The 53,375-nt window shown below is 35.8% G+C and overlaps 5 protein-coding genes across 6 annotated transcripts; 2 read left to right on the forward strand and 3 right to left on the reverse strand.

Annotated features, from left to right (window-relative positions):
* Positions 1–507: 507 nt before the first annotated feature.
* LOC117913758 (ankyrin repeat protein SKIP35-like) lies at positions 508–8,150 on the reverse strand. Of its 2 annotated transcripts, XM_034828787.1 has the most exons (5): positions 8,044–8,150; positions 7,759–7,868; positions 6,790–7,449; positions 3,998–4,430; positions 508–1,638 (listed from the first exon to the last, which is right to left on the reverse strand). In XM_034828787.1, the coding sequence occupies exons 3-5, from the start codon at positions 7,428–7,430 to the stop codon at positions 832–834; spliced, it is 1,881 nt and encodes a 626-aa protein (XP_034684678.1). In that variant the 5' UTR covers positions 7,431–7,449; positions 7,759–7,868; positions 8,044–8,150; the 3' UTR covers positions 508–831. The 2 variants fall into 2 exon arrangements, with proteins under 2 accessions (XP_034684678.1, XP_034684677.1); XM_034828786.1 differs by having other exon boundaries at positions 6,790–7,868.
* LOC117915325 (beta-1,3-galactosyltransferase sqv-2-like) lies at positions 7,744–10,423 on the reverse strand. The gene is made up of 3 exons (XM_034830874.1): positions 9,546–10,423; positions 8,044–8,105; positions 7,744–7,868 (listed from the first exon to the last, which is right to left on the reverse strand). Exons 1-3 carry the CDS (start codon positions 10,421–10,423, stop codon positions 7,744–7,746), a joined length of 1,065 nt encoding a protein of 354 aa, XP_034686765.1.
* A 1,607-nt stretch (positions 10,424–12,030) lies between these two features.
* LOC117914442 (guanosine nucleotide diphosphate dissociation inhibitor 2) lies at positions 12,031–19,857 on the forward strand. Its single transcript, XM_034829790.1, has 13 exons — positions 12,031–12,310; positions 13,767–13,829; positions 13,926–14,009; positions 14,119–14,226; positions 14,335–14,507; positions 15,846–15,957; positions 16,077–16,157; positions 16,284–16,346; positions 16,503–16,604; positions 16,890–17,014; positions 17,760–17,964; positions 18,079–18,159; positions 19,168–19,857. Exons 1-13 carry the CDS (start codon positions 12,224–12,226, stop codon positions 19,216–19,218), a joined length of 1,335 nt encoding a protein of 444 aa, XP_034685681.1. The 5' UTR covers positions 12,031–12,223; the 3' UTR covers positions 19,219–19,857.
* Positions 19,858–20,956: 1,099 nt separating this feature from the next.
* Positions 20,957–33,147, forward strand: LOC117914122 (serine/threonine-protein kinase rio2). Its single transcript, XM_034829322.1, has 14 exons — positions 20,957–21,112; positions 21,266–21,377; positions 21,489–21,535; positions 21,841–21,911; positions 22,041–22,154; positions 22,250–22,425; positions 22,522–22,610; positions 25,699–25,816; positions 26,023–26,096; positions 26,253–26,300; positions 27,276–27,444; positions 29,796–29,924; positions 30,598–30,702; positions 32,596–33,147. The coding sequence occupies exons 2-14, from the start codon at positions 21,294–21,296 to the stop codon at positions 32,785–32,787; spliced, it is 1,416 nt and encodes a 471-aa protein (XP_034685213.1). The 5' UTR covers positions 20,957–21,112; positions 21,266–21,293; the 3' UTR covers positions 32,788–33,147.
* Positions 33,148–33,493: 346 nt separating this feature from the next.
* Positions 33,494–39,024, reverse strand: LOC117914121 (MLO-like protein 1). The gene is made up of 14 exons (XM_034829321.1): positions 38,575–39,024; positions 38,413–38,470; positions 38,053–38,291; positions 36,849–36,965; positions 36,657–36,717; positions 36,356–36,444; positions 35,745–35,819; positions 35,523–35,611; positions 35,220–35,269; positions 34,892–34,932; positions 34,406–34,615; positions 34,244–34,311; positions 34,078–34,138; positions 33,494–33,982 (listed from the first exon to the last, which is right to left on the reverse strand). Exons 1-14 carry the CDS (start codon positions 38,692–38,694, stop codon positions 33,740–33,742), a joined length of 1,521 nt encoding a protein of 506 aa, XP_034685212.1. The 5' UTR covers positions 38,695–39,024; the 3' UTR covers positions 33,494–33,739.
* Positions 39,025–53,375: the final 14,351 nt, after the last annotated feature.

Raw genomic sequence — 53,375 nt, forward strand, 5'->3', positions numbered from 1 at the left:
GAACCAAGTGTTTGGATCCTGATTAATGGTATTATCAATTATGAAGACTTATTATCATTCTTGGATCATTTGGTCAGTCTATTCATACCAGTCTTCTTCAGTGCTATCAATTGGGTTCCTTTCCTGGGTCCCCTGGTTTAGTTTGTCGCCTCTTATTCCAACATGGGCGTCGATAAACTTGACCTCACAACCCCAACAAGGTTCAGCCCAGACGTCATTGAACCACAAAACCAGCGGTGGATGATTGAGACTCAATTTTGCAATGCTTCAAGATCAAGAAATTTGCAGAATGAAGCAACTGCTGTGTCTGAATAGTGAAGTTTAGAAGAGAAAGTGACCCAAGCGATCAATCTGCCATGTCGCCAAGAAGCATAATCATCCATATGCATAGACTAATGTGGGTCTGGTCCTAATTTATATAATTTGTATGACAATAGACAATGACCCAACTAGCAATTTGTAAAAGCTTAAGAGAGAGGAAAACAACAAAACAATTAGATAACATCATAACATTGGAAAAGCAGGGGCATAGCCTAGAGAAAGATGATACCAGCCAATATACATATCGTCATATTTGAACCTTCTGATAATAGTTGCTCTCTGTCTTACATATATACTTTACATGCACATCCAAAATATGACAAAATATGATTTAGAAGCTAGTGCAGGTAGGCTTCATCAGACATTAGCCAATCACATGGAAGGAAAGAAAACTGACAAACCTTAATTGCTTTGTCACCTTAAACCCGGGGTAAAATCAAATTATTATCTATGACATATCAGGAGGAAAAAGGAGGTGCGAAAATGGGAAAGTTCCAACACAAGATCTTGCTAACCAATGCTGGAAACAGAGAGCAAAAATGGTGGGAGATGATGCTTCAAAATAGCCAGGAGCTCCCTGCCCTGCTTCACCTCTTCTAACGGCCCACTTCCAAGCCTTCTCACTGCTTCCACAAGCTGTCCCCTTAGTCGTTGCGATAACAAGCAGCCACTAGCCTCAACGCACTCCCTATACAGTGGCAGGTATGCTATTGCTACCAAAAGGGGGCCTGGGAGATCCCTCAAGCAAATAGGAGATTCACCCCATTTCAAGATCCTTAATATATTCATGTAATGTTCTTGTCCTTCCCTCAACCCATCCAAGAAAGCAGCCTCTGACCAGTTCTGCCGCAGAAAAGCCCTTAGCTCAGGAGCAACAGCCTCGTCATCAGACCTAGCAATGCTGTCTGCAACAGCATAAGTAGCAGCAGGGTCACCCAAGAAGTCAGAACGGAGGAGAAATGCTACACCATCAAGAGAACCACCACTTCGTTCACCAGCAGCCTTGAGAATTTCTATGCTGAGGGCTGCAAGGACATGCTGAGGGACATGAGGGAGGAGATAGGCAGCAATCCCGACTTGACTGCTGGAAGTAGCAGCTGTAAGAGCAAGGCAAAGGTCCATGTCTCGGCAGCCCCTTCTCACAAACCATTGTACAACCTGCATACAACCCCTTTCAGCTGCTCTCATCAATGGGCCCAGGAAGGCTATGGCATTACCTTCTTCCACTAGACACTCCATTGTACCAATCTTGCAATAGTGTGAAGCAAAGCCCAAAGCCAAGTCAACATCAACATCCAAGCTGTTCCTTTGGGCAATCTAATGGCCAAGAAAAATGGAAAATAAGAATGTCAGACAAACTTTAACAGCACCAATTATCCTCCCTCTCTATCATGCAGTTCTACTAAAATTTCTAAATAGGGAAGATTCCTCCCCTCCACCCCCCACCCAGAAAAACTTTACAGATAATGGGTGCCCTCTTATACATGTCTTCACCGATTAATGCACAATGAGAAAAAGAGAGACTCTTCAAAAGAATAAGACTAGAAAAATAGAAAATGTACTAAGATTTAAGACTTTCCTATGAAAACCACTGATTTTGAGTTGGGAAAGCAGAACTGTTTCTTTTGATAAAAAACAAGACTAGACACAGCTTGACCCTTAGAATTAATACAATACAGGTATAGCTTGAGTTCTCATTCAAAGGAATCTTTACTATCTAAAACCAGATAGTCCTTGAGATTTCCTGATAAGTGGAAAACAAAAACCTGGGTTACCCACTACCCACCATGCAATTTTCAAGTAAAAGAAATTTATGACGAACAAGTCCAATAAAACATGCTGTGAAGTTCAGTAATACCAGCTTAAAGCTCTGTATACATCAATTATCCTATGTAGTTGCACATTTTGGGGAATTTATTTAAATAAATGGAAAGGAAAACAGAAAGCCCATAATCACTCATAGTTGTCTCAATTTTGTTCGATGGGTCAACCTCAACCATTGTCTCTCCGATTTTTAATGCTGGATATTTCTTTACACCTTCAAAACCAATACCACATAGGAAATCGTACTCAACTAAGTTCTCTCCAATTACATTATTTAAGTGGTTAAACTTTTAGGAAAGAGCAAGGCCAAGATTTTGACTCTTATATCATAGCTGCTGAAATGATTTCTAATCTCTTCCACCTTCAAAGTCAATACCACATAGGGCTGAGAATTCCTACTACAATCCATTCGTATGACTCAAAAATGACATGAAATTAGGATGTCTGGATCGAATGTAATCATATTCATGTTATAACAATGTCAATCTATGTAACCAATTTATTAAACAGACTGTGTCCAGGTTTAGAGGCTTGAACCCGTTTTGATCCATGTAATTAATCGTTGACACTTTCAACTCAGCATGAATATAACCCATTTAATTATTGGGTCACAAAGACACAAAGACACAATTATATCTAGACATGCATACAGTATGTTTGACTCATAATCTTATGTATTCTAAAAGGGCTTTTTTGACAGGTTAAATTTTCCCCCCCTATTTATCCCAATTGGAACTCTAACTAGGAACCTCTCATATGCCTAACCGAAAAACAGACACCCCTTGCCGCTTGATAATTTACATTAATTTTTTAAAATAATTGATAAAACCCATTAAATTATGATTCATATAGGTTTAAAGTACCAAATGCATTAGATGGGTCAAAATCATGTAGGTCAACATACAAGTAACAAGATGCCGTGTTATGTTTCATAAATTTTAACATGGGTTGACCCTGCTCAATCCAACATCTTTATACACATAATAACTAATTCTTCTCTAAATTTTGTTCAATAGGTTGACCTCAACCAGTTTTGTTCCTAAAACATCTTCAATGCCAAGTCCATTTACAACCCCATATTAAGCAAATCATATCCATAACCACACCTTCTCCTATTACATCATTCAAAGTGCTAATTCTTAAGGACGAAGCAAGGTCAGGATTTTAACTCTTATACCATAGTTTCTGAATGATTTCAAATCTCTTCCTCCTTTCATATTTTTTGCTATTCATCCTAGCACAATACTTGATCTTAATTTTTGACTATGGCCTCAAGGTGCCACCCCACCCACTATGCATAAAGATAACAACCAAAAGGTGAACTTATACAGTCCGAACCAAGATTCCCAAATCAGATCACAAAATATGACTACATATTACATAACCAAAAATATCATATCAAATATCAATCACGTAACAATACTAGATTAGGTCACAACACCCAAAAGGTGAATAAAACAGATAAAGTAAAGATCTGAGCTCAAATCAGGACTGATTGAACAAACCACATACCACCTAGATTCTATACATATATTTCAAACCAAAGTTGATATAATATTAATAGTAATAATAATAATAATTTATTTAACAGGCAATCATGAAATATAATAATTTAATAGTTAAACATGACAGAAACAACAACAATAATAATAAACAGAGAGAAAATGCTTATGCTGAAAGAACTTGAACCTTATACAAAAAATTAAGCAGGAAAGAAAACACAATGCCAGGATAGTATCCCCACGAAATCTGAAAGAACCTGAACCTTATAAATGCTTATGAGGAAAGTAAACAGCTAAAAGCCCGATGGCATCTTAAACACTCTACAAAATGAACAGAGAGAAAATATTACCTGCAATAAGATTCTAACAAGCTCTGTGCTCCCAAAACGAGAGGCTTCAAGAAAGCATTGGTTCACATTATCTGCACCCCCCTCTACCAACATACCCAGCAGTCCTTGGATTGCTGTTGCTGATATCCCAGATGCCCAACCAGGATCAAACGAGCTAGAGAAGAGAGTGAGAGGGAAACAAGCTGCATCAAAGGCCTCTGTGAAGTCCTTCCCAGTAAGGTGGTTGCCAGCAAGATCTAAGAACATCTTGAATGCGGATAACTGGAGTTGGATCTCGATTGCTGAACTGTGACTCACTCTATCCCTATTGCCCTGGCAACGAGAATGGAAGCCAATACACTTTAGAGCCCATTCAGTAAACTTTTGGACCTTGGCACCTGCTTCTGCCTTCAAGACTTCATCCCCATTGCATTCCTGAAGACGCTCATGCAACCTGATAAGCAAGCAATGGTGAGACAAATTGGCACATGGATAGCATGCAACAAACATCTAATAACAGTCAGCAACTACATGGTATCAATAACTCCTGTCTCGGTCTGTTTAAATTTGCCACAGTTAAAGAAGCTTTTTGTGATTCTAGTGCCAACTGCCAACTGACATGCTTCCAAAAACTGTTCCCATCCATGCTAAAAAAAAGGTTTCCTGTGCATAAATAAATAAATATGTATGTACATGTGTGTAGTTTCCTTGACTAAAGAACATGGGTATGAACTTTGGTAACAAATCAAGTCAACATGCAAAATAGCAAACTCCAATTCCTCCTTTTTGTCACAGTTTGGGATGGCATTAATATATTCAATGTTGTCTTTCAAGTGTATGTAGTGCATTTGCATACATGCATCCTTCTATGTGCATACTATACCATCAATAGAAGAAACGGCATAAAAATCTCGCACATTAATCAACAGAAAAGGCTTGCACTTGGGGGATTTTTAATAGATTTGTGGTGTATGTTCATTTGTGCACACATGTGAGTGAGTGAGTGGTGAGGGAGTGAGTGATCAAGCAAGAGAGAGAGAGAGAGAGAGAGAGAGAGAGAGAGAGACTACTTGCTTACTATTCTGTACTCAAGCTCCCAGTGAAGACCAAGCAACATGCCATTGATCCATTCTTCTTTTTATTTAGATTTTATGAATTCTTTATTCAATTACGACATAGATGAAATATTCTTGAGTAGTTTACTTCCCTTTGAGTGATGCTATATGTGCATACTTTACTGTCAATGGAAGAAATGACATACACATCTTATTTGGCATTCAATGGAAAAGATTTTCCACAACTATTTCCTCCACTTGCATGATTTTTAACAGATTTACAAGTTTGTGCGCGTGTGTAGGTGGCTGTTTGTGAAAAGGGAAGGGGAGAGAGAGAGAGAGAACTGGGTTAAGGACCAAATTTCTTGATGCTAGAGGAATCTGAATAGCAATTTAAGATCATCCATCATAATCAGAAAGAGTAACTTCATTATGCCTGCTAGAAATACATTTGGTCTGTCAGAATGGTTCTATTCCTGTGTCTAGATACATCAGGAATTAGACAGCAGAAATGACTTTGCACTCCTGATGTAGGGTTAACTTCATTATGCCTGCTAGAAATACATTTGGTCTGTCAGAATGGTTCTATTCCTGTGTCTAGATACATCAGGAATTAGACAGCAGAAATGACTTTGCACTCCTGATGTAGGGTTTGCAATCTCAGGAATGAAATGAAAGAGCAAATAGTTTTCCAATGACACCATTTCTCATAATTTCTTTCACTTATCAACTAAATGGAAAGTTTCTACTATCACTGCAACCAAAACAACAATATATTCCCTTCCTTCCCTCCACTTTCCTGGCAACTAAAAAGAAAATCTGAACTCTCTTAGCGACCAAACAGGGAACGCATCAAGATACTTATTTGTTTGGCCAGATGAACCAAGGAATGCTGTTCAGTTAGAAGATTCCTTTTGGGGTTCAATAGAGTTTGATGGGAGTCTAGACTGCCTAATTTGATATTTTGATGCTGTTTTTCTGTCTTCTTGATGTATGGGTGCAACTTGTACACCACAAGTCTGTCCAAAACATAAAATCTAATCTTATATACCAACTTTAATGCTACATTTGGCAGCGATGCTCATCTCCAGTAATTCGCAGTCGGCAAAATGACAACTATTGTGTCCAAGGAAATTTCCCACTTTACGGACAATTTTAGAGTTAGTGTATCAATGTTATACTGTGGAATCGTTCTTTGAAGATTTATTAGCAAAAGGAAATTGAATTTTTTGACAAAAGCAATTGGAGTGGGATCAGTTTGGATCCAAGGGAGGCGAAGGGAGAAGCACTGAAATTTTGAGGGTGAAGTTTGGTGGGTGGTGAAGTCGATTGGTTTGGGCCTTAAATCCGAGGTAAATTAGATGAAGTCATTTGTGCTTCTATTTTTCTTCAAACTCTCAACCAGACTAATAGTACCACAGGAGTATTGTAATAACGATAATGGTCTTAGTCAGAACGGGAACTGAGTGAAATGAATATTTCATTCCCATTCAATCCAATTTAGACATTCAAATCCAAAATGGAACAGAAAGGGATCTCATTCTGATGATTTTGGCCCCACTTCTATCCAAAACAACTGCATCAAAGTGATAGTACCGGTATGATCAGACAGAACTAAGATAAGTACAAAAACAATTTATGGACTATTTTGTTTGTTGATTAGTAAATTCCTAAATCCAAACATTGCACTGTTTTTCCATATAATTGGAGGATAAGACTGTTAATGAGACATTTAAAAGCAAGAAGAGTAAGTTTCACCTTTGGGCCATTACAGTTACTGTATCTGCAAGGCTCATTGTTCTACTCTGGCAAGCAGAAACACATGAAGCAAGAAATGAAGTTCTTAGGGCAGCTCTTGTGAAATCGTATGCACCATTAGAAATGATCTTCTTAATTAAACTCGTGATCCCATGAAGTTCTTCTTGAGTGCTCAAGAACCAAATGGAGTCCAAGGAGATGCATAGAGCATCATTAAGCGTATGCGGATCAGCTAATAAGATTAAACTCTCAGCGAGCTCCCAATCATGCGAGCTCACAGCACCCTGAAACATTCGTCCCAGCTCAATCCTATCTTGTCTACTGAGTTTCTTCTCATTCCCAACCTTATCCTTCTTCCCAGGCTCTGAGTCTGTTACAACCATCCTGGATTTGAGTTTCTTAGGGCTGCAGCTACAACCTCCTGAAGTTCTTGAGTCTTTACTTACAAGGGGTGCCTCTCTTGAGAACACAACATTACTTCCCTCACCGTTTTCTGAGGAAAAATTTTCACTTGCATCCTTTGGATGCCCAATTCCGTTATTGTTGGATTCCATTTCTGCACATAGGGGGTCTTTGGGATTGGTGCCGTTTCCGGAATGCAAGTTGTTGCTTCCCGCCACGGAAATGAACTCCTCTTCCATTCTCTCTCGCTAAACAAATCTTAAATCAAATCAGGCAATATATCAGTTGTTGCAAAAGGCACAAGGGTACATCCAAGGATAGGTGAATCAAAAAACCCCTTAATATTACTGAAAATTCTTTCTTCCCTCAGAATCTAATTTCCATAGAAAGCAAATGCCTCAAAGCAAAAATTGAAAACCCAATTATTTTCTCTGCCTTCAATTCACATCCCCAAATGGGCTCAGCCAAACACCAGAGTAGAGTAACTCAAAGATTAAACCCCCAAAATAAAAAAGGGAAATGTTCAGACAATCCAAACCAGCAAACTCAAATCTACCTCACTCTTACCCGTCCATCCCAAGCAGCATCCTCAAACCCCAGTTGCAGTATCCGCAAAAACCCCTTTTTATCAAATCGACCCGAATTTGCAGTAAAATATAAAGGATCCAGAACCAACCCTGAAACACCAAAACCCACATCCATCAATCAATCAACAGACATAAACACACATAACCCAGGAAAGAAAAAAAGAACAAATTGATCATCAAGAAAATACAAATTGGACCTTCAGAGACTGACGAAAAAGAAAAGAAACAGAAAAAAAAATCCAGGAGAAATGCATAGATAGCAAACCTGATAAATTGGGGGAACAGAGAGATGGAGAGAGAGACAGGGAAGAGAAAAACCCTGCTAGTCTTCAAAATTTTAGAAACCAAACATATGGAAATAGAAATAGATTATAGGTGGTGTCTATGTCTTTATTCATTTATTTTTATTTTTATTTTTATTTTTATTATTTTTTTTCTCTAAACAAGGAAGTGAGAGTGAGTGAACAGAGCAAGATGCAAAATTTAAAGGAAATGGAATATAAATAAATAAATAAATAAATACTGACTCATGAAAATGAGAGTCACCACACCGCAACTCCACAAGAGCCTTTCCCCCTTCGGTGGGTCCCACCTCACCCTAGCCCCACTGCAATCATTACACATATTCTCTCCTCTTTCTTTCTATTTTATTCATTTTGGGGTTTGGCTGGCCACACCACACCCGCTCCATTCCCTCTCCTCGGCCCCACTCCTCCTTTTGTTTTCTTCCCTCTTTTGCCACCTTTCATTTATTGCTCCTGTTGTCTTCTTTCCATCTGGGCTCACCGCTCACCCAACCCAACACCTTAGCCCAAGTGCTTGGTTCATCATTCAAGGGTTCCACAAATTACTATACTAGAAAATTCTAGGCATCCAGTCGGTCCATATCGAGAATAATAAAATCGATGTCTAATTGTTTTTTATTTATTTTTATGTATCATATTTTTTGGTACTTATGGAATCAATAACCTTATTATACTAGTTTACATAATTACCATAATATTAATAGTGGTTTTTGGGTTTTATTTATAAAATCATAAGCATTAATTATGCTTTCAAATGTTTTTGTTGTAGCCTTGTAGGATGATGGTGATGGCTTGTGGCCCCATCATTGCCTTTCCCTACTGTTTCAAAGCTTTTTAAGTTATTAATTAATGATTTCTAATCTCATAATTTTGAAGAAAATCTTATTCCTCTGTGCCTTGTTTACTTGTGACCAAACCAAATCCAGAGGACATGGACCATCTTTTTTCCTTTTTCCTCCTTGGATCCTATTTCAGATTTGCCCCATTGAATTGCATTTTTCTTTTTTTCTTTTTTTGGTGTAGTCTCCCTCTTTTGGAGATTTCTTATGATACAAACATATGAAAGGTGAACTTATAATTTATAGCAAGCACATGAAAGACAAATTAACAAAATGTTGATTAAAAGTAATGGTAACACCAAGCCCTGCATTTATTTTGATTCATAAATTGCTCCTATCATGTATCCTTGAATATTAATTATTAAATTTTGTTGAAAATTTATGATACCAAGTTAAAAGTTAGGAATTAAAAAACTATATAATATATATGAAGATGAATATATAAATTCTAGTTGTTAGTAGTAATGTTTTTCTTGGGTTTTAATAATCAGTTTTTTAATATTACCATAATCTTGATCACTCTCTTTTTCGGGTTTTAGAATGACATTGTCGCCTGCATCACTTTATTATATATGGCATTCAAGCTTCCATTGGTATACAAAACTATAATCAGAGTGAATCACAAAATATTTCTAAATTCTGGGTAGTGTTTGAGTTGGTAGGTTACATTGAAGAAATGAAGAACATTAGACCATTGGTCCCATCTCTTGAGCCTGTGAACCGCCACAGTTTCTGGTATAAGCTCATGGGAGCACCTCCCATTAGTGCCCGGATAATCATACATTGCAGGCTTATTGGAGAAGCGATTTTTAGCCTTGTTCCCCATATTCAACCACTTCCCAACCAGCTTATCCTCCGGCCCAAACGTGTCGTTCCCAGGTATATCAGACTCTGCAATCCATTCCACCAGGTCCCATGACAGCACAAACCCCATTCCTGACATGTACTCCACAAAAGGGTTGGTGCTGGCGCATGGAATCACAAACCCGTAATACAAATCCAACCTCGGCAGTGGCTGCAGGGACAATGCCAGGGGTGCAAGCCTTATGAAAACGTCGTCGTCCGCCTTCATCACGTAGTCATACTGACGCCGGAGAATCTGCGGGAGGGATGAGAAGTAGGTGTAGGTCTTGCCGCTGTTCATGTTCTCCATGCAGTTGAGGATGATGACGTCCTCAAACCTTAGGATTTCGAGCGCCACCAGCACCCTTTGCTCGGGCTTGGTGAGGTTGCAAAAAATGAACTTGACGTCGATGTGAGCCACAGGTGAGGACTGGATTCCATAGACCAGGCGGAGGAAATGGCGGCGATCGTACTTATCGGCGCGGGTGAGGATTCCGATCAAGAGGCGGAATTGGGGTGGCGCAGAAGATGGTTCTTGTGGTACAATGGAAAGTAGAAGAGGGGATTTGAGGAGGTGGGCATTGAATGATATGAAAATAAAGAGGAGAAAGAGAAGAAGAGAGATGAATGCAGCTAGAATCAGGCCTCTCTGCCGCATATTCTGTTTATGAGTTTGTGTGAGGCTAAGAGATAAGAATTGAAATTGTGTTATGGGTAAAGCTAACCACAGAATAGGTCATGAAGGTGGTGTCTCTCCCATGTAACAGAAGAAGCGTATGAGTAAGGTGGTTTTCCTCGTGCTACCTTCCGAGGGAGTGCGATCTTAACGTGAAGCATTGTGAATTGTGTGAGACATTCCATACTAGTTCTTTTCTTCTTCTTTCTTTTTGTTGTACCCACAGAGAGACAGAGTTGGAGAGTTTTGAGAAAGAGCCTTCTTCTGCCCCGTAACCTTGGGCTCACGAGTATAAGGAATAAGCATGATATTATGATGAAATATGGTATTTCATATCGTAGGTCCCGCATTCATATACATGTCTTAGTCGTTTAGGGTATGTAGAATGACCACCTCTCATTATGGGCCTACCGGGCCAATTCCCCACTTAAGCAAAAACCGTTACAAACTCCCTCTAAAGAAGGGGAAGTTATGTCAAAATTCAAATGGGGCAGCTGGCTTGTAAAAGGAATGGCAGGCCCGCTATGTCACCCAGCACAAGTTGATGAGCCCACAAGTTCATCCCAATGGGACGGTTGGCCCACGAGTATGATATACTGCCTTATCTGACCCTGCCTCACACTAGAAGATAGGGTTTTGGCCCATTACATATATATAGATATATATAGCTCTTTATACTTTTTAGTGTGTGCCTTGATCAAGTGGAGATTTATTGAGACACTTACGAGTTACCATTTTTCTATTAAAATAAAAACATTAAGATATGTGGATTTTTTTATTATAAAAAAATTGTTATTTTGGTGCAAAACTAAGAAATGTAATGTAATGATGTTTAGAGGTGTTGTTGGTAATTGTGATAAATGTGACACTAGCCCAGTGTGGCCATGATGATGACACAAACTCATGAGAAGGTGGAAGCATACTAATTAAAATCCCACTTAAGTTCGATTGCACCATACATGGCTTGCATTCCTTCACAATCATATTGCCTGCTCCAAATGTATGGGCCTCGAATCAAGCATGCCCATTAACAAATCCAATTTTATTTTAAGGATAAAGTATATATCCATACGCTTATATGAAAATAGTCAATCAAAATTTCTAAATAGTCAAAAGTACTATATTTGATTTAAAAAAAAGTGCATACAATATTAATTATTTTTTAATAATTACTTAAAACTTATATTTTATAAATTTGAAATTTTATTTTATGATTTTTTTTTCATATGTGCATACGAGACCACAATTTTTCCAATATATTTACCAATGTTTATTAAAGATTTTTTTTTTTTTTTTTTTGGTAAATTGGTAATTTGATTTTAGAAAAGAAATGGGATTAGGGATGGCAATTAATGCGAGAAATGAGGATATAATGGGAAATTAATCGAGGATGAGCATAACTCCCTTCCCTCAACTACACTCTCCCTGATTTTCTCGCTCTTTATCAGTGATACTACCGTCACAGGGCTGTGACAAAAACATGCAGTAAGCTTCCGACACGTAGGTAATGGAAATTGAATTTAGAATGTGAAGTGAAGATAGTCTTGACTCAGTGACTCTTGACAATGGTCTCATGATAAAGCTAAAGGCGGAAAGCCTTCGTTTTAACCTTTCCTCAATCTACAAACAAGGCATCTCCTTATCTCTCTTATTAAGACTTCAGTTCTTTTCAATTTCTTAACCTATTCTCTCTCCGCAGACTTCACCCTAAAAACCCTAGCCTTCTCTTCTCTCTATCTGGTTCTGTTGCCGGATTTTCTTTGAGATCTCTCCCTCAAAATCATGGATGAAGAGTACGATGTTATAGTGTTGGGCACCGGTCTCAAGGAATGCATCCTCAGTGGTCTTCTCTCCGTAGACGGCCTCAAGGTCTTCATCCTTTCTAATTCACTCATTTTTCAACTTCTCCTTGGAAATAAGAGGTTTTTTGGCCCTCTACTGGAGTCATGCTTGAAATCGACTATTTTTGTTTCATTTTTTGCACGGAAAATCACGTGTTTTTTTGGTTATGATTGTGATTGGTGAAGCCAGATTTGTTTGGATCGGATAGATCTGGATCAGTAGATCTCCCGAAGCATGCTTTTTCTGTGCTCTTTTGTTCTATGTAGGGAATTTTCAGTGATCCGTTGCGTTTGATTATGAGTTTCTGAAGAAATGTTGTTATTCTTGGAATGATGGGGATCAAAGTGCTTTTATCCTTTGCTTTTCTAGCTAAGCATGACTGCGTTGACTTGGTGATGAGTATCCAAAGTAGTACAGTTTTCTGCATTTATGTGTGGATTTTTTTGCAGTATTGACAATGACCTATTGATGGCAAACTGAAATCTAATGGATAAAATGGTTATAATTTATTTATTTTTTTGGTAGGAAACTACTACCTACTGTTTCCGTGTTTGTGAGGGTGCCTGCATAAGTAGGTTTTGACTGCTTTAACTTGAAGTGATAAAAGCAGTATTTTCGAGCAGGTTTTCTGAGCATTATATCAAGTTGCTTGAGAAAATGTGGGTTAGAAAGGATGCAGAAATGGGACTTAATTGAGTTTATAAAGTAGGTAAAGAATGTTGCCATGGATTATGAACGATTTGCGCTGCAAAATGGCAGTTATTGGTAGAAATAGATACCATGTTTTTTTTTCTTAATGCTTGAATCAAATCCTGAGGAAATTTTTTGCAGAATTATAATGGTGGTAGCACTTGTTTGGGTTGTGCTCTTGTTCAAACTTCTATTGTAGAAGGTGGTATTACATAGGAATCATCAAAGTAGGGTCCAGGAATTAGAAACTTGGTCACTTGTTAAAGACATATTAAATATAGAGCACCTTTTGGGTATTGTTTTCTCTTGGATTTGTTGATTTGTTGCTTGAGTTGTAAAATTTCATAACAGGGAAGTTATTTTCTCTTAAATCTTACCAAAAACAAAAGTCCCTAAGTTACGGTTGCCATTGATTTTTATACTTTTCCTTTCTAAGGAGTTTTTTGGCCTTCTATTGCTCACACAGATGGTTGAAAGTAATGGAAATGCTACTCCTGTGCTTATCCCAATCCTTGCCATTTTGGCCAGGCCTTAATATCCATGATGAAATGTTGTTATTTTTTATTCTATTGGTCTCCCTTTTAACTCGGAGCATCTTCTCTGCACTAATAAGACCTAATGTAGTTAGGAGCATGCTTTTCTTTCTTTGTGTAAACTGTCCATTTTTTTTTCTTTTGTTACACATGCTAACTGCATTGTATCCCTATCGATTTGAATTCCAAAGTGATGCACTGACATTATTATCTGCTCAAGCAGTTGTTTGATGATTAAAATTGCATGTATTGTGAACCAGGTTCTGCACATGGATAGAAATGACTATTATGGAGGAGAGTCAAGTTCACTCAATCTTATTCAGGTCCTCAAATGCACAGTTTTGTTAAAGTGTTTTGGGACTGTTTGCAAATTCCTATTATTCTTCTAAATGTATTGATTTAACACTTTTTATTTACAGCTGTGGAAGAGATTTAAGGGTAATGATAAACCTCCAGCAAGTTTGGGCTCTAGTAGGGATTATAACGTGGACATGATCCCAAAGGTTTTTCTTCTTTCTTCACTACAATGCTGTTTAATTTTATTAACCGTTTGTGGTTTTTGTTTATTCATTTGAAATTTTCCTGATATGTTGACTACTTTTTTTTGGCTAGTTTATGATGGCAAATGGTACCCTTGTACGTGTCCTCATTCATACAGATGTTACTAAATATCTTTACTTCAAAGCTGTGGATGGAAGCTATGTCTTTAATAAAGGAAAGGTGAAGTTTCTTTGGCTTTGGTTGGAAAAAAAGTTAATTTTGTTTGATACCTATATGTATATATGTGTTCTTCTTAAAACTAATGGTAAGAGATACCCACTACAATAGGTTCACAAGGTGCCGGCTAATGATGTGGAAGCCCTCAAATCTCCACTTATGGGCCTATTTGAAAAGCGTCGGGCTCGCAAATTCTTTATTTTTGTTCAAGATTATGATGAGAATGATCCCAGAACACATGAGGGGATGGATTTGACAAGGGTCACGACTAGAGAACTAATTGCGTATGCCCTTAATCCTTGTCATTTGTGCATATCTTTGTCTATTTGTGAGGAATTTCAATGTACCCACTTGGATGGTCTCAACTTGTTTCCTTGCAATTTTAAGCATCACCTTAGGCAATATTTTCACAATATAATGCCTGATCAACATAAGTTTATTTGTGGGTGGAGAAGAACTCCTAACCTCATTGGCACAAATTCTGGCTTCCAAAAGTAGAACTGTAGAAGAAATTAAGATTTAGAAGACTGAAAATCTTATATTTTCTCTGTATAAACACCGATCATTAATTATGTCTCTTTGACCAACCTTGGGATCTGGAAAAGGTATTGAAAAAAATGGAACCAAAAACAAAAAAGAATCTTTTGAGAATCTGAATTTCTGTTTATATTCAAAAAGCAATATTAGTTGCTGAATTAATGCATGCATCCAAAGCCCACATATACTAGTTGACCTTTATGCAGGATGTGCTAGGTCACCTTTCTCATGTACTAGGGGTTTCATTGGTATTCTTGTTGCTGACAAATAAATTTAGGTTTTGTAGCTTCCCCCCTAGAGAGTGATCCTAGCATAGGAGGAATGAGGGAGAAGGAGCAATACCAAATGAATACCATGTCAAGAGTCAGCATGATTACATCCAAATATGGTTGAGGGGGTGCAAAACCCATGGACATGATAAAGTTGGGGACCCTAGGGAAGGAGGTTTCCATAACTTGAAGCGGAAGGGTATCATAAAGAATGAAGCTTCACCTATGAAATAATTATAATAATAATAATAAAGAATGAAGCTAGACATTTCTTTCGTTTCAAGAGCCATTGATTGTTTTTATGAATTTTTTTATTCCTATAATTATATATTGAGATTGAGATATCATTGGTAACATCTCTCTCTTCCATCGAGATATAAAGATTTTTTTTTTTTTTTTTTTTTGACTTCTATGTTGGTAAGGGATGGAAGTGGCTTTGCTCTGAGTTAACTGGAAAATTTTACCTGAGGGAGTAGAGTGGCAATTTTCATTCACTAGCAGTTAGTTACTTCATGCTTCATGTGAACTATAGCATTGTGCATATCATGGTAAATTAGCATTTTTTTTTTATCCTTAAAAAATCACTGTTTCTGGTATGGTGGTTTTTGTATGAAAACATTGCAAGGTTTTCGATATTGATGGCCAGCTATATAACCTGTTATAGCACTGTTATTTGCATTTTAGCTCTGTTGGATCTTTTATCGTCTCTCATCCCATCAGAGAAGTTACCTCAATTGCTTATGACATGAAAAGTATTCATCTAATAGTCTTATCAATCAGTCGACTTTATTTATGGTAGATCTGGCTTTATGACAGAAAATATGGTCTCGATGACAACACTATTGATTTTATTGGTCATGCAATAGCGCTTCATAGAGATGACTGCTACCTAAATGAGCCTGCAATTGATACTGTGAAGAGAATGAAGGTGAAAAATGCATAGGGTTCATATTATACTTCTTTCCCTTGGTTTTGAATTCCCTCACAATAGAAGTTCCATCATTTTTGTGAGCTTCCATGAAGTTCTTCCTTTTGACTATGTGATAGCTTTATTCGGAGTCTATTGCACGTTTTCAAGGAGGATCACCATACATTTATCCCTTGTATGGGTTAGGAGAGCTGCCCCAGGTTTCTTTCCTTTCCATGCCCATTTTTTGCCTTTTCTTTTTTCCTTTTTTTTTTTCTCCTTCAGGAAGTCTCCTTGGTCCCCCGTTTTCATAATGGTGGGATATGTCACCTTTTACATGTGCTCAGGCATTTGCAAGGCTCAGTGCTGTTTATGGTGGAACATACATGTTGAATAAACCTGAGTGCAAGGTATGTGATATACTCTGTCTCTCAGTGTTTAAAACTGTCCTATTTATTACACTTATCTTACTTCTGCTCCATTTTAATGGGAATTTTTTCATTTATTATGCTTAATGCCAGGTCTGGTTTTGTTTAACATAATGTCAAATTTTGCTCAAATTTCAGGTAGAGTTTGATGAGGAAGGAAAAGCTGTTGGTGTTACATCAGAAGGGGAAACTGCTAGGTGCAAGAAAGTTGTCTGTGATCCTTCCTATTTGCCCAACAAGGTAATTTGTTTGAATGCCTTGTTGATATTATTCCATAGCGGCTTTTAGGCATACACTATATAAGTCTGCTTTTAGTTACCCATTTTATTTGTAAGAGATTTTTGAGCTAGAAATGTAAAAAATGTAAGGTCACAATTGCTGGAAACATTACCTAATCTAATTTTTAAGGTTCATTTGAGTCATGTTAAGATGCAAGCTTCTGTGTTTCTTCCCTCCTTTCTTTTTAAAAACTAACATAAAATCAGAGTGTGATGCTAAAGAAGATTTTGTTACAAATTGTACCAGGTGAGGAAGGTTGGAAGGGTTGCTAGAGCAATCTGCATTATGAGCCACCCAATCCCAAACACCAGTGATTCTCACTCAGTTCAGGTTATTTTGCCGCAAAAGCAGTTGGGTCGCAAGTCAGACATGTGAGTTCTCTTTCACTTCCATTAATTTGTCGGGTTTATTTGCTAAGCTGATTAGGTGATTGCAAGAAGAGAGACAACTCCTTTATTTTTTGGGATTGGGATCAAAATGAAATTAAACAAAAGAGAACAGCTGCTTCAAATGGTGAAGATATTTTATGATTACTGCCACAGGGTGTGGAAGACAAGAATTTACAAATCTTTGCAGTTGATCAGTGGATGTTTGGTCGGTTATTAGCATGATTTCTCAAATTTGCTTGTAATATTTTCATTAATTCGTCGTTTCTATTTCACATGAAAATGGAAATTGGACAGTTCATCATGTTTTAAATAACATTTGAAATGAATCCTTTGTTTTTTTTTGTAACCATTTAAATGACTTCATTTGTTTAAAGTAAGTTCGTTTGTTGATTTTACTAGATGACTTCAAGCAAATTCTTGTGTCCTTATACAGCCTCACCTAGTTCTCCAAGTTGGATCTTTCATCACTTTTGACTTTAGCAGAAGGAATCAACCAATTTTTATGTGTAAAATGTGATGTGAGATACTTTAAAATGATTCCATTTCTAGTGAATGTTTGATGCCCCTCATTTTTAGCATTCTTCTGAAAGGAAACAAATGGGTCTACAAAAAGCTTTTTCCAGAGTTCAAGATTTAGCAGTCAACTAAAGTTATTTAATGTGTCTTTTTGTTTCTTTCCTCTATTTTGTTGGGACTAAATCTTGTAAATACCTCTATGATTGTGTAGGTATCTTTTCTGTTGTTCTTATTCTCACAATGTTGCTCCCAAGGGCAAATTCATTGCATTTGTATCGACCGAGGCAGAGACTGATCATCCCGAGACTGAATTAAAGCCAGGAATTGACCTTCTGGGGCCTGTCGACGAGATCTTCTATGATATTTATGAAAGATTTGAACCAGTCAATGAACCTTCTTTGGACCAATGTTTTATATCAACAGTGAGTTTCTCTTAATTCCACCTTACAATGTATCTTTCACTAATTTGGTTGACTGCATGCTCCCCTACCAAAAATATATATGCATACTAATCAAGTTCCTTGCTATGTTCAACAAGTTATGATGCCACAACACATTTTGAGTCAACTGTCATGGATGTGCTCAACATGTATACCATGATAACTGGAAAGGTAAAAACTGGTTATTTTGCCATTATGATTTTGTCATTGTTGAGGTTGTGACCCAGTCATTGCTTTAGTATTGTTATTGTCTGCTGCTATAATATTTTTTTAAGTGTAAATGTCACAATACATCAAACTAGTATGGCAGCTGAAATTGCAAACATGACAAATTATACTCCATGTTATGCTGCTTGCATTTAGGTACTGTTGGTTACTAGTGATGTATTACATAATTTAACATTATCAGTTTGGATCAAACAATTTTAGACTTTTATCTATCATATAGATGTCGAGAACAAATATGTTGATAACTGCCAAGGTACACCTGTCATTTTGACATTAAAAATTTTGTACCTCTAATTCCAGCATAGTTTTTGATTATCTTGTTGGGCCAAGTCTTTGGAAAATAAATATTTTAGTTTCTACTTGGTTTCGTTATATCTGTGTTAGCCAGGCTATCATTAACCTGTTTTAATTATTGTGTGGAGCATGGTTCCCTGTTAGATTTTATTGACTGGTTGTGTGTTAATTAGAGGGAAGGTGTTTTGGCTCCCTTTGTATACCTCCTGTGTACTTGGGGTGCACCCCAATCTTTTTTTGGTGTCTTTAATATATTCTTGGTTGCCTGTCAAAAAAAAAAAAAAATTGATTGTGTGGAGCATCTTATCGAAATTTTATAATCTAGAAAAATTACAATCCAGATCAGGTTTCAGTTTATGAACTTAATGCAATTTCACTGTTGACACAATGTTGAAAGAAGCAAGTACCCATTTTGGGGGAGTCCATGTGGTCGTTGGAAGGGGAGTTAGTTTCTGTTTGCACTGTAATTTTAATCTTTTCATTAGTGGCATTTTCAAATAAGGCTGTATGAGATATTCCATGGCCCAATTGAAGCCATTTTTTCTTGAAAGCAGCTATCAAACACACTCATGCTGACAAACAAATGCACCTGTTTCTTGTTTTTTTGGTGGCACATTCTCTTGAGTTGATGTGATTAACCGATTGGTTTTTGTGCAGGTTCTGGACCTCAGTGTGGATCTAAGTGCTGCCAGCGCTGCAGAAGAATGAGAAGCACATTTAGTCCATAAACTGATATATGTGCATTGTTCCAATTCCTTTGAATGTTCAATGTTTCTGGTGGGATTTGCCCCTTGAAAGTGGGATTGGACTTATCCTGGTTTTCTGTTTCCTTCATAGATTATACCATATGTAATAAAATGGTGTTTACGAATTTAGCTGGAGTCTAATATGCCGGACCCCCCCGGCATTCATCCCTGGGGAATGTCTGGAAACCCATAAATTTGTGTGCTTGGGTCTGTCTCTGTAGCTCAGGACCACGGAACCCTTCTAGAGGGTTTTGCCATTCAATTGATAATACCTTGTGCAGCTTCTCCGAGGGGGAACAAACTCTCCGTACAATTTCTTTGAAAGAAGCAGAAGGTTAGAGTTGGTGCCCCTTTGATGTTATTGGTGGAATGTGAATGAGTGGCGAGGTCGGTTAAACAGAAATATGAATTAGTATGGTATTGCATCCCAAAACCCTTCCTAGTATCCGAGTGAGTGGGGCAGCTTTCCACAATACTCTTGGAAGCAAAATCCTGAAGTGTTTTTGGATTGTATACAGCCTAAAGTTGAGTTAAAAAACTAGACGCTCCTTAAAAAAGAGTGTATGACAATGCATTTGAAATCTATTTGGTTTGTATCTTACGGTGAAGGTGAATGGTGGTTAAATTTTGCTCATGCCCTTTTCTGCTGGTGGGTCATGACATTTTTCTTGATCATGGCTGGTGTTGGGTTATGGGTGTGTTTGATTGTCATGTCTTTTGATGCTTATACTAATTTTAGTTAAAATCCTTTATGACGTGAATGGAGATATTAAAATTACTTTATTTTCAAACGTAAATTTTTACGGTTTACACTTTATAATTAAGAAATAAAAATTTTAAAAATAAAAATAAAAATTTATTTTATATTAAATTGAAAAGGATAAAAAATTGTATTCTTGAAAATTATTTTACATTGATTAATTTTAAAATAATAATTTAGTTTTTTTTTCTTAACAAAAAATGGTTTTTATCGAAAGCAAAAATTTGTTTTTATTGAAATCATCTCTGAATAACCGCTTAAGGTTTCATCAATCTTTTAATTCTCCACTGAATCTAATATTTTCCAAATACATTTATTTAAAGTCAACATCCTTCCATGAATAAAATTTTTTATTTTCCTCTACGGCCCTAAGGATGATGAATACATTTTAAACTTTAATATCATGTGTTAATTTCAAACAAAGTATTAAAAAGGGAAAAATTATTAAGAAAATATAAAATTTTCATGCTTTGCTTAGATATCCATTCATCCATCTTTAAATTTCAATGAAAAAATTAAGTAGGATGAGTTTGAAGAAATATGAAAAATACCTTTTTTTTTAATTTAATTTTAAATCTAATATGTATTTATTTATTTCAGAATTTTTACTCTAAATTTTAGAATCAAATCAAACTGGAAATTAAAATTGATTTTATGCTCCCATTTCCATTTTTAATATTTTAAACATAAATATAAAATTATCTTTTTAAGAAGTTTTTCATCAAATTAAAATTCTTACAACTAAGATTGATAAATATCTCTCAATCACCTTCCATAGCCAAAAAAAATAATTTTGAATAAATTTTATTATTAAAATAAACAAATTATTAATTTATTAACATTAATTAATACAGCAAGTTAAAAATTTACAACAAGGTAAAGAAAATGCCCTATTTCAACTTTCTATCTAATATTGGTTTAAGCCTGGGGCGACAATACAAAGGAATGCGCAGAAAGCCCTAAACCCATTGTAACGACGTTCGCAGACTCAAGACCTTGAGAACAAAAACTCGCTTCTCAGTTCTCACTCACCTCTCTTCTCTTCCCCCCAAGCACCTAACCGTGGACGCACCGCTCCCTCTCTCTATTCCAACAGGTGAGTACGAAATTACCAAATTACGAAATTCTCCCTTCGGAAATTTTCAGTTTTGTGTTTGCTTCCTGAGAATTTTCTCATTGTAACGATGTTCATCGGAGCCTGGTCGCGAATACCCATTGAGTTACTTTGTATCTTTGTTACGTTCTTCAGTCATTGGAATTAAGGGCAGCAGGCGGCAATGAAGTTGGACGTGGACGTCTTGCGATACCTTTCGAAAGATGATTTTAGGGTTCTCACTGCTGTTGAAATGGGAATGAGGAATGTATGTGCAAATTTGAGCGATTCTTTTGAATATTATCATTTTTTTATTTCTTTATTTTGAATATTTGATAAAGATAAAGAGGGTCTGACATCTCCATCTCCACTCTTTCAGCATGAACTTGTACCTTCAGAGCTCGTGGTTCGCATAGCTTCTCTCAAGTATGGTCTTTGATTTTTTTTTTCATTTTTGTTTACCATTACCAGTTGTGTTATGTATTCAGTGCATATAGTGACTACATCTTTTTCCATTGCATGATTTCAGAACCTTCATTTTTATTTTCCTTCCTTTTGCTCGATCGTTATTTTGAATTTCCTTTTGAATGTTATCTTAATAGTTAGCCCAATCAGGAGATTAAGGATTTCATCCTCGCTATCATATTAACTGTTTCAGAAGTGTTTTTTTTCTTCCTCTTAATTTTCTATAATTAATATTTTTACGTTTAACTCTGGTTCAATATTTATAGGCATGGAGGCACTTACAAGGTCTTGAAGAACTTGCTCAAGTATAAGCTTTTGCACCATGACTCTTCAAAATGTAAGGAACTATTAATAGAAACTATAAAACAGTAAACCTCATTTTTCGATCCATTTGATTATATTTATAGCTTATCCACAAAAAAAAAAAAAAAAAAGAGGCTTGATCATGTTTGTTCTGTGCATCTAGATGATGGGTTTCGGCTTACTTACCTTGGATATGATTTTCTTGCAATAAAGACTCTGGTTAATCGTGGAGTATTTGTAGCTGTTGGTCGTCAAATTGGTGTCGGGAAGGAGTCTGGTAATTTTTCTTATATATTCATTTTAATTTCCTATAAAAAAATTTTGTTTGTGTTTTCACATTAGATACTGATTATGGTATTTCGTTTCTTCAAGATATATTTGAAGTTGCCAAGGAAGATGGCACAGTCTTGGCAATGAAGCTGCATAGGCTGGGTAGAACTTCTTTTAGGGCCGTAAAATCTAAGCGTGATTATTTGGGGCATCGGAATAATTATAATTGGCTCTATTTGTCACGGCTTGCTGCACTCAAAGAATTTGCCTTTATGAAGGTTCATTGCTGTTTTCTATTGCATTTCAATTTAATTGTCTTTGCTGTTTGTTCCATTAGTTGAAATTAGCCTGATGCTTCAACTTTGCTTGAGCAGGCTTTGGAAGAACATGGTTTCCCTGTTCCAAATGCCGTGGACTGTAATAGACATTGTGTGGTTATGTCACTTGTCCAAGGTTATCCACTGTAAGGATTCCTATCCGATTTCGGAATGTTTTTGCATTTCATATCGCAAACCTTAGTCTTTTATGCGTTTTTTTTTTTTGTTGCACCTTTAAATTTGTGACATGTTAGCAATTCTTGCTTGAGTTACTTGTATCCGCTGATGAATGGCTGGTTGTTGTTGAGGGGGCCAATTGTTATAATATATTGTGGGTAGTATTGTTATTGTAGGTAAAGAGATAATTGTCCTTTATGTATTTCTAGAGTTAAAGGCAATTGCCCAGCGCTGATTAGGATTGAAACAGCATCCTTCCCTTCTGGCTAGTCATGACAGTGCCAAATACCATCCTCAATTTGATTCCTGGATACCTGACTTACCCTTGTTTTTAATGGGTTTTCAATTTCCAGATTAAGTTTGAATCAACCTTTTGTGGTGGAGTCCATGTAATGGGTTATCATGCACCTTGTCCTACCTTGATAAGAGGAGAAAATTTGAATTCCAATATTATCCATTTTTGTCAAGGCCAGACTTAATTTTTTTTAGGTAAATTGACAATAGATTAAAGAGCCATAATGGAGGCAAGCTCTAGTACATAGGATGCATATAAGGAAAAATTAAGCATCAATCAAAAGAAAAGAATAATGCTTTTGGTTTTATCTATCAAAAAAAAAAATCGATCAAAAGAAAAGAGGAACCATAAAGCAAATGCCTGCTAGGATCCCCACAGTCAATAAAATCAAAAAGTGAAAGGATCACTTCAACAAGCAAATGCTTAGACCGCAAATTTGCTGAGATTTCTATCTCTACAAAGACTGATTTCTTTTCTTCTAGATGCACCAAAGTATACCACTCAGAGCAGAACTCCAAACTTTCTTCCTGGGAAAACTACCATGCCAAGCTGACAGGGTAGCATTGAATGCAAGGGTAGTATCCAAAGTTCGCCAAAGAAAAAGAGCACTAAGGCCCAAAAGTTACATGTCACTGCATGGAGTAGAATATGATTCACTGACTTCTTATACTATTTGTGTAAACATCACCACTTCACAAGAGAACAATATTTGCAAAGCCAGAATTTGATACTTTGCCTCAATTGCATCGTCAGAGAGTCTTTTAACTTTGAAACCATCTATCTAGAATTGATTTTAGACTTGTACACTCATGTTGAAGATCTTACAATTCCTACCTCCATGGCCGGATTAAGATGCTAACAGTATGGAATCCCACAAATAACATTCTGAAGCCTAAAGTTATGGACCTGTGAAATGAAGAACCATCTGCATAATGAGCACATCAGCTTCCACCTTAATAAAAGGGAGGAGCTTCATGCTTCATAGAATACTAGTGCTGAGCAGAAATGAAAGTGACAACCACTTGTGTGGAAGCTATCTGCATAATAAATGCATATTTTGGAAGTAACCTATGGTTCTTGTGTACCAGTGAAACCATTTGGTTTCAGATCAAATGCAAAGATATGCATCAACTAGCTTTAAGAAAAAGTATGAAAAATTCTAAAAAATTAATAACATAAGAAAGCCATAAAATAGGCCATAAGATAAAATTGAAAACTTGGGCTCAGAAATTCTAATACTATCCAGAAATGTGCCATAAGATGAAATTGATAACAAGTGGGCCATATTTACAAAGTCCTAGAAGTGGGCGGGATGTGGCTGTCCCATTATTCCAATGCTGTAATTTGGTGGGAAGAGAGGCCATTATTTCTGATTCTAAATAGGATGCACGTCTATTTGTGCTATGACATGATTGGTGTGTATAAAATAGGTGTGGAGATAATTATATGAGGTGGCTCTTCAATCTCAACTAAAGTTCTAAAACACCAGTTGAATTTTGACTTTTGAGTGTTTAAAAAGTTACTGTTATGTTACTTTATGCTTCACTTTCTCGAACAAATTTTATTTGGAATATTTCCATTTTTTGTATATTGAAAAGTTTAAGAATTAAGCTGCCATGACAAACAATAAATGATTTTTTTTTTTTTTGAAGTTAATGAAAGCTTTCACCTGTTTTTAATTGATTTGTAATTTTGAAAAGATTTAATGTCAACTACTAGACTAGACTAGTAGTTGAGTGCTCCTTGTTGTTCAGATCTTGACCGGGTCCGAGCTTCCCAAGCTCTATGCTGTTGGGGAGCGGAGAAGGGCCAGGCAGAGGCGACATGCTTTCTTTCTTGTGATGGAGGACCCCTTCCATATCATTATGGATGAAAAGCCCCAAGGCCAATTATCCGGAACTATCCTTTTCCATAGACCCCGCATTCGAATAGAACCGGCGCTATGGCTTAGCCGATCTCTGCTACAGTTGTCTAGTGGAATTTAAGTATTCGATTCACCCACCTCTTCTTGATTCGCCCTCTCTCTCCGGTAATAAGGGTAGAGGAATAATAGCTAATCAGGAAGACCGGTTATGCATTATATTATTTTCAGTAGGAGGTTTTTTTTTTCTTTTAAAAGCAAAATGGAGTATTTTTATTAATCTGGTATGAGGTTCAAGGAGGTTCCCATGTTATATCACATGTTTCTCCCTCTCCATAAAATTAGATTAAATTAAAAATTTTCTCCTTTTTGAAAATGTATATAAAAATATAAGTTAACTTTTTATAAAAATAAAATATAAAAATAATGATAAGTTAAGTGTCTGTTTGGATATATTACTAAACTGAGTCGAATTAGATTCCAATGGTGGGGTAAAATGTACCTCTCTAAGTAAAGCATTATCACCCTCCTAGATGCTCAAATGGGTGCTGGAAATTTACCAAATTTCTAAATTATTGTCAATCTATTAAACTGTTTTCTCTGTCAATAACCGCTCTCTGTGTCTCTATGTGTGTGTGTGTGTGTGTGTTGTATGGATTTTGCATCCTTTTTCTTTTTCTAAAAAATATTTGTAAAGGCCAAATGCTCTTGTTAGCATTAAGAGAATTAACAAATGCAAGTATCTAGCTGATAATTTTCATAAACGTGGATTTCTTTTGACAAATCTTGTAATTTCAATTGTTTCTGTCCTTTTGGAATTGGCTTTGATATAAAATGAGTGAACTTGTTCCTGATAGATTATGGTTTTATACACATTAACAATCAGTTCTATCCAATGCAGTGTGCAGGTGAAGCAATTGCAAAATCCTGACATAGTTTTTGAAACAATTATTGATCTTGTTGTTCATCTGGCGGAACATGGCCTTATTCATTGTGACTTCAATGAATTCAACATTATGGTATGCATTTCAAGTGCTGTGTTGCCGTGCCTCAAGTTTGTTGGCATTTTTCTGTCATACAGTGCTTTTTTGCCTTTGTTGGAAAGCTAAGAGAGTGTTTTGAAGTTTTGACACTTAAAAAGTTCTTAGCGTTACTTCACTGGTTTATTTTATTTAATTCAACTAATGAATGAATAAATTTGATTTTGAATTTCTTTTTACTGCAGATAGATGATGACGAGAAGGTAACCATGATTGATTTCCCTCAAATGGTATCTGTGTCTCATCGTAATGCACAGATGTATGAAACAATACCTATTCTGATTTTCCATATAATTTTTGTCCTACTCAACTGTTTTTAGGTCATTGATTTTTTTATCCAATCTGCTACTTTTGACATCTGTTTGCTTGTTTCAAATATTATATTTTAATCTTATGGCAAATTGTGATTTTTCAGGTACTTTGACCGTGATGTTGAGTGCATCTTCAAGTTTTTCAGCAAGAGGTCAGCTGCTAACCTAAAACTCTTGCTAATTTTTGACACCCTTAAACTAATTTGAATTCCTTAAAGAAACCCCGCTTGCATTGATCATTTAGCCTTCTGGATAAATGATGTAAAGAATAATATGAACTCTAATCACTTGTTTTATTCTAATTTTTTTTCTTGAAGATGTGATCTCTCTCTCTCTCTATATATATATATATGTGTGTGTGTGTGTGTGTGTGTATGTACATGTATATGTATATGTATATATATGTATGTATATGTATTTGTATGTCTTTGTATAGTCATATAAGGAGGGCCAGTTTATATTTTGCAAGTTTAAGGTACCAGACAAGGTGATAACTAATTTATGTTCTACAAAGTCAAAGTTGCTGCTAAAGCCTTTTGTTCTGAAGGACCCACAAAAGTTTATTTTTGAAGATGTGTATGGTTTTAAAATTTTGGGCCTTCGCCTGATGGTGTGTCCATTTCATTGTTCATTTATTCTTAGGGAGCTGAAGAATGTCAGCACTCTTTTTTGCTACTGATTGACTCCACATTATATATACGTGTGATGTAGTTACTTCCATTATTTTCTTGGTACACCAAAATTCATGCTTTGAGCTTCACTAGTGCACATCAGTCTCATTGGTATACCATTGTAACCAAGAATTTTTCATGACATTTTTTTCTAGCCTGGTTTGATTTTCTCATATTCTCATTGGTATACCATTGTAACCAAGAATTTTTCTTCATGACATTGTTTTCTAGCCTGGTTTGATTTTCTCATGTGGTTTCTCCTATTTGTGTGGGTTAAGTGGAGCACACATTAATCTCATTGGTATACCATTGCAACCAAGAAATTTTCTTAATGACATTTTTTTCTAGCCTGGTTTGATTTTCTCATGAGGTTTCTCCTAATTGTGTGGGCTGATTTTTAATTTTTAATAATATCTTCTTTTTTTCATAATCCCTTCATCTGTTTCCTCCCTCCAGGTTCAACCTGTCTTTCCAAGAGCACACGGATGAAATTGAGGGTTCAGAGGTTGACACCGAAGAATATGACAGGCCATGCTTTACTTCAATAGCAAAATGTACTGGATTTCTAGACAAAGAACTTTCTGCTAGTGGATTTACTAGGAAGGATCAGGATGAAATTGAGAAGGTATGAGGGTGTGTTCTTTGATATCATCATATTAACAGAGCGGAGGAAAACACACTTGTCTGTTGATTGTCTATGTTTTTTGCTATTCTATTCCTTTTAGGTTCTTCACATTACACGGAATGAATATCATAATATTTTTAGGTTCTGCACTAATGTTCTAAGTGTTGTTTACTCAGACGTTGTATTGTTCGAACATTATGGGTGTTACATCTGTTTTATAACATTTTCCTTCTAATTTGATAGTCATGTCAGTGAAATACTTTCAAAACAACTTCACAGTTCATCATGAATGGTTGTTTTATTCTCTGAGTGTCCCATCATGAATTATTGAAGCAAGATAAAAGATAACAAGTCTTCAGTATCTCATGACCATTTCTAATTCTCCAACTAGTCAGCATCGGCCTGATGCAGATGTGAAATAATTCCCTCATCCTCCTTCCTTCCATCCCTAAAGCTTTTCTATAACCTGTCCATCACTCTTGACATTATTCTATTGAAAGCCTCTATATGAATAACTAATAAGAAAAGCCGAATAGGATTACCTTGTCTAATCCGCCTGGAACTCATTGAGAATCGAGCATGCATCCTGTTATTTAGAACTAAGACCAATAGATTGGATGTAAAATCAGGTCCACCTCCCTCGTTTTTCCATGACACCTATTCATCCATATTGGTATAGAAGAAGTCCTTGCTCATGTAATCATTTACTGTCCAAGTTGTACATTATCCTGCTGGCCTACTGTCTCATACTGTAATATATTCTTTTTCAATTAATGCTGCACCTCTGATTTATTCTTTTCTCCGAAGAAGCATTCTGAGCCTTGATACCACGTTCCAATTGCCCTCCTCAACCCCCACCCAGCAATTAGATAACAGAATGTATATTCATCCTACCAAGCTAATAGATCTGGAGTTTTAAGATTGGTTGCCCCCCTTTTTGGCTCAAGTACAGCAAAAGTTGCATTAAAGGATCCTTGTTCAATCAACCCATGTCAGGCAACAGACTTGGAGCATAATTCCAGAGTCATTAACAATCTTGTACGATTAGTTAACTCAAAATGGAAATCACAAGCCTATTTTCCAGAAAGATCCCTCCCTTGAATTGCTGAATACCCTAGCTGCATCAACATATCCCCAACAACCATCGAGACTATTGGAATGTCAACCCCTATTGTTCGTCTAGGACCCTTAACTCCTTGCTCACCTTCTCTGAAATGTTTTTTAACCAAAATTTCACTGAATTTCAAAGCCAAGGTTGATCATCCTATGCAAAGAACAATAAGATTAGGGATATCCTTACCTATCAAAAAAAAAAAAAAAGATGATTAGGGATATCCCTCTCTAGCTGCAACCCTTCTAGAGGCAGTTAGCAAGCCACTCCAGCCCTTTTCTCACAAATCTGACCAGTGCAAGATCCTCCTCATCCTTTCCACTGCTTAAAAGTGGGGCTGAAGAGAGAGATTGAAAGGAAAAGGTGGGGGGTGGGGGGTGGGGGGGGGGGGGGGGACGGACTCCAAACTCCAACCTTGATTAAGCTCATCAGATGGCTTAAGCATCTTGGATTATCTGGAAACAGGATCTCCCTCTTTTTAGTGCAGCTCAAAGCAATCAGAAAGCAAACTCCAGCCTGTCTCCCTAATCCAACCTAGTGAGAAATCCTTCCGCCCTTTCCACCCCTTGAAAAGGAAAAACCACCTTCATCAACCTCTTGGACAGGTCAAACATCTTTGATTCAATCTTCCAGCTCAGTCATCTGGCTGTCCATATTCTTGGTTGCTTGTACTTTTGTGGTAATTATATTTTTTCCTACCTATACTATAATCTTCCAGCTTGACCTTTAGTGTGGTCCAAGTATTGATTAGTTCTTCCATAACATGGGTGGAAAAGTTGCTGCATTTTTTTTTTTTTTTTTTAGTTTTTGTTTTTGTTTTTTTTTTCTTGATTGTTGTTGTTGTTGCATAGAATTGAACTTGGAATCTCCCCCATCTCAACTGCAGCCCCTTGCCACTTAATCCAGGGCCCAAAGGCAGCTTCCACATTCCTTTCTCCATGTTTATTGGCTTCAGGAATGTCTTTAGATTATTATCAAGGGTAGAAACGTTAAAATGGGTCCAATGATTTGCATGTAAATGGGTTCAAAAGTACCAATTGTTTTATCATTTGCTTGTATCTTTTCAGATTCATATGCATTAGGCATGCATGCTGTCATTCTCTAGGATAATGATTGGTTGAGCCAGTTGTAGTACTATTTTTCTCATAGAACTACAACAGATGTAATTTTCATATATATATATATATATATATATATATTGCAATATTAAAAATCGTCAATGTGTAATTCTTGATTCCAGTTTATTGAAGAGGGAATTGAGAAAGATACTGGCTCTGATGATGAAGGAACGGCTGATGAAGGACGCAATTCTGATGAGTTTGATGAGACAAACATCAAGGAATTTGATTCTTTGCAGTTGCTGGAACAGGTAGTTTCTTCTCAGGCATCTTTTCTTGTATAAAATGTGACCAGCATGATTTAAAAGTTAGCTCAAGATCGAGGTTTTAAGTGAGTGACAATGAAAAAACAAGGAGATTTAGTTCATGATTCTTTTCTTTCAGTAAGAAGTATATAGTGCTTGACCGGAAAGCTGTAGATGCAATTTCATCAATTGTTTGCTTTTCACAGAATGACACAAACCTTTGTTTTAATCACAAATGATTCTCAGTTTGTTTGAGAAAATTGAGGTACATTATCAATAATCTAGTGCTAGCTGACTGGATTAAAGAGGAACCTTGTTTGTTCAAATGCAGGCTTTACTAACCCCACGTGTAACCTAAACTATGCACTGGAGATGAAATTGGAAACTTGAGTTCGGTTGGGTCCATGGTCAAGTGCGTGAGCATTTGCTTGGATCTGCTTCTGTTTACCAATTTTTAATCAGTTTTGGTTTGATCTAAGTTTACGTTCCAGATACTCAGTTTGTTTTAGGTTTGATGTCAACATGGATACAGTCAGAACTGAGCTTGAATTTTGCTTAGGATGCTCTACATATTTTTGCTTTTGTAATTAAAAATCTTTTTCCTAAATGGTTGTTTCAATTTCCACTGTGCATTGAATATCTTAACTCTTAAGATCTTACTGATTTTAACATATTTCAGCCAGAAAGAGTGAATTGTGAGGAGAAAGGCAAAGCAGAGGAGAGGCAACAATTTTGTGAAGCAGGTCAAAGCAGTGGACGAGAGACTCAAGACGCGAGTGACAAGGTACATTTAGAGATATCATTGGCTTGCATGTATTATAGTTCCTATGTTGGTTTGAAATTCACTCCGTCTGCATTATGCACTTACCTAGGTGAATGTGTGCCTCTGGCAGTCTTGCCAATATTTTTCTTTGGATCAGTCCAGGTTCAAATCATGTGCGGGGGTCATTGATAGCATCTGCTCTTCTTTAGCTGCAGTTGCTTTCTTTTTTGCTAGAGATAGAATATTCTGGAAATTACAAGAAGACTAGAAAAATTACAAAGAGATTTCTTTTAGGGAGGGAGAAATTTGGAGAGGAAAGTCCATTTAATCAAGTGGGAGGTGGTGTGTGCTCAAAAGGAGAAGGGTGGTCTAGGCATAAGGAAACTTGATCTCTTGAACAAGGCCTTGCTTGGTAAATGGATATGGAGATTTGCCCATGAAAAGGACAATCTTTGGAAGTAGGTGATTTTGGTGAAGTATGGCCAAGAGGGTTTTGGGTGGAGGACTAATGAGGCTAGTGGGACGTTTGGAGTAGGGGTTTGGAAGTAGATTTTGAAGGAGGCAAACTGGTGTTGGGAAAATATAGAGTTTGAAGTGGGTAAAGGTACTAAAGTCAATTTCTGGACTGATCGTTGGTGTGGTAATGCAGCGCTGTCCCAAAGCTTCCCCTAATTATACGCCTTGGCTGTCCATAGGAATGCAACGGTGGACGAAGTGTGGGATTCGAATTTTGGTCGGGGAGGTTGGGACCTAAGATTCACTAGAGGCTTTAATGATTGAGAGTTGGATTTGATAGGAGACTTGCTTACTATGTTGAGGGACTACAGGATATCTTCAGAGGAGGATTCAGTTATTTGGAAGGGTGGGGGAAATGGAAAATTTGGTGTTAAGGAAGCATATAACTTGCTGATTGCTCCCATTGAAATTGCCTTCCCGAAAAAGTGCATTTTGGTGGATAAAGTCCCAACCAAAGTTGCCTTCTTTGCTTGGGAGGCCATGTGGGGGAAGATTCTTATCCTAGATAGGCTTAAAAAACGAGGGTGGTAGCTCCCTAATCTCTGTTTTTTATGTGGTTGTGAAGAAGAAATTGTAAATCATATTCTTTTATACTATATAGTGGTCGGAGTCCTTTGGGAGATTGTCCTTGCCTTGTTTAGCATTCAGTGGGTGTTCCCAGAAACAGCAAAAGGGGTGTTATTTAGTTGGAGGGGCCCTTTTGTGGGGAAAAAAAAAAGAAAAAGATTTGGAATTCCATTCTGTTGTGTATTTTTTGAACTGTTTGGAAGGAAAGAAATAGATTAGCTTTTTGGGGGGGAAGGGGGGGGGGGGGGGGGGGTGTCCTTCGCAATACAAAAACTCAAAAATTCCTTTGTATGTAACTTGTGGAGTTGGGTTAGAGTGTATATTGGAGAGGAGTCCTCTTCTCTTATAGGCTTCTTGGAGTGGTTAGCATCCACTTAAGGGCTGGTGAGGCCTTTGTTTCCTTCTTTTGCTATTTGAGGTTTAGACTACCTTGTATACTTCCTGTATGCTTTGTGGCTTTTTGCCTTTTGTTAATATATTTCATGTTTATTTATCAAAAAAAAAAAAAAAAGTATCTTTTTAACCAGTAATTATTATTTAAGTTTGCTGCTTGATTTCTGCTTCCTTTGAGGGGAACCATATCCTTAAAAGAAATGATCATGATGGTATTTCTTCTTTTTTGAACTTGAATATAGGACACCTAATCCCATTTGCTGCTTAAAATTCTACTTCATCATCACAAGAAAATTCTATGCTTGGAACTGCGTCCTCAACTCTATCCTATCTTCTCAAGATTTAGTGCTGCTACATTATTTGATATATATTCAGGTTTCTGATCTCATTTTTTTAGTTCAGCGATTGATGTATGGTTTTTGCTAATTGTTCCTCAAGGAGGAGGAAGCAAATGAGACTGGGAATGAAGATAATGCTGAGCTGATACATCGCCTAAACAAGCAGAGACGGCGGGCTGTAGCAGCTGTGCATGGGAGACGGAAGACCCTTACATCTAGGAATTCTTACAAAGACAAGGGTGGTAAGTCCTCTCACAATTCCAAAATCCAGAAACAACTGAGTGGCTGGTGAAATTTATGGATGAATCACAACAGTATCAAAGGCATAAAAGATCGATAGAATTATTAGCGGCAGGGTACCAAGTAAGAAATGTTTGTCCTCCCTTAGAACGACAACCAACACCATGATCAAGGACAAAAAAGGCCAGCATATGTGAGGCCAAAAAGAATCAGAGCAGGGAAAGCTGGTGTCATAACTTGGATTTCTGGTCTGTGATTTTGAGTTCGTTGCTGTTGAAATGTAGGTTTGTTTTCTTTTATTTTATCTTGAGATAATCTATTACAATTTTGAGGAGGATAGAGCATGCACCGTTACAGAATACAGAGTGTATAATTATTGACTCTATTTTTTAAAGGAAAGATATTTATTTTAGATGGGTCTTTTCTAGAATTTAATTGAATAAAATTTTGTTTTAGCTGTTTCAGTCTTTTAACAGGGTCTGCATGCAGAAAAGCTACAGAAACCTAGTTTTTAATTGATATTTAGGGAAACCACAGAGGACTCAGCAAAATCTCATCTTGATTACTGTAGTTTAAGTTGCATGGTTCCTTCTTAGCCACCTTATTATAATCAGACCCGGATTTTCCATCAATTGATCTTTGATCTTTTGTCAGAGGCTTTTGGCTTCTGGACAAATTAGATATTTATGTGCTGTTTTTATTTCACTTTTATTTTTCAATAAATGCTGCAGAAGAATACACACCGAAAACTTAAGCAATCACAAAACAGCTAGAAGCATCAACCCTACAACATGGGGTTCTTTCAAAAGACACTACAGTTGAGCAAGCAAAACCTTGGATTAATACCCTGCTTTCAGTAGGATACCTTTTACACTCCACTAATTTACTAGGGGGTGCGAGTAAAACAGGCTTCTAAAGTATGCAGTATGATTTCAAAAAGACTAGTAACTAATTTCTATATGTTCGTGGCAAATACAAGTAGTTAGAGCGAGCATAAAAGGTGTTCATTTGGATCCACCCGATCCAGTTGCTGGATGAATCTCTCCCACATTGCCCTTCTCTTCTGCAGATTCCTTCACAACTTCTGCCAATTGAACTGCTGGAGGAGGAACCTCTTTAGGACCTACTTGGCTAGGGCCATTAGCATTCTTTTTAAAACCCGTTTTCAGCTTGGCTTTGTGTGCCCATTCAACCAGTCCATGTTGTATATGTTCCTCAAATATGGACCTCTTGAATGAACTTCCCATCTTCATTCAAGCACAAGAAAGGGCAGTGTTTCAGTGTGGGAACCTTCACAAGAAGTAAAGAACCAAGTGAAGTATGGGCATAAAAGCCATCTTACCTGTGCGACAATTGCATAGAGTGGTAAGGTACTGTAACTGCAGAGGAACTGAATGAACGCCCTATGAATGGAAAATTGGGATCAGAAGAACATAAGGCATTAGATTTTGTGCATTCAAACACAGGTTAATATAAGAAAGAAACACAAAACAGAAGTTGATTCCTACCCTATAAAAAGCCTTGGGATAATGAAACCCAGTTGTCCCATGATGCAGGAGTCAAAGCCATATTGAACCTTTAAGCGATTCAAACATCAAATCTGATCAGTTTGGTGTCAATATTTCCTAATTATATGGGATCTCATTACCAATTTTGAAATGTTTCCTCACCCAAATCCAGAAGAAAAATGCCAGCTCAAAAGAATTTTGGAACAGAATGATTTGAATCAGAAATAGCACAATCTGGGGCCTGTGGAACCAGAAGTGATCATCTGAAGGTCGAACAACCAAGTCCCCTTCAATTGCTACATGTTTCTCGGCAACCTCATGGGCCAACTGGGTGGTTACATGCTCCAGCTTAGTCCCCACAAGAAGTAAAAGCTTCACATAGAAAACCTCTGTCAGATCCCATAATATTCCCCAGACCACAAGGTTCTCACTTGCTAGTTAGTTTTAAACAAACATCTTAAGAATAACGGAATAGTGAGTGGGTGCCTGCAAACATGCTGCCAATCATAAAAAAATCTAAATTATAGGCCACAAGACAGAGCATATGCATATGGGTTACTTGGCCATTCATTGATATGAATTTGGCAAGTAATAATGAACGAAGTCGCATAAGCAGATAGAGCAGTAGTAGTATATGTCAGTACTTACAATAAAGGGGACGAATGCTATCCAGAAATATGCATGCCAACCTGAAAAGAAAAATAAACACACATCATCCTTTTGAAGCAAGGATCTTCATCCTTTTAATAGTGGATTCTGAAAGTTACGTCTCCTGTTTTAAAGAACAGTAATTTGAACTTCATATACCAGTAACAGCAAGGAATAAATTTCTCATATCAACCCCTATCATAGAAAAGAGTCTAAAAACATTCTAGTAAAATACAGAGATCCATGGTGTGAAGCAGGCAAGATGTGGAAGAAGAAAAACTGCAATACAAAATTTTGTGGCCATCTATGAACAAATGAAATGGCGTACCTTTAACATTCAGCAGCAAGAAAACAACCACAAATATCCAAAGATACCAACTGCAATCAATAGCCAGAACCAGTGAGATCCATAGATCATAAACAAATCAAATAAAACTTTATACTTTTAGACTTCAACGAAGATAATGCCAAGTATAAAGTGTTATACATCCATGTTAGATGCATTGATTAAAACTTTTGAGGAAATCACATCAGGAATGGCCAAAGTTTTAGTTAAAATCAGAAGTTTAAGATCTTGCCAGAAGCTAAAGAAAAGCTATGAAATTTGGAAATTTTCTTGAATGTAACTTACCTTATACCAACAACTCTCTTAAAGTCAGCTTCCAGGGCGCGGATCATGTACTTGTGAAAATTAAACTTTGGGTTTCCCCTGCAATGGGTCTAAAGAAGAAATAATTTACAATTAAAATACAAAATTCTAGGCGAAAAAAAAAAAAAACAGAGAGAGAGTATTTGAGTGTTATGTGAAAGGCATTGAGTTGATAAATATAGAAGTTGGGGTCAGATAAGTTACCATGATGAAGCCCATTCGCATTGTGACATAATCTGATCTGGTCACGGATGCATAAAATTGCTTGAAAAATGAACGCTGAAAAATGAAATAGAAGAAAGAAGAAAGAAAAGCATTGGTACATGGTTCATAGATGCATATAATGTTCTTGAAAAATGTGACATGCCATGTTCAAGACAAGGTGACAAGTGGGGAGGGGAAGCTTTGTGCTTGTGATAAGTAGCGTATGGAAAGGAACTACAATTGCATTACCAAGTGGATGAATTCCTTTATCTTCATTCATTGAAAAAAATTTGGATTGCTTTTCTTCCTAGTGCTTTACATACTTGAAGAATGAAAACCAATTGCATTTCCTAAATTTGTTTAGTCTTTAACCAGGGCAATCATGAGTCGAAATAGTCGTGTAATTGTCAACAGACATGCTCACTTCAGCACTAAGCTTATGGAAGAACAAAAAATCATGGAGGACATGAAATGATAGGATTTATTTCTTGATATTAACTCATGCCTAACAACATAAAGCAAGCACTTGAAAAGTGCTTGTTTTTTCTCTGTTTATTTATAAATTATCAAACAAGCAGGGCAACTATATCATAAAGGACATCATGACTTACCACCCAACCCCTTAAATTGCCAATTTTGCCAACTCCTCGATATCGATCTTTGATAAAATCATGCTCACGGACATTGGTGAACTTCAGCACTGCACACACAATCCTTGCATTAGAAGAAGTGCACATAAAGAGGATCTGCCATATAGGCTAATTGAAGCGCAAGGACTTGTACTGGATTTCAATGAGCATTGTCATTTTGGCTCAAGAACAAATGAGAGAAATAGGAATGCCCAGATGACAAGCTCATCTAATCCAACACAACAGGGAAAAGTGTGTAAAAATTAATGGTAATGGGCATTACCCTCTTCAGGATCATATTCCTTTTTTGAGATAGCATCCTCCCAATGCTTCCATTGACGTATCTTCACCACAGAGGACACATGGAAACAATTGAAAAACTAACATAAGACTGGAAGAAAAGAAAAGATGAGAACAAAAAGCATTAACATTATAAAAATTGGCCAAATTGAGTTAATAGTGAGTAAGAACTTACCTTTGCTCCTCCAAAAATAATGGTTAGAACACAAAATATCACATGCACAACTGCTAGCACGAAGATAAAGATATGAAGATGATGCAAAGCTGTGGTAGATAAAAGTGGGTCCTTTCCCTGTGAAAATGTTACAGAAAACAAGCAAATAATCAAACCTCATGTCTCCACCCCTTATGATAACAAATGAAACAATGAATAGAGCTTGAGCGTCAGGACTTTCCCCAGACTAATGATGCACAACTTTGCAACTAAATTAGATATCCTCCTATTTAGATGTAACATATTGGCTTCAATTCTTCATTTCTAATCATACCTTGAAGCTGAAATTTAAAGAAGCGCTAATGCTAAACACTCAGTCAATGCAGCCCTAACAAGTGAATTCTGTTCAGTTTGGGCAGACTGGTTTTTTCTTTCATTAGGGCCCTAAAAATGAGAATGGGGATGAAACCACAAGTTATCTAATGACCCGCTTCCAATGAATAATCTGTAATTCTGTATAACTAATAGTACTAACACCTGACCTGTTGTGAATATTTCAAAGTAACAAATTCAATATTAGAAGGCTAATCAGAGGATTCATAAAATTGAACCCAAATTATCAGGATTAAGTTTTTGTTGAGTTTAAAACTATCTCTAACTAGCCTATCACAAATTCAACTCAGGGGGATTAAGCTTTGAAGCAATTTAAAGAAGAAAATGACTTCAAAGAGAAACGAGGCCTGTAATATTGAATAATGGCTTACTGAATGATAAATATCTTCAGAAGCTCTTCTTTCTCCTGGGAAATATCCACAATAACCTTCTGATGAGAAAACAAAAAAAAAGCAAAAAAGTTTCAAGGAATCGATGGTGTCGTGCTATCCACGTCGAAAGAGTCCTTGCTTTTTTTTCACATGGTATACAGGGACAGCTGTGATCATTGCAGGAATTGACAGAAGAAATGGTCGAGGATTTTGTTTCCAAGACAAACGGTGAGATTAGATTACAGTAGCCTGGGTAAACTCAAATCTACGTTCCGGGGATTTGAATTTATTTGTTTATTTATTAATTTTTATGTGAAGGTGGTGGTTTGTAGACCTTCTCATCATTAGACAACGAGTCTGGAAAAAATTAATTGCGGGTTGAGTTAAGTAATAGGGGAAAGAGGGATTGGCAAATTAATGAACAAAACAAGAATTGAAGAGGAGGAAGAATTGGGAGTTACCCGTTTTGCACAGTAACTGGTGGAAGCAGAGTGTTCTGCAAGAAGTCGACGGGCACCCCCAGAGGTGAAATGATAGAAGGTCTGAAAATGGGATGTAGATTCCTCTGAACTTGAAGAATCCTCTTTTTTCTTCTTACAAGGAAGCCAGTCATCAGAATACCTTTTTGGGATGCAGATTGTAGCAATTGTATCTTGAAACACAGTGAGTAGCAGAGAAATAAACCCCAGAAGCATCAACTCTGCATAGACCACCACCGCCACCACCGTTGAGCATAATACAGAAAACCAGAAATAAGCACCCAGAACTCCCATGAATAAGCAGAAGGCATCTGCAGAGAGAAAAAGAAAAAGGGGACTGACCTTCCTTGATTTTCAGTAACGCTTCGTACAGAGGCTTCTGGTCCTTTTTCTTCAAATACTGCAAGGAGTCACATCCTTTCCTCAATGAAAACAACCCCCAACAAAGATGTTCCATAGAAAGAGACGAAAAAGAGGAATAGAGATAGGGAAAGAAGTGGGAACCTTGCCGGTGTAATGAAGAATCCGTTCGGCACCAAGAGAAATGCCGACGATGACAGTGCAGACGGCTGCAACCACCCATGTAGGCGTATACTCCAATGTTGTCTCCCCTGCAACAGTCATCAAAAGTTGGTGGTATGGCAGCAGCGGGTGTGGTAAATACTAAATATAGGCAGCAGTTGAAGCAGATGCAGGCTCCGACTTAGACGCCGAAACTCGCTCTTTCTTCTATTTACGTATTAGTCTACTGTCCTTATCCCTGGCTTGACTGTATTATTGTTCACTTCCACAGTTGCACCCGTGAAAGGTGGGAAGTCATCAAACCTCTCCCTTGTGTTGTTTTGGTAGGCAGTAACCATTTACCCAGAAGGAGGAGAAGCAAGCCAATATATGATGGTATGGAAACCGCGTCCATTTGGTAGTTGGTTTGGTAGTGGGAACCTTGTCAACGTTGCCGCCCCTTCCTCCCTCTTTTACCTCTTGTTCTCTTTTCCTGCTGATTGGACTTGGAATTTTCGCCCCTTGTTTGTTTGTCAACACTTACAGTATTGTTCAGTTAGATCCTTGGCATTTACTCAATCCAACTCTTGTTCCCTGTTGCTATTAAAATTATGATAATCATTACAATAATCATACGCGCATTTCACGCTTTTTAGCTTTATCATATAATATATTATATCAGTACGTATCCATCATATAACAATTAACATACAGATTATAGCAAGTGAAGGTTACATGGAGGGGAAGCAGTGAAGCACTATCTCCTCTCATCTCTTTCCTGCAACCATGGATGCTCCAACATCACTTGAAAAGTTAATTATATATCCACAGGGAGGCTTTTTCACATTAAATAACATGGGTATGCAAATAACCTTGAAGAATATTTGTGGTATCTCAAACTGCACAGTACCATAGATTATAAAACGTGTGTTGAAGTCACGAGGTTACATTGGATATAAAATTGCGTGGACGGTGATTGTTTTTTGTCACTAATATTTATTGTATGTAGACGATGGATTTCTTTTTCAACTTTTAAAATTGAGAAGAAGAAGCAGCAACGGCGCCCACTGGCCACGCCTGTAGTGGCACACAAAGCAACGCAGCCGCACCCTTTGATCAATGATCATGACAACAGTCGCGCCTCGTACGTCCCACAAGTCCTCCAACTTCATAACATAAGACAGCTTGGTGCGGGTCCATGAGCATCAGCATCGCAAATGGCTTTTAGTTGGAAAGCGTGTGGTGTGGTCCCTTTGCTTTTCTCCATCTTTTTCTGGCCCTCCCTTTCCCACCATATGCTTTTCTTCCCAGAGTGGGGGGCAGTGGGCCATGATGCCTCCACTATGGACAGTAATATGGATGATTCTACAAGGGCATCAACTCCTACCGGGAAAATTATATTAATCTATAAGGACCCATTTTTCAAAGTCTTTGTAAAAATAAAATATTTGTGAATTGATTATTGTATTATCCATATTTAAAAATAAATGCATTTTTTGAAAGGATGTTTTAGTTTCTTTCTTGTAATCAAATGTGAATGAATCATAAAGTTGAGAAAAGCATAGCATACATGATTGATCAATGAGGTAGATCGGGACTTACATAGTCGATGGGTTTTAACCTTAGACTATTGTAATATGATAAATCAATAACTCCTTGAGTATTAGCTAAATCATGAGATTTGATGCGAATATTGATATTGAATATAGAGTCAAAACTTTGCATAACCATAAGACCCATCAACTACTCTATCCAATTGTGGTACTAATGTGATTCATTAGCCTTGACAAATCAGGATGGAAAAGGATAAATCATAATAACCTTAAAAGAGTTTTCAATATGTGGTGGTTATAAACATAAAGAATAATGAATATGATTCACCTAAAGTTTATAAAATGTAATTGGTTTATATCCACCACATGCCTTCTTGATGAGTCGTATCAATGGTGCATCATATGTCTCTTATTTGAGTTGGGCCAAATGGTAAAAGTAATGTGATTCATTGGCCTTGGCAATTCCGGAAGTAAAAATAAACACAATAATTTTAAAAGATATATATATGTTTTCAATATTTCCTAATTTCATTTCATTTTTATGTTCATTTTTATAAAGAAATATAAAAAATTCATTGAGATTTTATTGTTCACTCTTATTTAACTTTTATACAACAAATTTTATAATGCAATTGTTGAATTTAGTGATTATACTGAAAGTTAAATGAAGAGAATTTTAGGAATTTTTAAAAATTAGAAATTGTTATTTATTTTGGTTTTTTATGACTCGTAGTTTAATTATAAATTAGAATTTTAATGCAAGTATGATTAAATTATTATAAGTTTGTTATTATGTTGATTAAGATAGTATAGAAAAATAAAATATTATTTTTAATAAATTATTGTCAATATTCAATCTTCTAAGTTCTAAAAAGTGGTACTTGATCCAAGAGATTATGAAAGATGAAAGGTTAAATCATAGCTAGAATGCTAGAGAATGAATAGAATATCAAGAAAGTTATAGTTTTGTTGGTGAAATTATAACTACAAATAATACCTCAATTCAATCATAACTCTTAAAATTCACATGTAAAATTTTGAGAATTGGTGTATTTAGATGCTTGTCTTGTTTGGATCTCAAGATTTATGAAATTGAGTGAATATGGGCTACAACAAAGTGGTTAATCCAAACTCAAATTACATTTTTATAAGTGGTTGTTGAAATGTGGAGCTTGAATCAAAGTATTATTACTTCATTTCAACAAAGAAATCTCAATATTGGACATTTATGTTTTAAAATGATACCTAAGGATCTCGTATCAAAATGGGTATTGAAATGAAGCTAAAGCCTATTTTTCTTGTATTAAGTTATGTTGAAACTATATTGAAATTGAGTGTTAGGGCCTTTGCATTGTTCATTACATTAAGTAGGAATTAAAGTTCTGCATTGTTAATTTTGATGAACCCTTTCGTGTATTGAAATTTTCTTGGACTTCTTCAAGAAGATTACATTACATTAAGGCATATTATTAATATCTCTAATGGAATTTTCATCCTTAGTGATAAAAACAAGATGTTTCTTATGTTTCTTCAAGAAGATACTTTATTACGTTTAAAAGTAACGGTAAAAGATAACAAATAGCATTGACATCTTTACTTTGGTAATCTCCATTTTCATGAGTTAAAGTTATTGTTCTAGAATTATATGGTAACAGGATTACCAATGATTGATGTTTTACATTGGGCTTGTGAAAGATGTATCTTGGGAAACAATATAGGAATTCTTTCCAAATTGAAAAATCTAGAAGAGCCAAACAACCTTTGGAGTTAGTATATATAGATATGTGTGATCAGAGTACAGTAAAATCTTCTAATCACAACAAGTATATTTGAACCCTTATAAATGATTTTATAAGTAAAACTTGGATTTATTTGTTAAAAGAAAAATCTGAGTCTGTTAACAAGTTTAAAGAATTCAAAAATTCTTGTTGAAAGATAAAATAGTTGTAGTATTAAAATATTAAGTTCAAAATACCCATTTCGAAATTTACTAGTGATTTCAAAATCAATCTCAATTCAAATTTACTCTTTGTGGCTTTAAAATTGCAATTCCAAGACAAAAAATTTTGAATTCGAAAGAATCATAATATCGAAATCACCCATTACTGGTCTCCAAAAGTGTCATCTCTATTTGAGATTTCAAATTCAAAAACAAGGGAATTTTGAATTCATCCACTATACTTTTAACCATTCATCATAAAAATTTAGGATTTCTCTCCCAAGGGCTACTTAGTTTTGTATTTCATCATTTATATTCAAAGTTCACCAATAATACAAGTAAATTTTTTTTTTTTTTGGGAAGGGGAGGTGCTATAGTCTTAAATATGGATTAACTTATCTATAGGAGCTTTGTTACCTTGAACACATGTGAGACTTGCCTTTTCACTCCCTTGAAGTTTGCATGTTTGCAAGCTAAGTTGCTACAACTCATAAACTCATTAGTAAGTTAAAAACAACTAAAAAAAAATGCTAACCATATTGCTAATGACTAATCAATAATGCAAAACTAAACAAAGAAAAAAATAAAATAAAAATAAAAATAAAAGAAGAAAATAAATAAATAAAAATAGTTACCTAAATCTAATTTCACCTACTGGATTTTAGGAAAAATATTTCAACCCTTTTGAACATCCCTACCAAGAAAATGGAGATTCTTCTCTTGTGTCTCAAATATTCCGATGAAATGCTTTAAACGTTGACCATTGACTCTAAATTCACTACCAATCTTCAAATTTTTAATGGTCATTGTGCCATAAGGGAAGACTTCTTTGACCACATAAGGGTCATTCCCCCTTGACCTAAGTTTTCCTGGAAAAATGTAAAGCTTAGAGTCATACAACAACACTTTTTCATCTTGCTTGAACTCCCTTTGTAAAATAAGCTTGTCATGGTAGAATTTGTGTTTTCCCCTTGCATTACATAAGCATTCATAACTCTTATTTAGATATGCCTCAAGTTCATTCAGATCATATTTCCTTTTAGCTCCAGCTTGATCCGAAGCAAAGTTCATCTTCTTTATAGTCCAATATGTACACTGTTTAAGCTTTACGGGCAAATGACATGCTATACCATAAATAGTTTGATATGGTGACATGGCAAGGATAGTCTTATAAGTTGTCCTATATGCCCAAAGTGCATCACTCAACTTGGTAGACTAATCTTTTCTTGTAGTATTGACCACATTGGTGAGGATTCTTTTAATCTCCCGATTTGCTAGCTCAGCTTGCCCATTCGTTTGAGGGTGATATGGGGAAGACATTTTATGCCTCACTCCATATTTCTACAAAAGAGTGGAAAATGGATTGTTACAAAAGTGTGAACCTCCATCACTAATGATTGCTCTTAGAATGCCAAACTTAGAAAAAATGTTATCCTTTAAAAATTTGAGCACCACTTTGTGATCATTACTCTTGCATGCTATTGCTTCTACCCATTTAAAGACATAATCCACTCCCACCAATATATAGAGATTACCAAAAGAATGAGGGAATGGTCCTATAAAGCCAAGGCCTCAACAATCAAACACCTTAACAACACAAATATGATTTTGTGGCATTTGATACCTTGTGTTGATTTTCCCCAATTGTTGACATTGTGGACAACTTTTGCAGTGAGTGTTACAATCCTTGAACATAGTTGGCCAATAGAATCCACTTTGTAGAATTTTTTCTAAAGTCTTTCTTAGAGCAAAATGACCCCCACAAGCTTCCTCATTGCATATTCACAATATGTCGTGTTGTTCATCATCTGGAACACATATCCGAATAATTTGATATGGGCAAAACTTATACAAATATGGATCATCCTAAGCATAGTGTTTTGCCCGCGAAAGAAAGTACTTTTTTTATTTCCATGTTCCATTATAAGAGAAACTCTCCAGTTGCCAAGTAGTTGATTATATTTGCAAACCAATGCAACTTCTCCACTACACAAAGTGCATAATCAGGAAACTCATCATTAATTTGTGCTTCCTCGAAATGCGACTCTACTCTAACTCGAGAGAGATGATCAACAACCACATTCATTATCCCTTGCTTATTGTTGATTTGAATGATAAAATTCTTGAAGAAGAAGAATCCATCTAATAAGTCTTCATTTGGCATCCTTTTTGTTTAGTAGATATTTCAAGGCCGAATGATTAGTAAAAATTACTATTGAAGTTCCCAAAATGTAATTCCTGAATTTATCAAGTGCAAACATCACTGCAAGGAGCTTATTCTCGGTAGTTGTGTAGTTCCTTTGAGCATCATTGAGAGTCTTACTAGCATAGTACACCACATATGGTTTTTCATCATCTCTTTGACCTAGTACAACTCCTATTGCCTAATCACTGGCATCACACATCAACTCAAATGGAAAATACCAATTAAGAGGTCTCACAATTGGTGCAATAGTGAGGAGTGACTTTAGCATTTCAAAAACTTCTTGGCATGCTTTAGTCCATATGAATTCTGCATCCTTAAGAAATAAAGCATAAAAAGATTGAGAGATTTTTGAGAAGTCTTATATGAACCTCCTACAAAAACCTGAATGCCCCAAAAATTGTCTCACATTTTTAATAGTAGTAGGTGAAGGTAGCTTTGAGATGAGCTCAATCTTTGTTGGATCTACTTAAATTCTCTATTTAGAGATGATATGACCAAGTACTACCCTTAAGGTCGCCATGAAGTGACATTTCTCCCAATTTAAAACCAAGTCCTTCTCAATGCACATTTTCAGAACTTTCTTCAAATTTAGGAGGCACTCATCAAAGGTTTTCCCATAAACTATCAAATCATCCATGAAAACCTCAATGATTCTTTCTACTATGTCACTAAAGATATTGAGGATACACCTTTCAAATGTGACGGGAACATTACCAAAAGGCATACACTTATAAGTATAGGTGCCAAATGAGCATGTGAATGTGGTTTTCTCCTAATCCTCCGATGCAATTACAATTTGAAAGTAACTCGAATAGTCATCCAAGAAGCAATAATAGTCATGACCAAATACTCTATCTAAAACCTAATCTAAGAAAGGTAATGAAAATGATCTTTCTTGGTGACTGCATTCAATTTCCCAAAATCAATGCATACTCGCCAACCTGTAGTCAACCTTGTAGGAATGAGCTCACCTTGATCATTTTTCACCATAGTTATCTTGTTTTTATTTGGTACTACTTGAGTGGGGCTCACTCAACTATTGTCAGAGATAGGATAAAAAATACCTGCATCTAAAAGTTTCAATACCTCATTTCTAACTATATCTTGCATAAGGGGATTTAGCTTTCTTTGTGGTTGCCTTACTGGTTTTGTTTTCTCTTCCAAATAAATATGATTCATGCAAATCAAGGGATTTATCCATTTCAAATCTGAAATGGACAAACCAAATGCTCTTTTATTCTCTTTAAGCACCTTCAAAAGTTTGATCTTTTGCTTTTCAATTAATGTAGTAGAAATGACCATAGGTTTTTCTTCATTTTATTCTAAATAAACATACTTTAAACCATGTGGTAGGGGCTTTAACTCTGGTTTGTTGATCTCAATCTCATTTTTTTGCTTTCTTCATCATTCTCAACACTGTTCAAAGTCTGAATGTTACATTTTTCTTTCCACTTTGTAGCAACTTCAAAATGTTCTTCCTTAGCGATTATAAAGAAAAATTCATTTACATTTTCCTCTATTAACTTTTCTATGTGTTCTTGCACCAAGACCTCTATAAGGCATGCTTCCTCATCTTCCACATTATCATGGTCCATTGGTTGCTTGCATAAATTGAAGACATTCGTTTCCACTATCATGTTTCCAAAAGATAATCGCATCAATCCATTCCGACAATTAATGAGAGCATTGGTTATAACAAGGAAGGGTCTCCTAAGAATAATTGGAATAGAATTCACACAATTTTTCAATGGTTTTGTATCTAACACTACAAAGCCCACTAGGTAGTAGAATTTTTCAACTTGCACCAAGACATATTTGACCACTCTTCTAGGTACTTTAATCAAATGGTTTTCTAAGGAGAGTGTAATGGTAGTAGCCTTAAGCTCTCCCAATCCTAATTGATTATAGATTGAATATGGAAGCAAATTTACACTAGCTCCCAAATCTAACAAAGCCATTTCCACAAATGAGTCTTTAATCTTAACTGAGATGGTAGGACAACCTGGATTCTTGTACTTTACCATTGCCTTATTCTCAATGATGGCAATGACTTGCTCGGTGAGGAATACTTTCTTGCTTAATTTAATTATTCTCTTCACAATGCATAAGTCTTTGAGGAACTTTGCATAAGCATGCATTTGCTTGATCATATCAAGGAGTGGAATGTTGATCTTCACTTGCTTCAAAACTTCCAAAATATCCAAAGTCTTATCCTTCACTTTGTGTCTTTGCATAGCTAAAGGGAAAGACAAATGGTTGGAAACACTCTTTTTATCTTTGTTCACTATGGTTTCCTCATATTTTTTTAGTTTTTTTCTCTCATTCGTAGCATTTTTCTCCATAGTTGGTTCATCTCTAGCAGAAATATCTTCACTTACTGGTAACTTGGGCCCTTCAAATTCTTTCTCATTTCTGAGTGTGATAACTGCATTGCAATCTTCCTTTTACATTTCAAAAACTTCATTTACTCATTTCAGATTTTTCTATGGTTGGGTTGGAAACTTTCCTTTCTCTTGAGATAAGCCCGCAACAAGTTGGCTCAAAGTGGTTTGAATATCTATTAGTTCTTGAGATGTTTGAGCATGTATCCTATTTTGATCTTCATAATGCTTGTCTTGCTTCCGTATGAGTTGTCTCATCATATTTTCTAGGCTTGAGTTAGACAATGAGGTCTGAGGTTGCTATTGAAAATTTTGAGATGACATACCTTGTTGTTGAAAACCTCCTTGCCTATTAGTTTGATTACCTTGAAATTGGTTTCCTTGCTGCTGGAACTAGCCATTGTTACCTCCTCCATGATAGATTTGGATGATTCCTCCAACCTAGATTATAAGTGTTGGAATATGGAAAATTGCTAGAATGTTGTTTGTATGTCCTTAAGACATTGACTTGCTTTGAAAACATGTCTTGCACTACAGGTAGAGTGGGACAAGATTGCACACCATGTTTCATGGACTTATATATCAAGCATGGTTAAGCTATTCCTTCATTGAATATTTGTACCTTTTGAGCTCCATTGGCTTCCAAATCCTCCAACCTCCTCATAATGGTCGCAAACTTTGCTTGGACATCTAAACCCTCTAGTAAGGTATACACTCCATTAGCTTTTTCCTTATTCACTATTCTATCTCTAGATGGTTCCTTAACGATTGGTTCTTCCCAACTTCTAGATACTTTGATGTGAAACCAAGGTTTGGTTAATCTTGATTTTGATGATAACAAAACAAGGTTTAGAATTAATGATCATATTTCAAGTGTGATTAGGCAAGACAACTTCCAAAGTGGCAATCAAGCCAAGGAGAAATCATGAAGAAGAAGACCACCTCAAAGAAAAGTGCTTTTCAAGACCCAAGCTTCATAAGATCTCCTTGTAAGGTTGTTGGTGCACTAGGTTTTTTCATGCATTACATTCTTTACTTATGCACCAAAATCATCCAAGAATTAATTCATTTTAAATCCTTTTAAAATTGGATGATTTCATGTTTTTAATTAAAACCTTGTGTCAAATATTTTCCAAACTTGTTTTAAAGGTCTTAAATTGAAAAAGTTGGGTGTTGAGCCAAAAATGGCTCAACCGGTTGAACCGTATGAACAGTAACCGGTTGACCCACAGCTCAACCGGTTGAGGTTATGAACAGTAATCGGTTGACTCTCAGCTCAACCGGTTGAGGGGTATGAACAGTAACCGGTCGACCGTTTGAAAATGCAAAAATTTTCTCTTTCTTCTAGAACGGTTGTTCAACGGGTCAAAGTTGAACCTCGTCCGGTCGAGGCCCGGTCGAGGCCCAACGGTCACCTGCCAAGCATTAAATGCTAACGGCTAGTCAACCGGTCGACCCCCAGCTCGACCGGTCGAACCCCAAACGACTAGTTTGACTTTTTTCTTGTATAAAAAGGCTCCAATCTTCATTGTTTCAAGAGCTTAACCTTCCTAAATCATTCTTGAGTATATTTGAGCCTTAGAAGAGTATTTTTGAGTGCACCATTATTCCAAAACTTGCATATCTTTAGTGCACCATTCAATCCTAGTTTTTCTTATATCTTTGAGCCTAAAGTTCTATTACTAGGATTTTGAGAGATCTTTATTTGTATATCTTTGTGAGGAAGTTTTCCAAGAGTGTGGTATCTCTTGAGAAGTGTAAAGGGTGCTTGGAGCCAAAAATCCAAGAGGGTGGATTGGAACCATAATCCAATTGTATTGCTTGAAGGCTTGGTTTGGAAGCCTTGAATTAGTGGAACCTCAAGCTTGGGATTGAAGCTAGGGGAGAGTGGATGTAGGTTGGGTTGCGCCGAACCACTATAAATCTTGTGTTTGCATTCTCTTTTCCCTACTCCTTTAATTTATATGCAATTGTTTTTATATTGTTTTCATATATACTTGCATATAATTATCTCTTACATTCACCTAGTTTAAATTTGCAAAAAGAGACCATCACCCTATTCACCCCCCCTCTAGGGTGATTACCATAGGTTGGATTAGCCTCAAATTCCTAACACTTGACAACATAATCAAGGAATTAAAATGCTTCATTAGGGTTTTTATTCATGAAATCTCCTCCACACATAGTCTCAAGAAGTTATTTCATTAGTGGTGACATGCCTTTATAGAGATACGATACTAGCATCCAGTTGTCAAATTTGTGATGGGAGCATGCTGCGACCATCTCCCTAAAATCTTTCTCAGTATGCAAAAAATTTCTCATCCTCCATAGCCTTGAAATTCAAGATTTCATTTCTCAATGCACTAGTCCTATGTGTTGAAAAGAATTTTTGAAGAAACATTGATTGTAGATCACCCCAATTTTTGATACTATAGAGCCTAAGACTATTTAACCAAGTCTTAGTTTTATCCTTCAATGAAAAGAGGAATAGCTTCATGTGGAAGATCTCTAAAGAAGTGTTGGTTTCTCGAAATATTGAAATGATGTCCTCAAATTCCTTGATGTGAGAGTATGGGTTATCATTTTCTATCCCCCAAAAAATGGGTAGTTGAAATGCCACTTGAGGCCGAATGGTAACATGATTGTGATTTGGAGGTAGCATAAAACACGATGGTGTGCTCAACCTGGGAGGATTTAGAAACTTTCTCATAGTTCTTTGGTCCTGCATAGGTGGTCGTGGCCTATTGTTGTTATTGTTGGACTCTTCAATGTCCTCTATATTTGGTTGAGATTCCTTAGTTGCTCTTTGAAGTCTACTTGAAAGATTTCTTTCCTAACCAAGCATAAAATAGAAGAAAAAAAAATATATATATATATAAAGAAAAAAAATTAAAAGAACTAAAACAAAGCAATGCACTATATCCTAGTTATGACGATTGCCATTCCCCGACAACGATGCCAATTTCTTAATCGAACTTCTCTATTGTATCAAAATACTTAGCCTTTTTATGTAGCAACTCTGTTCAAGAAAAACTAGAGAAAGAGTCACTACAACTTTTGTAGTACTCTAGGTATCGTCCCAAGGGACTGACTTATAGAATTGTTAATACTATAATAAATGAATTGCTTTTGTTTAAATCCTAAAGTGAAAAACAATTTGTGAATTATCTTTTATGAAATGAGATTTAGTGAATGAAACTAAATTAATAACAAAATGAATATTGATTTTTAATTCAATCAATTCAAGTTTGGGGCTTTCCACAATCCCACTTAAGGTATAGAAATAGAGGAAACAAAGGTTTATTAAGTAAAGTGATCTTAGGATCTTGATATCCTTCGCCACTTGCGATCAACGTGAGTTTTATAATTCAAAATTTCATCCAAAACCTAATTTTTCGTTTTTAAAATAGATTCCTAAAACCATCAAATTAATGAGATTGATTACCAGTTTAAGATTTAACTTTTTAACTCTTCATACTCCTTATAGCTTTGTTTTGGGGCAAATAACAATAGGGAAGACGAGGATAACTAATGATTAAGAATTTTCAAGAATCACTAGTATTGGGTAATAACCTACCATATCATTCCCTAAACTAACTCACATGGATAGGATAATTTTTTTTTTGATAAATTGTCACCCCACCAAATAATAAATCTCATTGTTATAATAATTTACCCATTATCCCCATAGGTTTCTTCGTCCTTAGGTTTTTATACTTCAAGCCCCAAGTTGGTTTCTTAACCTCTCATAGGGATGATGTCACATTCACAATCCATAATAGGGTAAAAATCCATAATTTGAATAAAAAGAAACTAAAAACAGTATATTTAATAAAGAAGAAAAAAAAATAAACCAAAGTTCTCGTCTTCTTCCACCTTCAATGTCAAACTCTCTGGAAAAAGATCCAAGATTTCTAAACCCTAGAACTAAGAGAGTTTATATAATATCATCAATTATCTAACATGTGACACACTCTCATTGGTCACTTATTACAAAATAATTATCTAAAAAACGATTAAAAAATAATCAAATGTTGATTTCTAGTCATGTGGGGTCCACTTAGGGCGGATGGAGTGCCCTAGATGCAATTCCCGAGGTAGAAGAGGCAAAACATCAAAGTGGCAGTAAGTGAATTTGAAATTGGGGTCATTTCGAATTGGATTTCGAATTCATAAGTTGAATTTCAAAATCATTTCGAAATGGCCCTTCAGCTTTTCATAGTTGTCTTTAAATGGTCATAACTTCTTTATTTCAACTCCAATTTGCACACCATTTGAAGAGTTGGACTGCTGAATTCCCGAGTTTCAAAACAATATATAATATGTCTAAAATGGACTCCATAAATTTCTCAAAATTTGTCCTCAAAGTTATATTATATGTTGCCATCATATTTTTTTGAGTTCTAAATTTCCATGCAGTTGAATCTTGCTTTATGCCTTATTTTCCATGTTTTCTTGTCTTCTTTCTTACTCCATAAAGGTCATTTCTCATTTTCGAAAACTCATGATATCTCTGTCTTGCCTTTTCTCATGGTTCATAAGTTTTGACTCATTTATTTTCTCATTTAACCTTTTTTTGATCTTTCAAAATTTAAAGTGATTCAACTTGCATCCTTTTCTTCCCTTGAACCTGAGGTAAGTCTCCAAAGTATAAGATTTAGGTCAAGTTAGATGATTTCAATGTCCTTTGGTGCATAAATCATATCAAATATGTGTCATTAGAGCACATATTTTGGCTCAAATTAAAAGCCTATTTGCATTAAATAGGTTTATAAAACAATGTATAGACTTGATGGTAAAGTTGACCAAATTATACATGATTAGTGGCAAAAGGTTATAAACAAAAACTAAATATTGATTATTTTAAAGTTTTTACACCAAGTGCTAAACTAGACACCATTCAATAATTGTATTTGCAACTCAAAAAAGGTGAAAAATTATCCAAATATATGTTAAGTCAACTTTCTTAATGGTGTACTTGATGAAGAAGTTTTTGTTGAACAACCACAAGCATATATTAAGGAAGGACAAGATAAACAAGTCTATAAACTCAAAAAGGCATTATATGAGTTAAAACAGACATCATGTGCTTGGTACATGTAGATTTAACATTTTTTTTATTGCAACATGGTATCAAAAGCGTCATTTTGAGCACACACTTTACATTAAGTTAATTTATAATGGTTATATAATTGTTGTATGCTTGGATATGGATGATTTAATTTTTATAATAAATTTTTTAGTGGATGTTTGAAGATTTCAAAGAAGTAATGACATAACAAGTTGAGATGACAAATTTAAGATTAGTGTCCCATTTTTCTTGGAATTAAAGTCCAACAAATAGATGATGATGTCTTTATCTCACAAAGAAAAGTATGTCATAGACATTTTAAAATGATTCAAGATGAAAAAAAAATTCTCATTCCTATTCTAGAGTGATTAGAGATGAAAAGAAAAGTATTGAAGAAGTAGTAAATCCCATATATTTTAAGGGCATAGTAGAAAAATCTTTATTATTTGACTTATTGTAAACCTTATATTGTTTATGAAGTGAGAATTATCAATTATTGCATAGAAAAACTATATGGGTCACATTTACAAGTAATAAAACGAATTTAGAGGTATATAAATGATATTAATGATCATGGAACCAGTTTTATGGGAGAGACAATGACTAGGGAGGTGATGTAGAAAGTAGAAACTATAAAAAGTATCAATATGATTTTTATTTATTTACCTTGGAACAAGAGCATATTTATGGTCATCAAATAAACAACAATTTGTAGTATCATAGATTACAAAAGCTAAACACATGAAAATGACTTGTGCAACATATCAAGAAGTTTTGGCTTCACATGATGCTCAATGCTTGAAGCATGAATAAAAGGTTATGTAAGGATTTTATGCCATAACAAATTGTTATTGCATTGATAAAGATTTGATGTTTTATAGTAAAAGTAAAATTTTATTAGATTAGAGAATTTGTGAAAAAATTGGTGATATCACGCTTGAGTTTTATATCTCTAAATTTATAAAGGCACTAAAAGTGTATACGTGTTCAAAAAGTTGAAAATGATTAACTTTAAAACTTGACTTAATAGGGCTTGTTGAAATTTAAACTAGAAGCGTTCTAGAAATTTAAGAAATATCAGGAATTAATTACTATTTAGGGTTTTTTTATTTATTTATAAATGAGAGTTTGAGTGTAAATATGATTAATTTATTGTAAAAGTAGGACAATTGCATTGATAATTTGATGCAGAAAGTAGAATGAAATGAAAGATTTTTTTAAGGAAATTATTGTTAACACGGAATGGGGTGGGTTCCACCTTCCACGTACAATTATTGAATTTGGAGAAAGACGTGTCTAAAAAAAGAAAATTTTATTTTTAAATAATATTCTGAAGGACCTAAAGGCTAGCGCTGGTGGTACCACTACCACCCATTTACATTGGCGGGCCCCGCACGTGAACTCTGGTCACATGACTTTTCTGGGACAACTGGCAGGAAAGTGCACCTCAAGGCTCAATCAAGAGCAAACGACAAGAGTATCGTGAAGCTTCTAGAAACATTTTGGAATAAGTCTTCCTCTAGATCTTATAAATCAGGGTAAAATATTAAGCTATGATCTGCAAATGTTCACCGTTCAAAATATAAATTTATATTATTAGATGAAGGTAAAAAACAAAACAAAAAAACATAAATTTAAGGAAATTAAAATATAA

The sequence above is a fragment of the Vitis riparia genome, chromosome 5 (genome assembly GCF_004353265.1).
Source record: "Vitis riparia cultivar Riparia Gloire de Montpellier isolate 1030 chromosome 5, EGFV_Vit.rip_1.0, whole genome shotgun sequence".
Taxonomy (NCBI): domain Eukaryota; kingdom Viridiplantae; phylum Streptophyta; class Magnoliopsida; order Vitales; family Vitaceae; genus Vitis; species Vitis riparia.

What these genes read in the sequence shown, in the direction of transcription:
- LOC117913758 (XM_034828787.1), bottom strand. Translation starts at nt 7,430, where the DNA reads ATGGAAGAGGAGTTCATTTCCGTGGCGGGAAGCAACAACTTGCATTCC. An exon ending in GTAACTGTAATGGCCCAAAG is followed by an intron (nt 4,431 to 6,789) that starts GTGAAACTTACT and finishes CTTGCTTATCAG; the next exon opens with GTTGCATGAGCGTCTTCAGG. An exon ending in TTGTTAGAATCTTATTGCAG is followed by an intron (nt 1,639 to 3,997) that starts GTAATATTTTCT and finishes CTTGGCCATTAG; the next exon opens with ATTGCCCAAAGGAACAGCTT.
- LOC117915325 (XM_034830874.1), bottom strand. Translation starts at nt 10,423, where the DNA reads ATGCGGCAGAGAGGCCTGATTCTAGCTGCATTCATCTCTCTTCTTCTC. An exon ending in CCAGAATTTAGAAATATTTT is followed by an intron (nt 8,106 to 9,545) that starts GTGATTCACTCT and finishes AAAATTTTGAAG; the next exon opens with ACTAGCAGGGTTTTTCTCTT. An exon ending in CTGTTCCCCCAATTTATCAG is followed by an intron (nt 7,869 to 8,043) that starts GTTTGCTATCTA and finishes TTGGTGTTTCAG; the next exon opens with GGTTGGTTCTGGATCCTTTA.
- LOC117914442 (XM_034829790.1), top strand. Translation starts at nt 12,224, where the DNA reads ATGGATGAAGAGTACGATGTTATAGTGTTGGGCACCGGTCTCAAGGAA. An exon ending in ATACTGTGAAGAGAATGAAG is followed by an intron (nt 15,958 to 16,076) that starts GTGAAAAATGCA and finishes ACTATGTGATAG; the next exon opens with CTTTATTCGGAGTCTATTGC. An exon ending in TGAATAAACCTGAGTGCAAG is followed by an intron (nt 16,347 to 16,502) that starts GTATGTGATATA and finishes CTCAAATTTCAG; the next exon opens with GTAGAGTTTGATGAGGAAGG.
- LOC117914122 (XM_034829322.1), top strand. Translation starts at nt 21,294, where the DNA reads ATGAAGTTGGACGTGGACGTCTTGCGATACCTTTCGAAAGATGATTTT. An exon ending in AAGAATTTGCCTTTATGAAG is followed by an intron (nt 22,426 to 22,521) that starts GTTCATTGCTGT and finishes TTGCTTGAGCAG; the next exon opens with GCTTTGGAAGAACATGGTTT. An exon ending in CTTGTCCAAGGTTATCCACT is followed by an intron (nt 22,611 to 25,698) that starts GTAAGGATTCCT and finishes TATCCAATGCAG; the next exon opens with TGTGCAGGTGAAGCAATTGC.
- LOC117914121 (XM_034829321.1), bottom strand. Translation starts at nt 38,694, where the DNA reads ATGACTGTTGCAGGGGAGACAACATTGGAGTATACGCCTACATGGGTG. An exon ending in GGAATATGATCCTGAAGAGG is followed by an intron (nt 36,445 to 36,656) that starts GTAATGCCCATT and finishes TTGTGTGTGCAG; the next exon opens with TGCTGAAGTTCACCAATGTC. An exon ending in GCAATTTAAGGGGTTGGGTG is followed by an intron (nt 35,820 to 36,355) that starts GTAAGTCATGAT and finishes TTCATTTTTCAG; the next exon opens with CGTTCATTTTTCAAGCAATT.